Genomic DNA, 64,776 nt, shown 5'->3' on the forward strand with positions numbered 1-64,776 from the left:
TGTTATATATGTACATACGTTTTAAAATTTTGTATAGATTTATGTTGTATATTGTTGTTTTGTCTTTAACGCTAATGCTACTGTTAGCATTGTAATTTTCTGATGTTATGTTATAATTAACATATGTACTATCCGTGGGCCTGTCCTTTGAAATACGTAGTGTTTGTTTTATGTCGTGTCTGTAAACTATCTAATCCATTCCAAGTGCTTTATGTTTTACGAATTACTGAAGTTAATTAAAAAATGTATATTGTATTGTTCTTGTTAACGTGTGTTGATTCGGTCATCTGGGATGCAATAGTATAGAGGAGTTAATATATTAACACTGAAGGAATATAAAGTTAACCAGTCTAGCATCAGAAAGCCGCCATCACCCGGTACGTGAAACAAACGTGGGCTATATAAATCAAACAGAATGGCGTACAAAGGAGGACAAAAAGTGCAGAAAGTGATGGTGCAGCCCATCGTATCCTTTGTTTACACTCGAACTAGACAAATCGTTTACGAAATCAAACGAGGATATTCCATTTATTTTATTCATTTTTGAACGGGTGGGTGAGGGGCACTCAATACACAGTTGAGGTAGTCCTACAATGTAAGACATAGCACATGTTGTTTTTGTTTTAGTGCTATGTCTTATTTCCCAAATAAAGTGCTTGTATAGCGTGTTACGATGTCAGTTGACATCGGAATGAGTAGTCAAACTTTCAGGAATATCTCACTTGGGTAGTCCTACGTCACATCACCTGATATTTTCTTTTCGTGGTGGGGGAGGGTGATGGGTTTTTATTGCCGAACTAACGGCGCAGTGTAGCGTGTTTTGATGTTGACTAACATTGTAACGAAAGTCAAATTTTCAAAAATATCACACAACTGGCAACCAATAACGATGCTTTCCTACAAAGTAAAGTTACAATGATTTTGTCAGACTTTACTTACCCTGATGTCTTTTGTCGAATAAATTCAAATTCTCACAAAAGAAATGGACTTGTTTTCAAGTTTTGTTCACCTATATTTTAGTTGGCTGGAAAGTGGTGGAATGCTGAAATCAGGTTAAGTTGAAATATTATTCTTTAACGAAACGAATAATACCGCTCTGGTGGCCTAGTGGTTAGAGCATCCTCCTTGGATGCGGTAGGTCGTGGGTTTGATCCCCAGCCGAGTCATACCAGAGACTTACAAAAATGGTACTAACAGCAGCTTCGCTTGGCATTCAGTATTAAGAGGTTAGTGTTAGGGCTGGTCAGCCTCATGTCAGGATAACTTGTCTGGGTGGGACATAATGCTACATGTCTGCGGCATGATGCCTCAGTGCTAGACATCAGTATAAACTGCCACATCGTAGACATCATAGCAATATGACTGAAAAATCGCTAAAACTACGTTAAAAATCAAAATCACATCACGAAATGAATAAAAATATATTATGCCTGTTGGAACTGTAAGCAACATTTCGTTTCATTCAAGAAACATATCCCCCACATGTACCTATATAAACGTACTTAGGCATACCTTGACTGCTGTCGCATTGCAACAAATTCAGATGTATGTCAACGGAACATGAAAATGCGTCCATTTGCTGGTGTCATATTTTCATTCCACCAGGATAGACAGCACATTTATTATATTAATTAAACATAAATTAGTGGAATAATGTTGTCATGGGCTGCCAAGTGAGATATTCCTGAAAGTTTGACTACTCATTCCGATGTCAACCAATATCGGAACACGCTATACAAGGCCATTATTTGGGTAGTAAGACATCGCACTAAAACAAAAAACGTGCTATGTATTACATTGTAGGACTAACACACTTGGCAGCCTATATCGACACTCTTTCACTAATTTATGTGTAATTAATATACTTACTTTGCTGTCTTTATATAATACAGGCAGCGACTTACCGCTGCCATGTTTTAATTCGGTATTGTCAAATCAGAAGATAACTCTTTCTGTCGCTTTCTTATCGAACGATTTACAGTTCATTTTATAGTCTGACTATACCTATGTTTGTTTGTATACCCCTACCGATTTCAATTATGGTAATCTTTAATGTGATAAAAAGTGCACAAAACTTAGGCAATTCATTTATTGATTTACAATTTCTAACCGACTGCTCCAGTGGCCTAGTGGTTAGAGCATCTGTCTTGGATGTGGGAAGTCACGGGCTCAAACCCTGGTCGAGTCATACCAAAGACTTGCAAAAATGTACTAACAGCTGCCTCGCCTGGCGCTCAGCATTAAGAGGTTAGCGTTAGGACTGGTCGACCTGGTGTCAGGATAATGAGACGGGGGGGGGACATCATGCTACATGTCTGCGGCATGATGTCCCAGTGCTAGACATCACTAGAAACTGTCACATTGCAGACGTTGAAGCGATATGACTGAAAAATTGTTAAAGCTACATTAAAAATCTAAATTACACACATAATTTCTAACCTTAATGTGAACAGACTGGCAATCTCTGCACCTTTCATGCTTAAAGGACTTTCTGTATTTACACGGTGCCATGCTGTGTACACTATGGGCAAGCTGATTTCCTAAGAATATTGTGACATAGTTCATCCTGTTCTGTAACTGCCGGATGATTCCATAAATTACTATAATGTTGAGAGTTTAGAGTTATATCCTTTGCACAGATGTACACAGAAATTATACCGCTTGTTAAATCCATGTGAAAGGCAAATTTGTAATTGTCATTCTTTTCCTTTGTTTGATTCAACATTGTAAATATTGGAAGCAGACAACATAGTATTTTCCTTTTATGTACATACATGTGTCGTCGTACATATATCCCATCTCTGAAAATGGACTTGGCCAGGAACTGGAATTGACTGGTGAACAGGTCATCTTTTACACTGAAGACATCCATTTCGAAATGAGCAGACGATAACACCGTTCCCACCTGGGCATAATTGGGTTTGAAATTTTAGATCAATAAATGAACTGACTAAGTTCTTTGTATGTTTTATCTCATTTGTGCTTTTCATCTTTTAAATCACAGACAGACAGACAAACGGTGAGGTATATGCAGACTGTAATCCAAGTTTATTCTGACCTGTTGTATGCAGTGTTTCATATTTGGACATTTAGTCAGTTTGTCATGCTGTAGAGGCATGCTATCTTCAGGCAACTTGAATCTGCTTCTGAAAATTAACACAAGACCCAAGACTTCGACCCTGATATTTATGTTTCGGGCATCGAGGTGTTATTACATGAATAGCGGCACTGTAGCTTATTTTGATGTTGACTAACATCGTAACAAAAGTCAAATTGTCACGAATGTCTCACACACTTGGCAGCCCATAGCGTCAATTTGTTACTAATTAAAGTCAACCCTGGCTGTGTCATACCAAAGACTTACAAAAATGGTACTAACAGCTGCCTCGCTTGATGCCCAGCATTAAGAGGTTAGTGTTAGGACTGGTTGTCCTGGTGTCAGGATAATGTGACTGGGTGGGACATGATGCCACATGTCTGCGGCATGATGCCTCAGTGCTAGACATCACTGTAAACTGTCACACTGCAGACATTGTAGCAATATGACTGAACAATTAAAAATCCAAATCACACACACACATATATACTACCTAACACACACATTTGTTGTGACTGAACCAGTGTCCTGTTGGTTAGAGCATCCGTCTCGGATGCAGGAGGTCATGGGTTCGATCCCCGGCCAAGTCATACCAAAGACTTACAAAAATGGTATGAACAGCTGCCTTGCTTAGCGCTTAGCATTAAGAGGTTAGTGTTTGTACTGGTCAGCCTGGTGTCAGGATAATTTGACTGGGTGGGACATCATGCTACATGTCTGTGGCATGATGCCCTAGTGCTAAACATCACTATAAACTGCCAAATCTTCCATTGGTTCAATTTATTTTAAGAATTCTAGTGAAAACCACTTTAAAAAAGAAGTAAAGTTGGCTTCCTCGTGTTGGCTACTTTGTATTTAAAAAAGAAATGACACTTAAAAGAATTCAAAGTCATTTTACAGGGTGATCTTGCTTTGAATAAAATAACCTTTATATTTGATATCCAGTCGGTAAGTTATTACTTGCTGCCAGTTGTGTTTATCATAATTGATATAAATAAGCATTGATGTATGCAGGGTAAATATTAGCACTTGCTGGATTTGCTTTTGTCAGGAAATACACTTATACCGGACTAGTATCTTGCAAAATTGTACTTAGATGACCATAAAAATTAATATTCTGGAATGTTGGTCTATGGGATTTGATCAGTCCTGCTTTAAATGACTTTTTTTAGACACCGCGCAACAGAATTTGACTTGACAGAAAACATTCTCCCATAAAGGCTTTTCTTCTTATTCGGACAGATGATATTGATTGACATGCCTGCAAAATATACAAAACATTGAAACAGTTGTTTATAACTGCTTATGCGTTTTTCTGTTAAGCAGATATCTCAGAAAGAGTGGGTCTTTGGTTTATTTATGTGTACATGTTTTATTCAAGCATGTACATTTTTGCAGCTCTCCGAATGAAAATCATATGTGATAGTGCTCACAGTACATCCAGGGTTTATCATTGACCCCAAAGGGAATGTCCCTGCCACTAAGTATTATCTCAGTGCCAGGTTGGGCTTATAATATTTTTTTAAAGTGCATTGGAGCTTTTAAGGGCCTACTCCATGCTAAAATTCTAAAAGGAACCCCGAAACAAAATCCATATGTTTATGTGGCAACTTCACTCTCATTTTCCACTTGACCTTAACTAAACGTCAGAACCTGATCTTCAGATACCTACAGAATGTGAGTATTCATCTTGTTTGAATATTTTTTTAGAGTTTACATTTTGAAAGTTGTATTTCAAATTGAGCATTAACTTGTTTTGTGGAAATTAAATTATTTTTGTTTTACATTAATGAAGCAACAAATAAAGATTAATGAAGTTTGAAGCAGGTCAGTCATTCCATACTCAAGTTGTTTTGTACCCAATGCTATGGTCATTTTGTACCCAAAACTAGTACTGTTTATTGCACACATTGAGGTACAGATATAACCCCCAAGATTATATATTATTTCAGACTGTTACATATTCAATTTCATTCATTGCCTTGGTGACAGATGTATGCTGTATTACATGGGGTGCATTACAGACATTTTATTGCTGGCAGAATCCATGCATGCATAAGTTTATTCAATTATTTAAAACATTAAATATATAGCTTTAAAATACAGAAGTAAAATATATGTAAAATGCAGTGCCAAGTTAAATTTACCCCCTCCCTCTTTGTTTTTCTCTGCGAGACAGAGTATTTATGTGCATTATATTTAGGAGGATAACATAATAAAACAGATGCCAGGACATGGTTACAAATTTTCACTCACCTATTTCAGTTTTTTCAAATGAGAATTTCAGTTATGTCACTAACTTGTTAGCTTCTTGTGATTGGTGAAATTGTCCAAAACTTTTGCACAGCAGTCTTCAGAAAAATGTCTTGGCGGTCTGGATTGTATACTGTGGTCTACAGTTTGGGTACCAAGGAGTAACAATAGACAAAAGTTGAAATTAACACCAGTATTGGTCATTGGTGATGACAAACATAATTAAGCAACACCGTTTGATCTGCTTTCAGCCCATTATTAAAAGATCGCCAAATTTATAGTTGTTTTTAGTGGCTAAACATTTGTAATTGTTTCAGCCATGTTAGTCTTTACTGAATAAAACCAAGAAAAATGGTAATGTTTGTCGATTAGAATGACTTCAAAAGAAAGGACTTGTTCAATTATTTAAACTTAGTAATCTTTTCTTTTTCTTTAACTTGCAGAGAGATGCTATTCTTCAGTGAAAACACTGCAACTGTTTATCATTCAGACATGGTTTTTCTCCATTTTAAAGTGGAATTCCACTTTTTTCCTAACTTGAATAAGATTTTTCTTGATATAGTCCGTTTTTATATCATGTCCTATCCAGTTTTTTTAAAAACAGTCTGTCCACTCCCATTCCACAATGACCCTTGTAAATTATTTGTTCCATATATTAGTTAGCACACGAATCTTGTAAAGAGTATTCTGATTGGTCAAAGGTTTAATGTCTTGTCCACTGAATGTTCATGTAATGGAAACTGATGGCAATGGAAAGAAGAAGCATGCTTGCAAAACATCGCATCCCAAGTTGTTGAGAGAGACCATGACATGAGAAGTTTAGATGAAGGTTTAACAAAATGTATGGAAATAGGAATGGCTGAAGTGAAAACCTGACTGTAATTAGTTGGTCAGTTTATAAGAACACTGAATGCTAGAGGGCTGGCATTTTGTGACCTCTGCAATAAAGATCAGAAGTACGATAATCGCAGTTGGAAGAGTTTGGAACAGCATGTACAAAAGAAGCTGCATAAGGAAAAATTGAAGCTTAGAAGGCATCTGGAAATTTTAAAGTTATTTACTACAAGAAGAAATATTTTTTGCATGAGAGAACATATGTAGCACTGTTAAAATATGCAAACTGCATGTCGCCAAGCACCAGTTTGAAAGGAAAAAGACTCATTCGGAAGGAAAGGAAACGATTGCACATTGAGCCATTAAAGTCAGTGGTGAAAAAAAGAAGGCTAGAGAAATCTTTGCCAAAGCCACAAAAAAGAGCTCAACTGGCATATCAACAGGTTGTGTCCATTGTAGAGAAAGACAAGTGAATGTACGAGATTGTATATAGTTGATGTACTGGGGGTGTTTATTTTACAGATTTGTTATAAAAAAGAGGAGTATAATATATTTGCTGTAAAAATTGAGAAATTATTATGACTTAATTATGATGTGAACACTGACATGCACATGAAATAACCTCAGCATCAATAGTATTGGAGAACAAATTCATGTGACTATAATTAATATTGTGAAATTATTGAATTCGAGGTGAACATTTTTGGTAAGTTTGTTAGTTCTTCAAATGATTTTTTTTGGTTTATTTTATAACCATAAGTTGCATTAGGAGCAGTTTTTTTTAAAGTATAAAATGTGTTTTTGGCCGGATTGGGGGTGTTGCCCCTCAAGACCCCATTGGGGGAGGACCCCCAAACCCCTCTTAATATTTTTTCAGCTTTTTTTGTGGAAGACCAAAATCATGTCTGATCATTGCTTTAACAATTTTTTGCCTGGATCTGCTTTACTCATGCAACAGGAACAGTTTATTAGACAAAAGATATGTTTTTAATTAGAGAGGGAGCGGTATATGTGACAATATGGTGTAATTGACCATATATAGTAATGGGTTTCAAATTGAACATCGTCTTGGGTATGAAACAACCATCACCTCAGGTATGAAACAAACATCACCTTGGATACGAAACAACCAGTTTCTGCTGGGTACAAAACGACTTGGGTATGGATTGACCATAAGCCTATGAAGCTAGTTTAGAAATGCAGTATGAAAAGCTAAAATCACAAGGACAGGTATCTTCAGGTGATCAGATTTTAATATGCACAAACATGGCAAAACATGTTTTCAGGACGAATTATTTTCTCACTCATTCATATCACAAAACAAGTCAGTAATGATTTATGATATATCTTTTTATCTTTTTGTGAAAGGTTGAATTGTCATGAATATCCCTTGCCAGTACATGTTGATGCTTATTTTTATTAACGTTGTTTATTTATAGACTTTGCAATTATTTTTTCAACAGAGATCTAGAGTACAGGTTTGGTTGTATGAACAAGTAAATCTGAGGATAGAGGGATGTATAGCAGTAAGTACTAATCATTTTTATAGATTTAGGACATCGCCATATATGATCGCTTTTAAGTCAGGTCTGCAAACAACACAAGATCCTGACCTACCATAGCATAATGTGCCTGCAGATGAAGGTCTGTGTGTTTTGTTCTACTTATTAGTCCTAACAGAATGCACTGGCAGATCTGTGTCTGTGCAGTTTGCTCTTGGACTCAAGTTATAAGCTAGTATAGACAGGATTTACATGATTAAAAAGGTTTAGCTTAACTTACACATTGGCTATTTTCCACTGTACACGTGATTAAAAGATCCAGTTCATGATACAGTGCACTTTGATGTACAGTGACCTACACAGCAGCTCAAGTTTAGCATGGTCAGTTCACAATGTTGAGAGAAGCTCTGTTTTATTTCTCATGATTGGAGGAGATTTCGGCTAGAAATGGGACTTCTTATGCTAAACGGAGCTCCTGACAAGGACCGATTATCTTGATCTGTTTACACCTTACTATAAAATTTAGCACATAAAAATGAGTAAGAAATGCATAAATGTTTGTACGTTTTCTTCTCAACTTTATATGGAAAAAATACATGGGAGTGAAATTATGAACAGGTCTTTTTGCGACCTATATTTCTTTTGAAAAACCTGAAGCAGTTCGATATTTTGAACATTCTACCTAGGCTTTGTGAACATAATTGGCCTGGCCCTTTGTTTATGGGTCTGAATTCCCTTGCTTCTTAGTCAATCAATCCCTGATGCTGTACTTGGTTATGGCTGTATTTTACTTAACATTACTTCTTAGTCAATCAATCCCTCATGCTGTACTTGGTTTATGCTGTATTTTACTTAACATATCTTAGTCAATCAATCCCTGATGCTGTACTTGGTTTATCGTTGTATTTTATTTAACATTACTTAGTCAATCAATCCCTCATGCTGTACTTGGTTTATGCTGTATTTTACTTTACATATCTTAGTCAATCAATCCCACATGCTGTACTTGGTTTATCGTTGTATTTTACTTAACATTACTTAGTCAATCAATCCCTGATGCTGTACTTGGTTATGACTGTATTTTACTTAACATTACTTCTTAGTCAATCAATCCCTGATGCTGTACTTGGTTTATGGCTGTATTTTACTTAACATTGCTTCTTAGTCAATCAATCCCTGATGCTGTACTTGGTTTATGCTGTATTTTACTTAACATTACTTCTTTGGCTAACTACTCAAAATGTTTACTACCATGTGAACATGAAACACGGAAGTTGCAAATAAGACATTTCTGTGATTCGCAGAATATTAATTAGTCTTGATGCGCTGGAACTGTTCTCTGCAGTAAAGTAAGACATATAGCAAGCACCAAGTTGTAGCTCGTACTCTATATGTATTGCGATGTTAGCAATTATGAAGTGTCATATTGTATGGGGTTAACAGAAAAATGCGCTAAAATTTTGACCAGTTTAAGCTCTTTGTCTGACCTATGTATTTGTCACAAATGGCAGGTTTAATAGAATGATGTCTGTTTTTGAATCTTAAGGATGGATTGTTAAAGCACATGTGCTTATAGTGATTATCCTCATATTCGTTTATGTTTCATAAGCACTCATAGGATACCTACATGTTTGGTAGTTTGGAAAATTGGTAGAAAGTTTTTGCCAATTCTTCACTTAAAATTGCAATCTCTTTTCTGTTTTGCTTCAAGATGACATTGCAGCTAGTGTTTTAATTGATTTTAAAATTACAGTTTACTGGGTACAGGTGAGTGATAACAAGCATTGCTTGTAAATGAGCAGGTGTTGTCGTTATATGGGTGATATCATCAATTAATGCAGGGTTTCCAGAGGAAATTGATGCTACGGTTATTCCTGATTTGGAATCTTCTAATAACTTTAATATATACCAGATATAAAATTGTGACAAGCACTTCGCCATGGCTGACACATTGTCTGATTTGTATAGGTTCAGAATTAGTGCCATATATAGTTGAAATTGCTAAAGATGGAGTACGATTCTTCTATTACAGTGAGGAGATTACTAGAAATATCCAATAGGGAAAGCTTATGAAAAGGCCCTTGTGCCATACAATGTCAAGCACCTTCCTTATATCCAAATCTGCGGCATAGACTTTCAATTCTAATTGCAGGTTAGTGAAGATAGCTTCATGTATGTTAAGTGATGCTGTTAGTTATGCAGCTCAATCCCATTTGGAAGCCCTGCTATTGAGTATTTGGAAAATGTAATCTCAGGGCCTGGTGAGGTAATGTCAGTTTTTCTGCTGCTTTTTCAGTAACATGGCCGCATTTGGCAATGAATGCTAATGGCATTTGACTTCAGTTGTAAATTTTAGTAGTTAATTTCTTTCTTAACACTAGAATGCTGAAGCTACTTGTAAACTATTTTAGGGCTTTGATGAATACATGAACTTGGTCCTGGATGAAGCGGAGGAGGTCCACATGAAGACAAAACAGAAGAAGACATTAGGTAAACGAGTATGATTTTGGACCAATATATATTCATGGGAACACACTATCAGAGCTGATGGAAAGCTATTTAATGAATTGGGAAGCATACTCCTGCTTTTGACCATTTTTATTGTCTTCAGAATTTCAGTAGGGAATGTTGCTAACACTGAACGGTGCAGCTGATGATGCCTGATTAAGTTTTAACAAAGATGGTATCATACTTTTGATAATGCATTAGATAGTTTAATGACCGACTAATCTGGTGTGCCATCAGTTATATGGTTTTCCTAATGAGTGTTCTCACTGTGATCAAGTTGTGTCATTTTAAAAATGAATGGAACATCTGTAACTTTTTCCAGCTGCATTGTTTATATGATGAAATTTAGCATAATACAATATTGACCAGGGGCTATCAAATCCCATAGCTCAATATCCCGGGCTTTTCATTTTCAAATTAGGACAAGTAAAGTTGTCCGAAGTGCTAGGCCAGGACAAGTGCTTTTTTATTTCAAACTAAGTTTAGCAAGCACTAATTTTCATAGTTGAATCACTTTATCGACCTTTATCTGGCCATTCATGCCCTCTGGGTATACAGAATACTTGAATCTAACTTCTCCATTTATTCGTTCACATTGTGTGATGCTGCAATAAATGGTCATTGACAATCGTCTCTTGTGCATGAGTTCTGTTACTGCATGACTGAATGTTGGGCAAAGCAACCAAATTGTCAGTCAATGAAACACTTCGAACAGGATGTATAATTGGCAGTGATTTTAAATGACTTTGCTTTTACTCAGCCCAGATTTTGAGCGAGTGGATTGCCATTATATTTCAGTCCACAGAGTCAGTATGATGATGTTTTTCAAAGGCACTTTACCCATGCAAGTTTCCATGACCTTTGTGAACTGACTAAATGATAGTAATGATATGTTAATTTTGTTAATTGATTATATAGAGGATGAACGTCAACACAGGATATTGTGTTTGAATCGATTATGTTAATTAAGGTGTGGTTGGCATTTCCAATTCAACAACAAAATATTTAATATGGTCATTTTAGTAGAAGTTGCCAAATGAGGTCATCTTTCTAGTTTGGATCAAACAGGTTTACTTGGTTATTTTTGCAAGGATGGTCATCAGTAAAATGCATAAAACATTATGCCACTTTGTCTTGAGCTAACTATTTTGTCAATGAGACTGGGAGCCAAAAATATCAAATATTACACACATAAGACACAAAGAAATTAAAGCCCCATTGGGTTGATAATTTATCATGGCTTCAATTCACTGACTCTTGAGGACAGATGTTTGTAGCTTTTGCAAACAATATCCCGAACTGGCATGTGTTGGATATTCAACCAGTGCATTTGTTAATGTAACTGCCAAATTCAGGATTTAATCAGTCATGTCTAGTGATGGTATTAAACCTAATAAGTTGGTGCAACACAGAATAAGCGCGATGGTTTTCAACCTAATAAGTTGGTGCACCTTTTTGTATATGCGAAACATCTGCATGATCAAACTGTTGATTTTAGAATTTTAAAAAAAAAATGGTAAACAGCAAGTGATGCAAGTTTAAGATGAAGGGACAGTAAGCCTCTTGAAAAGTGTTAATAAGCTAGACAGAAGAATAAAAAGGAATATTCAGATTGTTGTGAATAAAAGCTGGAAGAGACAGTTACGTTTATTGGACATCACATGCCAATTTGAATATGTCTTGTGGCGGGAGATATGATTGCCATCATGTGAAATGGAAAAAAATTTCCATGAATTGTGTCAAGTTGAGAGATAGCAACAAGCCATTGAGCTGCATAGGGTTTGGAACAAAAGTTTGTGCAACTGTACTGGTGGCAAATAAAATATACGCATACTTTACAAGCTTTTCAGTTGAACATAATGTTTATCATCGCTGCATGTTTTGAATACCAAAGTTTTAATTATGTTTTCTGGCTTTACATTAGCATTTTATGATATTTTGTTACACCTTACTGAAAACTGGTAAATCTTATGGGAAAAAAATCAATCGTCTTACTGAGATGGACTCGTCTGGGTTGGCAGGTCTTTGTTTTCATTTTAGTGCTGTAGTCATGCAGTATGTATGAACTGCCATTACATCAGAAATATCAAGTCTCACTGAACAAGGCTTCAAGTGGATGACATTGGAATTGTCTCTTTCCAGGTAATAAGATGAAACCCTTTTAAGTGAGAATAGACTTTAGGTCTTGGGACATTGATACTTCTGTGAAGGATATAACAGCACTGGCTCACAAACTTTCTATTATCTGCCAGTCTATCATGTACACAGCAAAAATGTTACTAGGCTTCAAGTAACATCGATTGTATGGAATTTTTCAAATATATTTTTTGACATTTTACACTTTGCTTAAGAAACTATTTTGAGTCTGCAGAGGAATACTTTTAATTTCCATTTTTGGGGGGAAAGTGGGAGGTCTGACAGACTGCTGACGAGTTTATCTCTTGAGTACCACTGGGAAATATGCAGGCCCTGGACCTCAGACCACCACTTTTTTCAGGCCCTGACATTTTGCAAGGCAGATCTGTTCACAATTGATGAATGAGTGAACAGACAGGCACAAGGAATCAATATTCCCCAAGCATAGGAGGCAGGGTTAAGAAAACCCTTATTATAATGATAAATATGTACCAAAACAGCCCTTCAAGTAAATTCTTGTCAGATGAGGAGTTTTTGCAGCTCAACTGAGAATACTTGGCTCAGTCAGATTATATGTTCTGTGGTGGTTATATGAAAGACTGAAAAAAAAAATATTTACCATAAGCATTAAAAAATGTATTTTTACAAGTTTTATTTGGGAAGCTTACTTTATGGCTTGATACACTAATCCTAAACACACATTCAGCCCAAGGTCTAGTCCTAAATAAAAATGGTGAAGCACAGACATCCAGTAGAATTAATTGCCATCTTGAAATTAAGTTGATCAGTAGAGTATTAGTCTTTTCAAGAAATTCATTTTATGTCCAAGACCAATTGTAACATAAACCCATTTTGCCGCCTTGTACGATGCATAGAGATAAGGGGCATTTTACTATAGATACCACTTTATAAAGAGCACATGTGTCTGCAACATCAACACTTTCCTATGACTAAACATTACAATGTCATCACTGGTGCACTAGGTGATTAAAAGTGCAGCATAAAAATCCCTCGTGTATTTAGGGATCAAAATAGACACCTTTACGGTTTATTTAATAACAAAAAGGAAGAAACGCTGCTTGAAGCAAATTAGTTTCATTTCTGTTATTTCCAGAGAAAAGACACCGCCATGCACCATATGCAAATAAGTACAATCAGCAGAGAACTTAATATTCACATTCACACAGCAGCACTAACTTGGAAGCATATTGTGTTGTGCATCAAGATGCACTGAAGTATCAAGAAATACTGCACAGTTTTGACATGTTGAAATAATTGAAAAAATAGTGTAAAATAAAAATATGAACAATGTGTGTAATACATCGACTCCGTTTATAATCGCATAATATGTATGATTTTATGATATATGCTGTTTGTTGATCTTTTTTTAACATGTGATATCATATGAACAGGGTACATTCTTATCTTATGTGTACATCATTGCAAAAGGCCTTGGTCTACAATAATTGTGGTCACGTGTGCACTAGATACAGGTGAATACAAAATATAATGATTCTCATACTTTTTTTATATTTTAGGTCGGATTCTTCTGAAGGGAGACAACATCACATTGATTCAGGCCGTACAATAGTTCTCTTTGCACAATCATCATGTGAATAGACTCATTTCAGCATTGATTCTCATGGGTGTCAATCCTCCAGAAGAAGGTGTGCAGAGTGAAGGCTGCATTGTCTGAGCTTCTGACTGACATGTACAGTAAAAACTGTAGTTGACTGAAAAAAAGTCATTTTTCATGGGGAAAAAAGAAAGATTTCTGGCACAAACTTTGTGTTTAGTCGTCAAAAGTTTTGCCATTTATACATTATCCTAACAAGGTAATGTCCAGAAAGTGAGGGTGTACTTTGTTGCTAGATGATTTTTTAAGTTCAGTTTTCTCCATTTTAATTAGAATCAGCAAGCTTGTTATACCTAGCTGACATGAAGAAATAAAGTGACCCTTTCACTGAATATTAGATTTTGATATTATATCCATGGAATACAACTGTAAGCTGCATAGAAAATATTTTTGTATAATGGTTTGATGTGAATAATACTTTGATTAAACACAAGCTTTTTTTCTCCAGAAGTAACTATTGATGGAATTACGTCTCGTTTCTTTGTATCAGTGGTACTTAACCCATGAGTTGGGACCCAAAAGGTGGTCACAAAGATCATCCTTAATTTTAAATTTCTAATGCTAATTAATTTAGCATTTGATGGGTGGAAGGTGACACCACAAACCTAATCCCCACCTAAAATGTTTAATTACCACTATTTTAGGTCTTAAAAAAAAAAATGAAAATAATCTCTTTTGTAAGGGTCCTGTAGTGATCGATTCCTTATCTGCTTCTGCGTGTATTCACATGAATAAGCACTTTGTTGTATTTTCAGAACACATTAAATCTGTGAATCACTTTGATAGCAAGTCATTAAACTTGTTTATAGTGTAATTTTGTGTTATAATTCAAACTATGTAGTCATGTCATATGTAAATAACATTCTCACACCTACTGAAATTATGCAGAGCCTCATTTGTTTGGATGGTTTCCAAACCTACACCATGATGTTCATCAAAATGGTAATTGTCATTCACATTTCACTACACCTGTGTTAATCTTTCATTTGCCTCATGTTCATCATCATCATCATAATAAACTTTTATGCAAGTGTTTTGCCTTGATTCTCCTTCAATTAGTAAAATATTTTAAGAGAACAAATCACCGTAAAATCTTATTTGTAATTAGGAAAAGTACAGAAGACTATTATGGCAACAGAAACCTTTATTCTACACTAAGGAATAATTTTAATTTACCTAATAGTGAATGTTTTGCATTTGTCCATAATTTAATACATGATACTTTGACAAAATGTAGTTCATGTCATTTCATCATTATCTTTATTCTGGACTAATGGAATATTTTTTTATTTTTCCAGCAATGTTTATAATAAAACATGTCATTTGACGTCATCATTAAAGGTTAGATTTTTTCATTTCATCACAGATTCATGTGATCATGCATCAGTCTCTTGAAAATTTTAATGATTTTCAAAAACCCAAGTGTAATGGACTTGAAAGTATATGCAAGATAAAATTGTATTTCCATTGCCAAATCTTGGAGATATACAAGAATATTACTTTTGTCAATAATGATGTAAATAATAGCAATAGTGCAGAAGAATTTGATCCAAAAGATGTCAAATTTCTGTTTACAGAGAACATAATATTTGACTGCATTGCTTTGAACATTGGTCTTCAATAGTATTTTTAACACATTACTGGTTATCTTCTGTCAAGGAAATGAGTACCAAGTGTCTGTCAAACCGAGACAGCCTTCCCGGCAGGTGTCAAATCTGCAACTCTTGAATTACTGATCCAACACTCTATCAACTTTGGTACTGCAGCACCTTAATGTATTGGACCGGAATTTAAATGCACCCTTATCAACCTCTGCTGTTTAGGATGTCACTTCTATTTTTCTCACTCATCTGGGCTCTTAGAAAGTCAGCTGGTTTATTGCATAAAAGTTCACAAACTTGACAAATGTAACCAAATTTTCTCCAGGTTTTTTTGTGTGCAAAATTATTAAAGGTCCAAGTAACTTCATGGTATAATTCAATATTTATTCCTAGTTCCTATCAGCAGCTCTGCAATTTTAAATGTAAGCTCTACAATAATTGTCCCCCATTGTCTTTTGTTTTTGCCTGAAGAGTATAGATGCTATTTAAAATTTACAGTTACGTCATAAAATATAATTTTGGAGAATATTGTCAGTTGTTTAATATATACTTGGTTAATTCAACTTGTCCTCTTTCTGTAACAAGTCGGAGCAACATCTGCTGAAATCAAGCTGATAAAAATCTACACCAATCTAATATTCCAGTGTTGTGAAACATGGGCAAGTCACAAGTTTTTAGCTCACCAGGCTGTAAGGCATGGTCTTGTATCAATATTTGCTTGCTGACACACATTGGAGTCCATATTTCGGATCTGTGCATATTGAGATCTTGATGTGATTGACTTATTGTCGCTCTAAAGGCCAATTTTCTAGTTTTGATCAGACTTGGAATATATGGTCTTATAATTAACAGTTCAAATTCAGTAATCAGGAAGATCCACATGCATTATTTTTAACTGTATCAATTTATGGAGTTACATCACTAAATGATGTATCCTTATTTTATATGCAGCTTGACATGTGTTCTAATCTCATTGTTCTGTTGTCAGTAGTGTCAGCCTTATTTTCTTACAAACATAACTTACCTTGTTTATCATCATCACAACTGTCATTGACAAAATCACACTCAAATCACTTCCAACAAAAAAATGGACATTATTTCCTGGAATTTTCTTGTTCAAACTTGTAAAATTACTATGCCAAAATTTTAATAAAAGAAAACATTTTCTTTTAAGAGTTTAATATACGTACAACATGAAATAGTTTTTTAGACTTGGCATTGTCAAGTAATATCACCACACATGCTCACAGTCCCATACATTAAATAAAAAATACACCAAACTTCTGTCCTTAAAATCCATTAGACAATGGAAGTCTTTATAGTAGTGAGGATGAAGATAATACAAATGTTGTGTGTTTATCTTAGTGCTCATTACAGACTATCCATTTATGGGTTGGATGGAGGTTAGGATTTTTACCAAAATATAGCCCTCAAATAGCTTTAAAAATAATGCTTTGAGTCATCAAAAAAGACCCCCTGGCACTGAAACTTTGTAGAACTTCACAAAAACATGAAATTTTGGTACAGTTTTGCTAGCCATGTGATGCATGTGTTGTATATCAATTCAAGTTAAAATGAAGCAGTAGTCTCACTAAATCATTCACTTTGAAATGCATCATGGAGATGGAATTCTTTGCAATCCAAAATGGGTCTAACTTGACCAGGAAATTTCTTACCAACCCAAAATGGGTCCAGCTAAAACATGAAATTTCTTCTCAACCCAAAATGGGTCTAACTCGACCAGGAAATTTCTTCCCAACCCAAAACGGGTCCAACTCAACCAGGAAATTTCTTCCCATCCCAAAATGGGTCCAACTCGACCAGGAAATTTCTTCCCAACCCAAAATGGGTCCAACTCAACCAGGAAATTTCTTCTCAACCCAAAATGGGTCCAACTCGACAAGGAAATTTCTTCTCAACCCAAAATGGGTACAACTTGACAAAGAAATTTCTTCCCAACTCAAAATGGGTCTAACTCGACCAGGAAATTTCTTCCCAACCCAAAATGGGTCTAACTCGACCAGGAAATTTCTTCTCAACCCAAAATGGGTCCAACTCGACCAGGAAATTTCTTTCCAACCCAAAATGGGTCAAACTCAACCAGGAAATTTCTTCCCAACCCAAAATGGGTCCAACTCGACCAGGAAATTTCTTCCCAACCCAAAATGGGTCTAACTCAACCAGGAAATTTCTTCCCAACACAAAATTGGTCCAGCTAAAACATGAAATTTCTTCCTAACCCAAAATGGGTCTAACTTGACAAGGAAATTTCTTCTCAACCCAAACTGGGCCAGCTCAACCAGGAAATAAACTTCCAAATATTCAGTATCAACAGTTGTATGTTACCGTAGGAAATGCAAATTCCATTTGTTATTTTATAAAATACCACAACTTTCTTTTGGTCAGTGAATTCTTTTTACCACTACAGTATATAGCAAAATGTCACTTAGGCTTAAGAATTGTAATTTCAGAAAATTGATATTATTACTTTTGTATCCATTTTACCAACAATACATCAAAACTGACCAAAGCAACCTTAAAACCACCACTTAAGTCTTTAAACCATCACCTAAAATACTTTTTTCTCACACAATTGTACCTGCATGCCGACTCCCATACCTATTATTTTGTATATATTGATATCACTTCCTTTGATTTCCATGCTCCAATTCAAACATTAACATGATGTGGTAAAGCTTCTCAGCACTGTTGGGAATGTGTATATAGAAAAGAAAAAATACATTATTTGATATGATAGAATACTTTAAATAGAAAAAAAACATTAATTGCATTTTGGATGCAGTGTTAAAATAAAGAAATTCCATAAAAAAAGACAATCTGATATGTTTTATGATACAACAAACAATGAATTATTTTTAATTTTAAAAAATAGGCATACAGCAATGCCCTTTCAAAATGACAAAACACCAAGACAAAGCCATGTGATATTAAAAGTGAGTACTTGCCAGCAAGGGTTTTATAAACTGAACTGGCATTGTAAATGTTAATATTTTGTTAATAAATCAGAGAGTATGTGTTTGGCCTGTCCATTTGAACATATCTTTTATCGTTGGGATAGACAGAGCAGATAATTCTGTGTACTCTTCACCTCAAACGAAAACAACAGCAAGATATTGCCCATTCATAATGCCTTTAACCATAATGTAGTGCTTAAAACAATATTGTTGAACAATTATAAAAGATAATCTCGCATCATTTTTTTTAAAGTGAGTTTCTAGCATTATTACCCAAAATGTGATTTGTAAATTTTGGGAAAATGAGTGGCAGCCTTATATTCCCATAACAACACAGAAGAGTTATTGAAATGTGAGGAACACAGGTCAGTGGTCATGTAGCATTAAAGTGCAGAACATCTGAAAAATGTATAAAGGTCGATAATTGTTCCAAGACAATAGAGACTTGTACTACGTATTTCCTTCTGGAGGGGCTTTTTCACTTTTTTATTTAACAGACTATTTCAACACTTTTGTTGGAGAGGGATTTTGATCTCTGGAAAGGGCATTTTCATCTCTCTTGGAAGAGAATTTTATGATCTCCTTTTGGAAGGCGCATTTTCATCTCTCTTGGAAGAGGGTTTTTCATCTCTTTTGGAAGAGGGTTTTTGATTTCCTTTGGATGGGTTTTTTTCATCTCTCTTGAAAGAGGGTTTTTCATCTCCTTTAGATGGTTTTTTTTCATCTCTCTTGAAAGAGGATTTTTCATCTTCATTGGAAGGGGCCTTTTCATCTTTCTTGAGATTAGATTTTTTGTCTTCTTTGGAAGAGACTTGTTCATCTCTTTTCAAAACGGGTTTTTCATCTTTTCTGATAGAAGATTTTTCATCTTCTGTTTGTGGGGCTTTTTCATCTGCTGTACGAGCTTCAACAACTTTGGGGAAAACCATTTCATCTCCATTTGGACTGGCTTTTTCATCTGTGCTATGATGGCGTTTTTCATTTTGTTTCACATCTACCTCTTGTGGTGGCATGTCATATACTGTAATAGTCATGTTCATGTCACCAAAGGTATCGTATAAAATCTGTTCAACTTTTGACCACTCCAGTCTGTCCAAACCACAACCTAATCTGGGCACAGAGAGATGAGCCACCTTAGCATACACACAATGCTTTTTCATATGCTGAACACTTTTCTTGAAATCATCATATGTAGGTTTATCAGTTGCCTTCTCCTTGGTGATGAGATAATAGATGTATCTGCCATCTTTGTCGAGGTATGCGACTTCTCCAACCTTTTTACCTTCAGTGAAAAGAAAAAATGATAGGACATTTACTGAAAGTAATGAATGTTCATGTAGTAATCAGTGTTGTATCTAGTGTATCAGTATCATAAGTAGTGTATCAGTGTCGTAAGTAGTGTATCAGGGAAGTATCACGTGTTTCAGTGTTGTATCTATTTTAAGCTTAACATCCAAGTGATGGTGATCAGATGATAATGCTGGAGTATTGTTCAAACACAACCAACAACTTTCTTTATAACATGTAGTACTTAAATTGTAACATACCTGTTGATCTTCAATTAGGCATTAAACTGGGCTTACTAATTTACATAAATCTTCAGAGACAAGGCTAATGGGGAAGTGAAGTCTGCAATAATGGAATTTCACTTTTTGCAGATGTCTCCAATAATGGTCCTTTATATTTTTTTAAATTTGTAACATATCAAAGCGTACAAGATGACATGCAATGTTTAACCATTGAAGAGATTTTGTCTCCCTAATGAGTGCTAGACACTTCAAGAATATAGAAGACTCCAGCAAATACCCGAGATATTATTTGGTATGCAATGCAACCATGAAAGATAAATATTGCTGGAACATGTTTAAAATTGTACATACCCTAAGTATTATTGAACTAAAGGTATTTACCAAACTTGCCATCAATAAATCCATGCAGAAACAGAAATCGGGTCTTTTGAATAGGGGCAATAACTCTTGAACATTGTGATAAAAAAATGAAAACCAAAAATACCTAGATGTGGTAAAATCATTTTATTACATATATGAATCTTCATACAAAATTATATTTCAATCAAAGCAAACTTCTAGCTTATATTGTATAAAAATTACATGGGATTTATCCTCTGCCACGTCAAATTACACAGCAGTAGGTCTGGGAACTGCCTAATACAAAGTCAATATTAGGAAATACACCAGTAAGATATGGCCTAAATTTTCTTGAAATTTATATAATCAAAGATGTTACTAACCATGAGCTTCATAGCTAATATAATTAAAAAAGATAAGCATACTAGTTTTTATATGCATTTAAAATATTCAAAGTCGATCAAGAACTTTGTTAAATGTCGTCCAAATCCACTGAGCATCTAACTTCTCTGAGTTCTTGTTGAGTCAAGCTTTTCTGAAAATGTTATTGATATCAAACGAAAGATGTTGATGCAAGTGTTCAAAGTACTTTAATATGCATACTGCTACATCAGTAATGGTCCATAACTCTGTAAAATGTGTGTGTGTGTGTGTGTGATTTGGATTTTTAACGTTGCTTTAACAATTATTCGGTCATATCACTACGTTGTCTGCAGTGTGACAGTTTATAGTGATGTCTAGCACTCTGGCATCATGCCGCAAACATGTAGCATGATGTCCCACCCAGTCATTATCCTGACACCAGGCCGACCAGTCCTAACAATAACCTCTTATGCTGAGTGCCAAGCTAACTATGTAAAATAAAATGGCATCATCAAACTTAAATATGACCTTGCAGAGGAGAATATGACCAGCAAACGTTGCTGAAGAAAAAAGTTATGCTAGTGTTTAGAAGCCAGCAAGATGTGGTTTAAAGACCATAACATGAAAATATATCAAATTCTAATCTTGTGACCTTGTCAAGGTCTAAGCTGAAGCTATACAGTTTGGTTCAAACTGAACAGATAATGTTAACACTAGAAATGCCAGCATAAAAAGAAATCTTGCCATCTTCAAACTTGTCCAAGATGATGCTGAGCTAAAGCTTCACTGAAATGTTTATGAAGTATGAATGCTAGTGAGTTCATAAGCCATAAAGATCCTCATGGCATAATATATAAACAAGAGCAAAATAAGCATAATTAGCTTATTTTCATGATTAACATCAATGTCAATGTAAAATTTCGTTCAGAACATCATACATAATGATATGAAAATATAAGAAAAATAATTAAAGGTGGTACTCTACAGTTTTGTATTATGCATAAGGTTAGAATTTTAAAGAAAAGGAATTTCCCTGAGTTTCCTCACTGGTTATACTGGCTATTTAAAAAAGACCTTGTATATCACATATTTTGGTGTAAGATTGATGGAGGTAATATGTGTTATAGAGGATACAGTTTGGCCTTACTCCAGATGTGCACCTCAAAAAACTGCTAGCTTGTTTTCTTAGTCATTTTCACTTCCTGGGCTTCAGAGGTAAATTATTAAATAAAGAGGTGGTAACTTTTTTTCATATTTCATATATTTGTTAATTCATTTATTGCTATTTCAGAAGCTGGTATTGTATTATCTGGCAAAATTCATATTCCCTATTTTAATAACTCTAAAGATAGTGTACTTTAGACTCATTCAAGCTTTTGGGGGGTGGGTGGGGGGGGCACAATGGTCATTGTCAAGCACAAGTAGTCATTTTAGTTGTGTGCTTTGTCATATACAATTTCCACATTTTCAATATCCAAAGAAAATTCAGACACACTATATGAAAGTAATATAGAGGTATGCTAACATTCTCTCCATTATGCAAACTTCATCTTACACCTGCCACTCTCTGAGAAGTTTATAATATCTGTAGAACACCCCCTAAAGTGTTCACAAGACAGATGAAGTATGTACAGAGAGAAACCATATATGTACCTTTGCCCTAGCAGTGTGGGAACACAATGGAATGAAAGACAAGATGGATATATTGAGGAACATGATGGCTGGGCAAAGGTAATACTATTATGGTCCTTAATGGCATCTAACAGGTGAAAACAATAGATAACCATATAAAAAGTATGTTTTTAAAAATTAAAAGGACTGGGAAACCTTTTCTGTCCAACATCAGGAAAGTGTAAACAAGCCAAGTTTTAATTCTGTAAATTAGAACATGATATTGTTATGTATATTTAATTTGTATTAATGGTTGGTTTTCATAATGATTATATGTTACATACATTTTTTTTTTTTAACCTGATCTTTTCCAAAATAAAGTTAATGCTGTACGTCACTGGCAACATTTATTCTGTAAACAAAAGGATACATAGCTAAAATTTTCTTGGATTGTGGATTAAATATTCAGATCATTATTAGACGTTGTTATTACTGTTGTCTTAAACAAAGTAACAGAAAAGAGTGAAAACCAACAAGTTTTGTAAAATTCATCAAATAATTTATTTCCCAAGATATACAAAGCCAAATTTAAATTATCTTTTTTTTTAATCGTATTGTAAATTAAATCCCAAACAATCATATAATTACTAACACAAGGCCCTAATGAATGAAGTTCAAAATAATCTTAAGTGGTATTCCAAATAATTTCCAATGCTGAAGGTGTTGATGTGCCTGAAGTGCCCTGTAGTCAATAATACACTAATGTACCAATGTCCTTAACTGTATTGTCATTCCAGCAATCTTTTGTTGAATCACAGTAATGTAATCCAAGGTTGCCTTGTTTTGAATTCTCTCTAATTCCATGTACATGTATATCTGTCCAAGAAAATTATAATAGAGCACTTTGTATTTCCAGTGAATAATATATAATTTAACACATATCAAAATCTTAACAAAAAACATAAATGATTGCCCAGATGTTATCACATGAATAAATAATTTTAAATGGAATAAACTGGACAAAATAGAATAACCCAGATAAGGGCCAAAAGTTCATTCTAGAACAACCTTGGTTATAACTGAAAGGTCTTAAATTATAATAAAGAATACAGTAAACACAATGTCCTTGACTCGGACCAAGATAAAGATCTGAATATTTATCCTTCACTCAGAAAAATGGAAAACGTTTCCAAAATTGTCACTGATTTTGGACAAGGTCAGCTGCTAGATACAATATTACATTACCCCCAGAATATAATAAATAAAAAAGTTAACAAACAATGCAGATTAAATACACATAACATGGTAAACATGTTTACTTCGATTTGAGTTAAAGACGGTCTAAAGTCTGACTTTAGAACTTATAGAATGAAGGTTTCCATTAGTTTTAAAAAGTATTTTCATAATTTTGGCCTAAGTCAACAAGTATATAATCTTGTTTACCTACTCATTCTTGCCAAAACATCTGAAGCAGAATCAGTCTTATTGCTGCATTCAGTTTTTAGTTTATGTGGATTTATTTATTCCGATTATTATTCACTGGAATTATACAGTGCTCAATAATATTCTTGGACAGAAACATTGATTTGGTATTATGGTGAATACAGACAAAGACATTTTGGAATATATTATTGTGATACATCAAGATATTGTTAATACAATGCCACTCTCCAGATCATTGGCACAGTATCACATTCAAGACTACATGCACAACAACACATTCTGTATCAAAATGTATTAGGAATGCCACTGGAACTCAGTGGCAACTTAATAGATTTGGACTTGTAATATAATTTTTAGGACTTTAATTCATAAAACTGAAAATTCTTTTAAATTTTCAATTTCTGTTCTAGTGAAATAAATTATTTGTTGAATTCTACAAAACTTGTTGGTTTTTACTCTTTTCTGTTACAAAGTTTAAGACCAGTGTTATAACAATATACTTGTTTCATCCATCTCAAAACTGTGGCCTGGCTGGCTGGCAGAGTAGCAAAAGTTAATATGCACCCTTTGCACTTTTGCAGTCCCCACTTTGATAATGCTGTTCTAACATCCTCTTCCCTATGCAAGGGTTGTACATCCACTTGATACCTGGATAGTGAAAACCCTTTAACATGTGCAAAGGTATGTGGATACCTTTATAACCAGGGGTCAAAATACGTGGCAAAGTGGGCAACAATGTCATCTAAACAATTCTAAACTTTACATTCTTCTGTTAGAAAAGTGAAATAACTTCATCATATGATCTTTTAAACCTAGAATTCATGACAGTAGTTTATAACTTTTGAGATGTTCCCTCACATGAGGTAGTTCTGACACATGTAGCGCAAAATGAAATGTACTGCATGTGGTGTTGATACCAACTGCACCTACAAACAACCTCTTGCATATTCACATGTGTTGTAATACCTGACTAACTATTAACCATTTCCCGAGCAAGCTATCACTGCTTGATTTGCACATGTTACCATTTGATGATGAAAACCCACCAAGTTGTGTTTTAAAAATTAAACATCTGTGTTTGTGTTATTTTCTTTATAAAATCAGTTTGAAACCGTAAATGAATCTGTCATGGGATAATAATGGTGGATATCACTGTGTCTAGGAAGTACCACTTTATTAGTTTGTCCATTTTTGTAATATGGTTCCCCACGCTTTTCTAAAGATAAATTTCCAGGGTTTTTCCAGAATGAAATTACTTTTTTCAAAGTTCACATATGACCATTACTGAATGGAATTAAAGAACATTTTAGATTACAAAACATGCATTTTATTAATCTAAAGATGTTTCTCTTTCAAGACTATCCAAAAGCATTGAAATCAGAAAAGATGATCATGTACAAAACCACAAAATGTATCACACGAAACAAGTTTGATTATACTCCTATAAATTGGCAGGTAAAGTCATTTCAATGTACAAAATAAAAATTCGAACTTTATTTTGCTGCATTATGTTGCTAAGTGAGAACAACATAATGAACATAAATTATGTTTGGTTTCCTTTCAAACTTCTAATTCTAAAGAATTCTATAGCAATATATATATGCATATAAATAAACGCAAATAATTAGAATCTTGCCTTGTAATGAAAAGTTTAACCCTGATTTTATCTCTTCCAATAAAATCCCAAACAAGATTTTTCAAACAACCTAATCTCCTTAAGACGATCTGGTTAAAAGTCCATCATTTGAAAAACATTTTCAAAATGGTTGATTTAAATTTTGACAAAAGACCTTAAAAATTATATACTGTTGATTAACAAGGACTGAATTTTCTGTAAAATCAACTCGTCTTCTTGTAATTCCTTAAATCATCCCCAAACATGTATTGATACAGGAGCTCATATCGTTTTTAATATATACAATGCTGTCAGGCTATAGGCTGAGAAATTTTGTGAGAATCCCATGCTAGCAACAAGCTGACATGTTGGGTAGCAGACGATTCTGTACGTGTGGGACAACTTCTTGCAAAATTGGAAACTTTGATTAAGATGCATGATTTTTTTAAGGTATACATTTCCATCTTTTTAATATTTTGTTATATTGAATCATGCCTGCAAGAAATCGATATGAAATTTATTTTTTTCCTCAGAAATGGCAAGTATTATAATCGTTATGTCGTTAATACTCTGTCAAACAAGACGAAACTATGGTGTAGATGAAACCTGACCCAGTACTTGCCATTCGCATTGCTCGTCACATGACTTCACAAATCACAAATGAGGACATCGAAAGTCCAATAGTCATGTGATATTAACAACAAACTCCTTTATAATGTTGTTGTACAGAAATTCAATTACATGAAAGTCAGATACATTTTGTAAAAACCAGCAATCTGGCCAGTCTGACTTATCAAGCAGAGATCACGTCAACGTGGTAGTCATGTGATACAACAATACTCCAAAAGTTGTTCTCAGAATATATAAATATAGAGAATTTTGTGTTTTATCGTTTTTGTATTCTTATTACAACCAGTATACGACTTTCATTTAATATATTTTTTTCTTTTTCTCTACAACATTTGAAAATGTGGGTTGTTAGAGTTGTGTACAGTACTCATGCGACTAGCAATGCAAATCGCGAGCACCAGGTCACATTTCATCAACGATGTGGTTTTATCTTGTCTTTCAGCAGATTAAAGACATAACGATTTTAATATAATTTCTGAGAAAATAAATAATTTTCATATCAATTTCATGCATGTATCACCTGATCTAGAAACATTTAAAGTTTGCTAGGCCATCTGGTAAGTGGCTATGCTTTGCCACCACCATGTTGGCCTCTTGTGATGCTAGATTGGTTTTCATACTTTGTAAGTAAGGAACGATACAGATATCAAGCTGACTTTGAAAATAAAAGTCTACTAGACAAATCTAATCCAGTGGTCGTTTGGATTGACTCAACATATATGTTTATTGCAAGCAACCAAATAATCCATACTGCACACTCCGAATATTCTGGTTAGAACTCGACAAATTTAACTCATGATCAGTTTAGTTATGACTCAATTATGTGATTGTTTCGGACGTCAAGTGGTGGCGGAAAATTCATGCGTTTTTCTCGACTTTCATCAATATCTGTGAAATTCCAACGACTTTTCACGGTCGGGAAAAAAATGACCCTTTCTCCAGATTCTTTCTCGATAGTGTGGGAACCCTGTTGTAAATCATTGGGCAAACAGATGCAGGAAAATATATAATTTATAGAAAACAAAGTCTAACTATTACCCTAAAAATGTAATCACATAGATCATAACTGTAGCTGACAATGCCATGTTGTGGAATTTGATAAGCATGATATGGTCAAGGTTGTTTTCTCACAGCACAATTTTGTAAAATGCAAAAACAAGCAGTGAAGCAAATACTATTTAAACAGTGCATGACATTACTGAAAGTGCATAGATAAATAATTAAACCATAAGTTTGTAATCCTATCAATCAATTTTTGCAATGATGGTGAGTGGCTATAATAAGAAAATCTCTTTCTAAAAATAGATGCACTCACGTCATGCAAGGTGCCATATTTGTTCTTGGATGTGTCGATTCAGTTGGAAAAAAGGGTCTAGTTCATTCATATATCAACTTTAATGCTTCAGTGTCTTGTCTATCAATAATTACAGTAATGTTTTATCATAAATACTGAAATTAAAATGAACAATATGATATGAAGACACTTATGAATTTGCTTTCATGTACATCTTACATGGGTTGCTTCAAACTAGTTTAAAAATCTTTTCAACTGCTGCTTCATAGTGAATTTTTTTCAGAAAGTAAAAAACAAAATTGTTTATGTGGTAGGTGATTCTTGAGTAATCATTATCACCATCTTGCAATCATAATACTGTAATCTAATTACTTCTATCAGTTAAAATTAACTACAAAGGAAAGTTTCTGCTGTGCTCTTTTAAAGTCATATGGCCAGGATATGCAACATGTCACTCCATCAGAACACTTTCAAGTATGAGTACACTGCATATGAATATGATAATTTTATACACATACAAAATGTGTTTATAATAAACATACAACAGAGAATTTTCTAGATGAATATAATGTTTTGCTTAAAACCAATGCTAAATGCAAATAGCCATACTGAGAAATAGAGGGCATAATTCAAATAAGAGAATGAAAGCATACACACACACACACACACACCTCCCTATATCTTCTCATTGTTCAGGTGTCACTTCTCCCTACTCTGTCCAAAAGAAGTCACTTCTCCCTAAAAATTTAAGTCTAGCTTGACCCATGATAACACTGAGTTTTTTTTATGGTTTCTCTAGTTTCATCCACTGCTTCTTGCATCCACCCTGTTCCAAGATGAGTTTATATATATATTTATGTTATTTTGTACAACCTATAACATAAAATAATAAAGACAAAAACACACCCAGCTTTTACAATTCCAATAATTTACCTTGACTTTTTAAATACTCTACTTGACCAAATGTTTTCTTGAAAGTGACTGCAATTCCTTTCCCCATTTTTAAATCTCTGGAGACACAGTGAGCCAAGGAATCTGTTTTGGGACAGTCAAACAGATCACCCTGTTGATACTTGAGGATGAAGGACTACAAAAAAGAATAGAACAAACTTTAAAGATTTCAATAGAGTATTCACAATTATTTTCCTTGCAGTTACTGAGATGATCCACCATTACAAGTCCTGAACTTTTAATACATTACTCCCTAATGATAATGCTGTCCATGCAAGACATAATGTATACTGCTTTGAAATGAAGTACCTGATATTGTAGTCCCTCATTATAATGCTATCATGGAGGTTACATAGTATACTGCCTAAAAACAAGATCACTTTATAATGAAGTAAAGATACAGTGTACAGTACTTTCTCATTATAACAGTGTCCATGAAAGCCATATAGTATACTGTTTTATAATGGAGTACAATATACAGTACTAACTTATTATAACACTGTCCATGAGAACCATACAGTATACTGCCTTATAATGGAGTACAAGACACAGTACTAACTCATTATAATTATGTCCATGAGAACCATACAATATACTGCCTTATAATGGGGTACTAGATAGTGTATAGTACTCATTATACCACTGTCCATGAGAACCATATAGTATAATGCCTTATAATGGAGTAATAGATAGTGTACAGTACTCCTGCATTAAAAAGCTGTCCATGAGAACCATACAGTATACTGCCTTATACTGGAGTAAAAGATACAGTACTCTTTCATTATAACACTGTCCATGAGAACCATACAGTATACTACCTTATAATGGAGTACAAGATACAGTGTATAGTACTCTTGCATTATAACTGTTCATGAAACCATTAGGTATACTGCCTTACAATGGAGTACAATATACAGTGTACAGTACTCCGGCATTATAACACTGTCAATGAGAACTATAAAGTATACTGCCTTATAATGGAGTAGAAGATAGAGTACTAACTCATTATAACACTGTCCATGAGAACCATACAGTATAATGCCTTATAATGGAGTACAATATACAGTGTACAGTACTCCGGCATTATAACACTGTCAATGAGAACTATAAAGTATACTGCCTTATAATGGAGTAGAAGATAGAGTACTAACTCATTTTAACACTGTCCATGAGAACCATGCAGTATATTGCTTTATAATGGAGTACAAGACACAGTACTAACTCATTATAATGATGTCCATGAGAACCATACAATATACTCCCTTATAATGGAGTACAAGATACAGTGTACAGTTCTCCTGCATTATAACACTGTCCATGAGAACCATGCAGTACTGCCTTATAATGGAATACAAGATACAGTGTACAGTACTCCCTCATTATAACACTGTTCATGAGAATTGCTGTGCTGTATACTGCCTTATAATGAAGTACATGATACAATATTCTCTCATTATAATGCTGTTCATGACAGCCAAAGTGTATACCATCTTAAAGTGAGCCTGCCTTATAATGAAGTACAAAATACATAACATTGTACTCCTACATAATGAAGTAGGATTGATGAACATACTATCATATATCAGGAATTGTTACAATAAATGGACCTATAGTGAAAAAGTGATGCACTATATAATGCAAGGCAGAGACTGATTGCATCACAATATGTACAGTAAATTTACCTTTTTTTGCAGAAGCTTGAAATATATTTAACATAGGAAAAGCCTGAAATTGCACCAGAGATTTTTCACAATGTAGCACATTTGTGTTCTTAGTGTGTACAACAGTAACTACATGTATACCACATTGCTCTGAATATCTCTTGATTTTTTTTCAATTTGTGTTCAGTTTGGTACATTAAAAAAATCAATAATTCTAATCTCTGACTGTTGTGTAAACAGACAGACAATATTTCCTTGCTGATGAGAAGAGATTGGTATCAGTCTAGTTCATCTGATTCATGAATATTGGCTTCTTTTTTTCACAGTGCTCAACTCCATAATGATATCTCAACCACAAAGATCTGGTTGATGAATTTTGTTTGAACATCCACTGTGGACAAGATATATACTGATACGCATCATGTCAAATATATACATTACAAATAACAAATAACATGAACAGCGCTATACAGCCATAATTGCACTGACATGCTGTTCAACACTAAATAACAAGAAATTAGCATTATTCAAGTACAATGCTATATGACCTAGCCAAATGTTATCAGCAGTTGGTCATACAATTTTGGTCTAAGGTGCTTGCCTTTACAGATCACTCATGTATCTCACCACTGTCCCCATGAGTCTCAATCCTGGCTTGACCAGTTGTGGGTATGTAAGAAAGCTTGCCAGTAGCTTTCCATGTGTCATTGGTTCTTCTCAGGGTTTTTCCAGGTTCTTCCTCCATTAAATATATTGGCTGCCATGTATCATGTGCTGAAAAATAGCATTAAACTCCACAAAACCAAACCAATCAACATTTCCAAGGGAGATAAATCTAATTGCAGCTAAAATTTCATTGCACGCAAGTTTGATCTTCCTGCATCTATTGCAAAATGTTCCAAAAATGGCAGTGTTCCTTTCAGTTGTGGTAAGTAAAAAATGAATACATCACGAAACCTATTAAAAGTCAAATATTTTAATACTTGCAATAATGTTGGGGAATGATAATTTCATATTTCCAGCACAAATTTTAAACTTATATCATTTCTAATAAATTAAGCATAATTTGTAAAAAATTGGCATGGATTTTATTTTATACAGGTGAAAGACTGTATATTCATATATAAATCAAATCCAACTGCAAGCTGCATGGACCCAGATCTGATTTTTATAATGCACCAGCAGATTGGGCCTATGCAGTTTGTTTCACCAAATCGATACAGCAAAGTACATATTGTATATACTTGCTTATAAATTGACTCTGACAAAAAACTGCACAGACCCACATCTTTCGTCACATAATGCGCTGGTAGTTCTGGATCTTTACACTTTGTAAGGAGCATTCAGTAGAACAAGCAACATAGACCCTGATCTGCAGGCACATTATGCAAAAACAGATTAGGATCTTTGTTGTTTGCAGTTTTCCTCAACTTATAAGTAAATATATATGGTACACCTTGATCTGCCCAGGTAAACGATGAGAGTTTGCAGCTTAAAGATAAGTAATGGACAACTTTTACAAATGGATGATGTCAATACATTTGTGTCACAAAATTATTAGTAGTCCCTCCAGAAACTCGTACTATCAAAGCATTTAAGACATAATGCTAATGATATACTGATTTTACCATCTTCATTGTGTTTAAAGCAAAGCAACTTTAAACTGTGCTCTATGCCTTTTTATTAAGTTTAAGATCTGATTTAAGCTTACTGAACAGGGATTAATTAGCTGTCAACAGTATTTAATTAGCTTATTCAACAGCCATTAATTAGCTTATTCAACAGCCATTAATTAGCTTATTCAACAGTGATTAATTAACTTATTCAATAGCATTAATCATCTTATTTAATTAGCTTATTCAACAGCCATTAATTAGCTTATTCAACAGCCATTAATTAGCTTATTCAACAGTGATTAATTAACTTATTCAATAGCCATTAATCATCTTATTCAATAGTGATTAATTAGCTAATTCAACAGCGATTAATTGGCTAATTCAACATCCATTAATTAGCTTATTCAACAGTGATTAATTACCTTATTCAACAGTGATTAATTAGTCATGTCAAAAGGCTGCAGCTGTTGGCGGACCATGTGTACCCGGAATCCCAGTGCGGCTTCAGAGCAGGCAGGTCGATGACAGACATGATCTTCTCCCTATGACAACTCCAAAAGAAGTGCAGAGAGCAAGGTCAAAAACTCTACATGATGTTTATTGACATCACCAAGGCTTTTGACCTGGTCAGCAGGAAGGGCCTTTTTGAACTTCTTAGTAAGATCAGTTGCCCCCCAAAATGCCGCAGCATGATAATCTCTTTCCATGTCGATATAAAGGCAACAGTCCTGTATGATGAATCCTCCTCAGCCTCCTTCCCAATCAACAGCAGTGTGAAGCAGGGATGTGTGCTGACGCCAACCATTTTGGGGATCTTCTTCTCCCTGCGCTTGTCCTACACCTTTGACTTGTCCACTGATGGCATATATCTACACACCAGGTCCGATGGGAGGCTGTTCAACCTGGTACTTCTGTGCTCGAAGACCAATGTGATGTCAGTACACATCAGGGAGATGCTTTTTGCAGATGATGCTGCTCTTGTGACCCACAATGAGGATGCCCTCCAGAAACTGAAAGACTGTTTCGCTGATGCCTGCAAGCAGTTTGGGCTCACCATCAGCCTGGAAAAGACAAATGTCAGCGTGCAAGATTCCACCATTGCCCCTTCCATCAGAATTGACAGTGTCACCCTGGAAGCAGTCAACAGCTTTACTTATCTGGGGTCAACCATCAGTAACATTCTCTCGCTTGATGTGGAGCTGGACAGAAGGCTTGGAGAGGCAAACAACATCATAGCACGACTAATGAAGAGGGTGTGGGAAAACAACGTGCTGACAGAGCATTCCAAGATCTAAGTCTACCAGTCCTGCGTCCTCAGCACCCTTCTATATGGATGTGAGACCTGGAGCACCTACATGAGGCAAGAGCCCTGGCTCAACTCCTTCCACATTCGGTGCCTAAAACACATCCTGTAAATCAGCTGGCAAGACCGCATCCTACACAGCAAGATCCTGCAGCGTGCAAGTACCCCCAGCATGTACTCCCTGCTCAGCAAATGCCGCCTTCAATGGCTGGGACAAGTCCGATGCATGGAGGATGGGAAGCTGCCAAAGGACATCCTATATGGACAGCTGGCCACTGGCATGAGAAGAGTCAGCCACCCCTCACTCTGTTTCAAGGATGTGTGCAAGAGGGACATGAAGGCATACGACATTTCACCTGATGGCTGGGAAGTGCTGGCCAAGGACCCAGGCACCTGGAGACTGACATTAAGCATGGGCATAGCAGTCGCTGATGTGAGGAGAGGCCAGTTGGCGGCAGAGAAAAATGAGAGAAAGAAGAGTGCGGCAGCAACACCAGTAACCCAGACTTCCCAGTATGTCTGCACCAACTGCAATAGGGACTGTTACTCACACATAGGCCTGCACAGCCAAAGCAGATGATGCCAACACCCCAGAGACAGAGGACACTCCAAAGGCGCTATTTGCATGGTCTCTCGAGACTAAGCCGCCACTGATGATGATGATGAATTAACTTATTCAACAGTGATTAGCTATTTCAACAGTGATTAATTAGCTTATTTCAACAGTGATTAATTGTATTGAACAGCCATTAATTACCTTAGTCAATGGTGATTAATTAGCTTAGTCAACAGTGGTTAATTAGCTTATTCAACAGTGATTAATTAGCTTATTCAGCAGTTATTAATTAGCTTAGTCAACAGTGATTTATTAGCTTATTCAACAGTGATTAATTAGCTTATTCAGCGGTTATTAATTAGCTTATTCAACAGAGATTTATTAGCTTATTCACCTGATTAATTAGCTTATTCAATGGTGATTTATTAGCATAGTCAACAGTGATTAATTGAGCTAATTCAACAGTGACTAATTAGCTTATTCAACAGCCATTGATTAAGCAAGTGTTCAAGTGGTTACAGTCTTCTCTGATTATTATAAGTAATATTTTCAGTAAGGAAAAATAGTGCCACAACCAGTTTACTAATAAACAGCTTGGGTTAAAACATCAATGCACAAGAATTTGTAATGATACGAACTGCGATATGGCAGTGTGCTGATATGTACTAATAAAGTGATATATCATTACACCAATAGTAACAATATCAAAATTTTAGAAATGGACACCATGGTCACTGTACAGAATGTTCAGAACCAATTAGTCATCACAAAAGGTCTTCTGGTGAAAACCCTATGCCAAAATTACTTTCCATATATCAATTGGAAGACTTTCAAGATGACTCATGGCAGCCATACTCTACTCAGATCATCACCATCTTCATTTAGAACCAACTAGATAAACTGTCTTTTGTTATAAAAAAACTGTTGATATGATCATCCATCCAGGACAAGCAGCAATAATAAAATTTTCAAGCTGGCTACCATATTGAAAATCAGACAGGCACAACTTTCGTATAAAACCAACTATAATTATTTTAGCAACCACATGTCAATATGACCAGCTGTTTAAGAGGAGCAGAAATAACAAGATTTTCAAGACAGCCACCAAGGTGGCCATGCTGGATGTCATATCAGCACCATTTTGTAGAACCAATGTGATATGATGATCTGATTAGAGATAGTAACAAGATTTTCAAAAGGGCTGCCATGGGTGGCCATGTATGAAGTTCGAGGGACACAATTGTTCTGAGCCAACCAGGTCATGAGATGAATAGGTCAGTAACGTTTGGTGTCAATCCTCTCAGTAAGTTAGGAGAAATAGCTGTTTTCTTGATCAGAATTTGATCCGTTACCTAATTTAAATACATCTGATTCTATTGGAGGTGGCTATCCACAACACATACAATTTTAAAGATGAAATCTACCGGTAATGAAACAAATCTAAAGATTTTAATTCTTTTTTAAAAATAATTTTTTTTAATACACATTTCATTCTGATATTACTGAAATAAGAATGAACAGTCTGCTGACCTGAGGATAGACCAAAACATGACTCCAGCAAAAACACTCAAGTTAGTATTCTGAGTTTTTATATATTTTATTGTTATTACATTGTGTAATATGCTTTTAGAGGAATATATTAGGGCAGCTCATATATTTTTTCCTTTAATTCATGTCCAAATGTGTTTTTTCCCAATGCTAAAAAAACACTGGCTAACAAACATGAGAGTCAAGAATACATCTGAAGTCTAACTCAGGATCCTCCTTACTGGCTTGAACTTAGCTTGGAAGAGTATTGGCAAGCAGTTGGCAGCCTTAAAAACCCAGCCACTACAAAACTCGTGTTTGAACGTCTTTGCAAACTGAACATGGTTTCATCTCTATCACATTGTAATACTGATACAGAAAGTACATTTGCCATTCTTTGCAGAAAAGTCAAGGACATTCAAGGGGAAATCTAGACCTGAAAACTACTGAAAGCATGTTAGGTGTAAAACTTAATAAATACAATGTATGTCCCCAGTGGTCACCAGTCAGTGATCTTGTAAAGGAAACTAAAACTGTGTGTGTGTGTGATTTGGATTTTAACGTAACTTCAACAATTTTTCAGTTTTATCGCTACAATATCTGCAGTGTGGCAGTTTATAGTGATATCTAGCACTGGGGCATCATACCGCAGACAAGTTGCATCATGTCCCAACCAGTCACATTACACCAGGCCGACCAGTCCTAACACTAACCTCTTAATGCTGAGGGAAAAACAAGGCAGCTGCTAGTACCAGTTTTATAAGTCTTTGTTATGACTTGGCCAGGGTTCCAACCTGTGATCTCATGCCTCCAAGGTGACTGCTCTAAATACTTAGGCTACCACAGTGGTTACTAAAACTGTTTGTGGATTTTTAAGAAAGTATCTGCAGTGAACTATGATGTATACAACTCTTCCTTTCTCATTTAATTGATAATACACTGATTATCATTCACTAATTATTACTGTAACATTTTCCATTAGAATCTGATTCATGTTTAAAACTTGCTGTTTTATTATAGTATTAAGATAATACATATTTCACAGAAAAAAACCCACTATGTTTTCTTTTCAATCCCCCTTACAAAACATACAATTTATTTAGATAAAAATCAAATGGTTTAGAAGCCAATCTAGTGATTAAAATTCTTAACTTCACTGGTTTTCTGTTCTGGTTCTGTCAGATGTATAACTTTCTGTCAGCAAGTCAAACATGAATTGGGTTCACCGACAGCCTTGCACCTATTACATAAAAAAATGTATTTAAAGTTGCCATTGCAAAAGCACACATTTGATAGCCAATCAATATTTAAAGCAACATTAAAAACAGCTGATATGATTACTATTCCACGGACTTTCTTATTTCACTGACAAACAAAAATGAACCAATTACATCATAGGCAGAGGCTCGATGTGGCAGAGTGGACTAACGCTCTTGCCTTTACAGACGACTGACAGCTCACCTCTGTCCACATGGGTTTGAATCTTGGGTTCAGCCATCATGGGTATGTAAGAAAGCTTGCCGATACAAACATTCCCAATATCTTGGCACTACAATACAAACATTCCCAATATCTTGGCACTACAATACAAACATTCCCAATATCTTGACACTATTTTACTAAACAGGGTACATGATAAAATTTGTTTATTTAAAAAATCCTGGAAGGATTTAAAGTAGTGTGCTGAATGGTGCTTACTCACACAGGTTTTCAAAGTGAATGTGAAAATTGTCAACTGATCAAAGCTTGATATTAGGCACTCTGAGTCTTCATAACCTTATCTATTATGGTTTGGCCAATATGACATCATCTGACACCCTAAAATTCAAATGAACCCTTTTTGATAACATAGACACCATATGACTAATGGTTGTTTTGTTGGAACAGATCAAATGAAAATAAAATTCAGCTAATAAAACCCACTTGCATAAAGAGGACTCAAGTATTGTAAATTGTGTCCAAAATTAAAAATATACAGTTTTTTATAAGGATTTCTGTGTCCTTGCAAACCTGCTTTGGGACTTGTTACAATTAAGACACGAGCCACGTAATGAATATTTTATATTATTTTTTAAAGTATATCTGGATACTGCATCAAATATGGTCCATAGGTTTTTTCACCTTTCCTTTAAATCCCCTAAAATATATCACACATGAATTAAGCTTTAAAGAGAATGGTTCACTAAATGTGTTTTTCATAAACTGATTTTTTAAAAAAGAAAAAGTACTGATTTTAAACTTTTGTTATTAATATTACCACCAACTTTCCTCCAGATGCCATGGTTCTCTTTATGATCCAATCAGTTCCTCTCAAAAATTCTGGAAAAAAAAGTTGCATTAGTTTATTGGCAAGATGGAAGAAAAATAAGAGTCCCTCTAAGGGCATTAATTTCAGTCTTTCCTTTACCCAGATGGGACAAATGTGATTTTTAAAGATTGGATCTGGTAGGAAAATATTGGCAAATAAAGTTGAGTGTGTGATTTGGGTTTGGGATTTTAATCTAGAGAAATACTGCCAAATAAAGTTAATGAATAAGGCAACTTTAAACTCTCCACATTAATGTATTCTTGGCAAATGATGGCTCTTGCCATAAAGGGTGTAGGGTATGGTGGAAAGTACCACCAATTCCCCAAATATCCATGGTCACTGATGCTGATGAACATAATACCACACAATAAACAAAATTACATTTAAAGGAATCTTGTTTGGAATTACTATAAGTAATTTTGGGAATTTCTTACAGCTCATATGATTATTTAAGATAACTGCATGATAATAATTACTACATGTTCTTACACCAAGCAAGGAACAAAATAAGAAACAATAAAATTAAAGAAATGCAAATTCCAACACTTAAGTTGTGAAAGAAGGGTAAAGACAGCAGGCAGCTTCTATTTATAATGAAGTAATGCAAACAACTTGACAATGTTTGGGACCTCCTGGCGTCAATCAGGTAATAAAGTAAAGTTGTGTGCATTTCTTATAACCTTGATTCCTTTTGTTCTTAGATTGGAGGATGAGGGGATAAGACAAATGGGATGGTGTGTGAATACTTCAGCACTTGTGCATATTCATGACTCCTATTATTGCATGCAAATATAACCATATATCATGTGTATTAACAACCATAATGATATTAGTGATATAAAAAAAATATTCGTGTATCATGGGGGAGGTATGAAGTGTCTGTATCGTAAGAAAAGAAAAATCAGGTACAAATTGTGATGTTTAAAATGTATAAAATAGTACCAACTGTAATGTAGATATCCTATTTGGCCCTAGAATTAAACCAACATCTGTTGATTTAGGGCATTTTTGTAACCACTAGTTCATGTAACCACAGAGGTTCGTTACAAAGAAAATTAGGAGTATCCGTCAATGAATCAAGGGATTGGGGGGTGGGTCTAACCTGTAACAGTACAGACACACACACACACACACAATACGATCCCTTGATTCATTGATGGATACTCCTGAGTTTCTTTGTAACGAACGCCTGTATTTGTAACTAACATAACCAGTTTGGTTATTTTCATTTTCATTTTACCAGCAAACAATACCTATAATTGGAAACGTGCCCAACCGGTCTAAAATGACAAGATTACTCTTACAAAATGACAAGATTACTCTTACATTACCTGCGAAAAATAAAATAAAAATTCGTTGTGAGGTCAAATTGCGATGGATATTATTAAAGGTCTTGCATGGAAATCTGACAAACATAGATATAACATTGTACACGGGACCAAATCTGGCACACCTGTCTCTCGCCTGGCAACCTCAATATATTTAATATAACCAGTTCTCAATGGACCTGATAAATGTGTCTGGTACCAGACAAGCACTGTAACCAATCAGATTATCTTCGGTCTTTTCCGTCGAATTAAGGATAAGTGAAACGGGGGACCAGTCTAGCCCACTATTAAGGTGGAAGGGGACAGTTTCATAAATTGGCCATGCCAAATTTCTTAACTTTAAGGCTATAGTGTGATTTTTTGAGCCATTATTGTGTAATAATTAAAGATATGGATATATTTGAATTTAATCTTTCTGGCTCGTGTTGGACTTGAAATTGATATGAGGCATGTTCACCTCATATAGTCACTGCACAAGCAGCAGAGAGGGTGGACAGACCAATGGTCGAAAAACGTCCAAATGTCGAAAATAAGCCTTCCTACAAATGATCGAAAAATAAAAAAAGAGTCGACAGATTTAAAAAAGCGTCGACACCTTACTGAGAAAATCTCTCAGGGGTTTGTCTAATTAATATTACTTCATTGTCGTTGGTGATTTTTTCAAGTTTATTATGTACGCGTTTTATGCAATTACGTCATCGCGAGGTCCCCCACCCTCTCTGCTGCTATTAATTTATCCAAATATTTTATCAAGTCCAATACGATATCTTGTTCTAGGATCATGTAGTGCTATTGTTATAAATCCATGCGGAGTAGCTTGCGCTCGTGAAAAGAAATTTTTGAATTTAATTATATCCATGTCACCGCTGCACCAAGTTTGATGAATATTTCTCATCGTGTGTGTATCAACTCCATTAAACACAACTAAAATATTACAGTTATCTCTGATCACTTTTGGTATTTGTGTGTATCGTTGAGTAACATAAATGACATCAGTGTTTTTATGTCTACCACGGGAAAAAATCCTAGCTGGATTTGATTGTTTATCCAGCATCACATCATCGTATTATGTTATCTTTATCTATTCGCGCGTTTTCATTAAAATCCTTGAGCACATCATAACATCGTCATCAACTGACGGGGCTACCAGATACAATTTATTCCACTTTAACCATCTCATTATAAGATTAAGTAACAACTGTGTCTTTCCACTTCCAGATGGTCCTATTATTATCATTCTGATGGAATTTGGTAACGCAGGATGGTGCTTGATAGATTCTCGTTTTCTTGTCGCTGAAAAATCAATTATATCCATGCTGTATAAAATATCCATGGATTTATATTGTGTGAAGTGCAGGACGCGTACCCCGACGGATACACTAACAACTATTACCACAAAAAATAATAGATCAGCGGTTACGGGTAAGTGTACGCGGTGTGGTACAAAGAAATTTAAATTTATCTCCACGCAGTCAGGTGAAAAACCAAAGCAAAAGCCAAAACCAAAGCCAAAGTCAAAGCCAAAGTCAAGTAAAAAAAAAGCAACGCGGAGGTGATATTGCAGCAAAATTAACAAAGTTACCGGGAACTCCGTGGGCTAAATACCCAGGAGAAAAACATCTACCAGGATATAATTATTGCGGTCCTGGTACTCGACTCGATATCAGGCTTGATAATCAGGATCAACCAAAACCAGGCGAGGAACCAATAAACGCTATTGATAAAGCATGTCATGCTCATGATGTTGCGGATAAAAGCAATGATCTACAACATAGGCATATTGCAGAAGTGAAATTAATTCATGCGTTAAATGCTATAAAAAATAAAAATATCAAAGAAAAATCAGCTAATTGGTTAGTAAGATCTGCGATGAAAGGTAAATTAGCACTAGGTGCAGGTAATATATAAAATGGAATCGATTTATTATTCACCAATTGGATACTGGAAAGGTAAAGCAGCAATTAGTAAACTTGCTGATGCAGCAGCGGTTAAACATTCTACTGCTAAAGCGTGGTTATCCAAACAGGCAATATGGCAAATTTATCTACCGCTACCTGAGCAAATTCGATTTGCACATTTCGATGTTAGTGTTCCTAATGAAGTTCATCAAGCTGACATTCTGTTTTTACCACATGATACTGTACGTAGAAAAACGTACAAATACGCGCTAACCGTTGTTGATGTTGCAAGTAGATATAAAGATGCAGAACCGCTATCAACGAAAACAGCATCTGAAGTAGCCGATGCTTTTAAACGAATTTATCAACGAGGTGGTCTACGATGGCCACAGCTGCTACAGGTTGATCCTGGCAAGGAATTTCTTGGCCCAGTTTCATCGTTGATGAAACAGCATAATACCAAAATACGACGAGGGCATACTGCAATTCATCGTGATCAGGCAATTGTTGAACGATTTAATCGAACGCTAGCTGAGCGGTTATTTGGATATCAATACGCGAAGGAATTTATTCAGGATACGAGATCTCGTGAATGGGTGGCATGATTACCAAGTGTGATAGCAGCGTTAAATAATGAGATCACTCGAACAACCAACATGAAACCTATTAATGAAATTACAAGCGCGCATATACCTACACAACAACGTGATCTTTCAGCATAGCCAGTATTAGGTAATATCACAGTAAGGTATTTATATGAGCCCGGTGAACCTGAAGGCGGTAAAAAAAAGAGCGACTGATCCTATTTGGAGTGTTACCACACACAAGATATCCACCGTAACAAGATCCTCAGGTAGACCTGCAATCTACCGATTAAATTCAACTGCTCCTCAACGTGGATTTGTACGTGAACAATTACAAGTAATTCCCGAGGATACACAATTACCACCGCGATCACTTAACTAGCTCCGTTACGTCGATTACACTCAAGACAGGTCAACATAGTATTTTCTTGTGTATGACGGCGATTGTTATCTTTTCTATCTATGGTAAATTGTCTTGGATTATTATTTAAATAGCTCCATAACATCACACAATTACAAATTGTACAATGATTATTCTGTTGTTGTTTCAGCGCGTTAATAAATTCAACATCAAGATCAAATTCTCGATTATTTTTTTTATCAGACTGTTTATAACCAGCTAATTTTTTTTCTTATTATATCACTTTGACATTCGTCAATATCGTCACTAGTCACTGACTCGTCCAAGACGATTCGTCTCAATTGAGATAGTTTTCTAACTCGAGACACTGCGAGATAAACTAGGTTCGACCATTCGATACGATCATCGACGATCCAAACAACTGTATCAGTAATGGTTAATCCCTGAGATGAATGAATCGTCATTGCGTATCCAAGCGTCCACGGGGATTTATCAGCACGTAGAGCATCTTCAACAACATCAACATCAACTGCGACAATATCATTCAGCACAAGATTCTGTTTCCTTGACTCTGTCTGTCCTGGTATATCAACGTCAATATTCTGCCGCCGTGTATCTGCTGGTCGATAACATAACGGAACAGGCAATGTTGGATATTTTTCTTTATGTAATTGAAATAATTCCCGTTGAAGTTTATCACGAATTATCTTTCTACTTGCAACTATCAGATCATTTGGTCGCCATGTTTGTAGAAAGTCATTCATGGGTGTTTCTGAAATTATTCCACGCATTACTTCACACTGAATTTTATTCGGTTGTAGTCTGATTAATTTTTTAAATTCCTTCAACGTTGCATCAAGTGCTCTATGATCATCAGTTATTTCTTCATAGTAATCAACGTATTTACTCTGGTCCTTACACAGCAGTGTGACATTTCTAGGACATAGTGTGGGACAGGGACAAGTTGAACCTATTGATGCTAACGTAAATTCTATCTCTGAATTCCCTGTGTCTATCAGTAAAAAAGCAGCTGATGCGATTTTTAGGTATGGCTGGATATTATCGGAAATTTTGCTCCCGTTTTTCTATAACTGCTGAACCCCTGATCCATGTCTTGCGCAAGAAAACAAAGTTTCATCGGTCTTAAAAATGTCAGGAGGCTTCGATCATTTAAAAGCCATACTGAGGAGTGCATCGGATCCTTCAGCTCCAAATTTCAGTCAATCATTTAAAATGTCTGTTGATGCAAGTGATGTTGGGGATGGCACAGTATTGTTTCAAGACAACAAAAATGACGTAGATCATCCAGTGTGTTATTTTTCTAAGAAATTAAACAAACACCAGACAAATTATTTCGCAATTGAGAAGGAATGTTTGGCTTTGATATTGGCTTTGCAACAGTTTGTAGTTTATATTAGTTCTGCTCCTCCGATTCTTTGGGAAGGTGAAAAACAAAAATCAGTGATTATTAAGGTGGAGTCTGATGTTAGCCGGATTAATTGGTTTTATTTTCATTATGTAAACAACTAAGACATAGTTCATTTCTTTGTGAGTGTAAGTTAAATATTAAGATTATTATCTTAGCCTAAGTCATGGACATAATGTTTATCATGTTCTTTAGAATAATTTTAGTAACAGACCTTCTAAGTATAGCTTAGATTGTTCTAGAAATGATCTTTTGGCACTCATCCGGGTTATAGTTTTGTTTATATATATATATATATATATATATATATATATATATATATATATATATATATATATATATATATATATATATATATATAATAGTGTTTTTATTACATGCAAAATCACAAAGGCACACTTATAGGTAACTAATACATCATTTACTATGCCCACGTGCACAATCGCAAAAACATTCATCTCAAACATGCATCTAGAACATATACTAAAACACATGCAAGCACAGTTAAATAGTTAATAAAATGTATTACAAACGCTTAAAAGCAGGTACAAAGACATCTAACAATGATTAAACGTACTACCATCTAATGAATGCAATAGCAATCAAGCAGTACATATACAAGAAGAAATTCGTTCATGATACAACATCAGCCGGTTGAAGGCCGTAGAGAGTGATCACGGGCCCTGGGGTAAGAAACACCCGGGCCTCTCCTAGTTCTTGTTCAAACAAAAACAATTCTGTTATAAAATAAAAAAGTGAATATATCCCCGGTTGCCTCCCCCTTCTCTTGTCGGCCCTAAGCAGATTGACAATGGCCATGCTTAAATTTGGCAAAGTGGAAAATTAGGTTTCCCCTCCAGCATGACGTTAAACTGTACTGGCAACGAGGATAATATAGATTTCACTCAAGATTTGATATATTCTGGTGCTAAATCATTACCGCTTTTTTATACAATGACACGTGTGAAATTTAATACTATATTTAAAGTGTAAGATATTACATTTTTGAAAAGGTATTTGCTTGCTGTAATAATTGAATGATTTAACACTATTCACAAAACCAGGTTTGCGTCTTTGTTATGTAACATCTTTTCGTTATTGCCCACCAAATAAGTGCACCATAATCAAGAATGGGGGTAACATAAGCATTACAAAAAAAATATTTTTTGCGTCGTCAGAAAGATATTTGCTAAGCTTTCTTAAGTAAAGCAGACACAGAGGAGAGTTTGGAATATACATTTCTCATATGTTTAGCCCATTTTAATGTTTCATATATCAACCTAATATTGTATTCGACATCACTGCATTTATAACGGATTCGTCGGTGAAAAGATTGAGAGTTCAGCGTTGCTAACATTTGTTGGCTACTAAGTCATACGCAGGCAGTTTTTTGTTTTGTTTATTATTTACCATGTTGCTGTTATGACACCCTTACTACACCATTTATGGCATTCCATAGATGCATGTCTGTTTCAGTAAGTATATTTAACTTTAAATACATGATAATATCAAGAGTATGTTCGTCATTATTAGATTCATAAAAAGGATCCAAGATACTTATCTACAGGGTGGATGGCAATCGAAATGACATTAACACAATACTTCTTAGTGGAGAGCAAGATTAAACGCATCATTTATGAAAACAAAGCTAGGGACGGTTAATTATGAAAACTGTTGTACGAACAATTTGGTTGTATAAGTGTCTTGAGTCCTTTTGGCGTCATTGATATCGTTATGTCATAATCTCAACAATGGCATTACTATCGCAAAGGATGAGACAAAAAACATAACAGCTTGCTGTACGCACATTTTTTTCTTCTTCTCGTCCCTATGCAAATATAATCTAGGCAGGGTGAGATTATGATAAAATTGATCTCCAGTGATGTAGGTAAAAAAAAAAAAAGCGCAACTGCCTGCGAAGACCGTGTTACCTCGAGATCCGCTGAGTTTTAATTGTCATTCAGTCATTCTGGTGAAAAAGAGAAGATGAAACATTAAAACTATTAGGGCTTGAACTGCTGGCTAAAGGCATAACACTTTTGTATTTTCCTTGATTTTTCCACAAGAAAGAAAACAAACAAAACAAAAATATAATACAAGATTAGAAGTTTCTGCAAGAAAGTGGATTCGTGCTTGCATTCGAGTGAAGCGAGAGCAACAGATAGGGAGCGATTTGAGATGTGATCAGTCTGTACAAAAATACTGCTCCGAATGTTGCGCTCTAGCTCGTCCGAAGACGCCGTACTCTGCACGCTCCTCACAGCTCATAATCTTTTATCTCTGCCGAAAGTCGAAACCTTCGGCCCACGACAGTGAACATTAATGCACGAGCACGTTGTCTGGCAGCTACCTTATATATGTTATCACAATCTGAAATCCAAACAAAAACGTTAAAAAAGAACCAGACTGTGTTTGGAGGCACAAATGCGCTATACACCATCGCCGTTAAGTAAGCGTTTCTGTAATCTAGCGATTTACTATCCAGTTTTGGATATTATCCCTACACCAAGCAAATCAGAGGACACTTATTTACGCTAAGAGTAACATAATAGCTCCAAACACTTGGTCCTGTAACTTTACTTATTTTCATGAATTGCTAAGGCCAATATGACATCGGTCTTGATTGTAGTTTAAACTGGATAAAGCTCATCGTAAAAATGTTAACATGCGCTGTTTTTTTATTTACGTCAGGCCTTGTTTTGACTTTCCGTTGCTCACGGATGACAGGGGACATAGTTCGGGTGGTGGCCATATTTCCACACCAAGGACTATTTAAAATTGCACATATATAGGCATCAACAGCTTAGAGAGTTCATACAAAGATCTGCCTGAATCAGCAAGAAACAAGAAAGCTCGTATAAATGTAAAACATAAAGACAATCTATGTTTCTTTTATGTTCTGGCATTTGTGTTACATATACGAGGTGATCATGCATACAGAATTTCAAAGTACAGTTTGGATATATTTTGTTACGGGTATGATTGATATCCTGCAAACACTGATGCGTTTCAAAAGTTGAAATTGAGTTTGATATATCTGTAAACGTTAATGAGTTTGTTGAACCATGTTTTCATCAAACTGACTGGGATAACAAAAATGGAGAGGGAAATTCAAGCTGATATGATAATCATATATGAGTATGTTGATCCTAATTATAATAAAGATGGAAGGTACCACTACGTTCGAATTAAAGATTTTTTTTTTAAAGATTGGTGTCATCGCAGATAAAACAAACACCATGGACGAAAACATATCTTTATAAAGTATTCAATGTTTTATATCAGCTGGAAATATTATCAGAACACAGACTTATATGTTACCATTTAGATTAGATAGACAAAATGCTCGAAAAGGGATCAGTGGAAAATATTAAACCTATTAACATCAATTAAAATTCCGTGGGTTATTTACTGTATCACAGAGACAATGTTGACGGTACATTGCAACAAAATATTATGTCACAGGCAGCAAACACCAGCAGCACACTCCTGGATATCTAACCAGCTATTTTTTTTTCAGCTATAAGTTTAAATGGGGCTATTTAACTGGTTCACACAAAGATGCATTATTATATTTAGATCGTCTTTCATAAAAGTAAAGATACTGGTTTAATCTCTGTAAAAATATACATGAATCCGTACGGTGTACAAATAATATTTTAGAATGTAACGTGTCAAGTGCTCAGTATTACGATATCAATATTTGGTGGGGGAGACAGGGAGATCTCCGTAATTCCAGTACCAGATAAAGTAAATATAGATAATGGCTATAGTCTGATTGGAGTATTTAACGACAAACAACAAATGCATGCAAGACGATTTTAGTCAGTCCGGTTACAATATGTTAACATTAGTGATGATCTAGACCATGAGCAGGCTGTCTGCTTTGCTAAAAAGTAGAACCTTACCTCGCCATTCCCCAAACATCCCATACCGCCAGTGGCAAACTAGTATTCATCGTTGAATTATTCAAACATATTCAGTAATGATCATTAGTATGCACATGATATCACTGAATATTCGGACCCGAAAACACATGATATCACTGAATATTCGGACCTGAAAACACACCATATCACTGAATAGTCGGACCTGAAAACACATGATATCACTGAATATTCGGACCTGAAAACACAGGATATCACTGAATATTCGGACCTGAAAACACATGATATCACTGAATATTCGGACCTGAAAACACACCATATCACTGAATAGTCGGACCTGAAAACACATGATATCACTGAATATTCGGATCTGAAAACACATGATATCACTGAATATTCGGACCTGAAAACACACGGAAATCTACACGGCTATTACGTAAGTAACGGAACAACGATGTTAACTAACAATTTTAATACAAATTTGGTAACGTGTTTATGACAAATTACAAATTACACCTGCTAAAAAATGGACTGTTCCCGGATTAGTATATGGCACAAATTTAAATTATATCACGTACAGAATTAGGAATGTTGGGATACTATGATACAGTTCTGATTATTGTGAGTGGAATAACAGGATTTTTGGAAGACCGTGACAAAATTCTGATGATTGCGAGCAGATTAACATAATTCTCGGAAGACTATGATATGTTTCTGATGATTTTAAGTCGAATAACAGGATTGCTGGAAGACCAGTTTATGTTTCTGATAATTGAGACTGGAATAACAGATGGAGTTATCATGATAATACACTGACAGGAAGCAAATTATGAATACAAAGATAAATAGAAAGAAATAATTGTTGTAATTTCGGTACACGTGCCGACCCAGATAATGAGTAAAGAGGTCAAAGTTAAAGTCAAAGTCATTTAGTTTGTACACGGATATCAATAATCCATACGTATTGGTCATGAACCAATAATGTTGGATTTATTTGCTTCATTTTTTTTTTGTATGTGAAAATGATTATCAAACGAATATTATATAAATCAGTTTGCTAAATTGGCCTGACGACTGTGATTCTAGAAGTGATTTAGCGTTTTCCATTATAATTCATCATTGGCGACTCGGTCTCGAAAGACCATGCGAATAGCGCCCTTGGGGTGTTGTCTGTCTCTGTTGGCATCGTCTGCTGTGGCTGTGCAGGCCTATACGTGAGTGACAGTCCCTACTGCAGTTGGTGCAGACATACTGGGAAGTCTGCGTTACTGTGGTTGCTGCTGCGTTCTTCTTTCTCTTACGTTTCTCTGCCGCCAACTGGCCTCTCCTCGCATCAGCGACTGATATGCCATTGTTTACCATCAGTCTCCAGGTGCCTCGGTCCTCGGCCAGCTCTTCCCAGCCATCGGGTGAAATGTTGCATGCCTTCATGTCCCTCTTGCACACATCTTTGAAACGGAGTGAGGGGCGTCCGACTCTTCTCATGCCAGTGGCCAGCTGTCCATATAAGATGTCCTTTGGCAGCCTTCCATCCTCCATGCGTCGGACGTGACCCAGCCATCGAAGGCGGCGTTTAATTAGCAGGGAGTACATGCTGGGGATACTTGCACGCTGCAGGATCTCGCTGTGTGGAGCACGGTCTTGCCAGCTGATTTTCAGGATGCGTTTTAGGCACCGTATATGGAAGGACTTGAGCCGGCGTTCTTGCCTCATGTAGGTACTCCAGGTCTCACTTCCATATAGAAGGGTGCTGAGAACGCAGGCCTGGTAGACTCGGACCTTGGTGTGCTCTGTCGGCGCGTTGTTTTCCCACACCCTCTTCGTTAATCGAGCCATGATGGTATTTGCCTTTCCAAGCCTTCTGTCCAGCTCCATATCAATCGAGAGAGTGTTGCTGACGGTTGACCCTAGGTAGGTAAAGTTGTTGACTGCTTCCAGGGTGACACCGTTGATTTTGATTGAAGGGGCAATGGTGGTATCTTGCACGCTGACATTTGTTTTTTCCAAGCTGATGGTGAGACCAAACTGCGTGCAGGCAACAGCAAAACGGTCTCCCAGTCTCTGGAGGGCTTCCTCGGTGTGGGCCACAAGAGCTGCGTCATCTGCAGAAAGCATCTCCCTGATAAGCACAGCTCTCACTTTGGTCTTTGAGCGCAGTCGTGCCAGGTTGAACAGCCTCCCGTCGGACCTGGTGTGTAGATATATGCCATCCGTGGACGTGTCGAAGGCGTAGGACAGGAGCAGGGAGAAGAAGATCCCAAAAAGTGTTGGTGCCAGCACGCAGCCCTGCTTCACACCACTGTTAATTGGGAAGGAGGTTGAGGAGGATCCATCATACAGGACTGTTCCCTTCATATCTGCATGGAAAGAGATTATCATGCTGAGGAGTTTTGGGGGGCAACCGATCTTACTCAGAAGTTCAAAAAGGCCCTTCCTGCTGACCAAGTCAAAGGCCTTGGTGAGGTCGATGAACATCATGTAGAGTGGTTGACCTTGCTCTCTGCTCTTCTCTTGGAGTTTTCGTAGGGAGAAGATCATGTCTGTCGTCGACCTGCCTGCTCTGAAGCCGCACTGTGATTCCGGGTACACACGGTCTGCCAGCAACTGCAGCCTGTTGAGTATGATGCGGGCGTACACTTTACCAACAATACTCAAGAGCGAGATCCCTCTGTAATTATTACAGTCACTGCGGTCGCCCTTGTTTTTGTAAAGGGTCACAATTGTGGCAACACGCATGTCTTGGGGGACTACTCCTTCCTCCCAGCAGCGGCAAAGTAGCTCGTGCAGTGGTTTAATCAATGCTGGTTTTCCACATTTGATAGCTTCGGGTGGGATGCTGTCACTACCTGGTGCTTTGTCGTTTGGAAGGCAGTCGATTGCTTTGCTGAGCTCCTCTAAGGTTGGCACTTTGTCGAGCTCTTCCATGGTGGGCAGATTCTTTATGCTGCTGAGGGCTGAATCATTGATTGACGTTTCTCGGGAGTATAGTTCTGAGTAGTGCTCCACCCATCTGGCCATCTGTTGCCCACGGTCTGTGATCTTCTCTCCCGTCAGGGATTTCAGGGGAGCGACCCCTTTCACTGTAGGGCCTAGAGACTTCTCGATGCCACTGTACATACCTTGGATGTGTCCGGACTCGGCACTGCGCTGGATCCCTTCACACAGTTGTTGCCAGTACTCGTTCGCACACTGTCTAGCAATGCGTTGGGTGTTACTTTGGACACTTCTGAGATCAGCAAGCGTCCGTTCATTAGGGCATTTTTTGTAAGCTATGAACGCTTTTCGTTTCTCCTCGATTTGTGGTTCCATCCTTGATAGGTGTGCATTGAACCAGTCCTGGCTGGGTCGTTCCTTCTTGCCAAACGTTGACATAGCTGTACTGTAGATGGCACCCTTCATGGCGTTCCACTTGGCTGTAGCGTCGTACTCAGGCAGGTCCTGGAGAGCCTTGTTCAGGGCAGACACATACTCCTCCACCTTGGCAGGGACTGACATCTGCGCAGTGTTTATGCGAGGACGTCCTTTTGGTTTTGAGCGGTGTAGCGTGTGTGGCTGTAGTCGCACTCTGCTGTTCACAAGGGCATGGTCGGAGTCACAGTCTGCACTGTGGTAGGTTCTGGTGGAGAGGACGCTGTTGAGGGCAGAGCGCCTGGTGATGACCAAGTCGAGTTGGTGCCAGTGATGAGATCTGGTGTGTTTCCATGACACTTTGTGTTGTGGCTTACACTTGAAGAAGGTGTTTGTGATGCACAGGCCATGGTAGGTGCATAGCTCCAGCAGTCTCTGGCCGTTTTCGTTGGTCTTTCCAGTGCCATGATATCCGAGGCAGGTAGGCCATGACTCGTGGTCCGCACCTACTCTGGCATTAAAGTCGCCGAGGAGGAATAGTGGTTCATTTTTGGGGCATCCTTTGATCTGTTCGTCCAGCTGCCCATAGAACTGATCCTTCACGTCTTCTGATGACGTGAGGGTTGGGGCGTAGACACTGATGATGTTGACAGGACCTGAAGCAGTGGTGAGGCGGATGGACAAGAGACGCTCAGTGCCCCCTGTGGGAGGTTCAACCGAGGCCAGGAGATTGTTTTTGATGGCAAAGCCCACTCCGTGCTGACGGGGCTCCTCAGGTTCTCGACCCTTCCAGAAGAAGGTGTAGTTTTCCTCTCTGAGGGAGCCACTAGAGGCGAGCCTGGTTTCCTGGAGGGCAGCTATGCTGATATTTAGTCTGGTGAGTTCTCTATCGATGATGGCCGTCTTTCTGGTGTCGTCCACTTCTCTGAGGTCGTCGGAGAAGCCTGTACACATGGTGCGCACATTCCAGCTTGCAAATCGAAGAGCTGGAGTCTTCTTTATTGGTTTCTTGTTTCTTTTGTCTGGTGTGGAATTACCGTCTGCTTGTCATGCTGAACAACACACTGAGCTCCAGACACCCACTGGAGCAGGTAGACGATGGCGGGTCAACACCTTATTGACCGGGGGCTGCCCGGCTTGAGGCGGGCGATAGTTGGCCAGTGGGACACGATGATCCCTCCCACCGTCAAAGCTGACCCGTGGCGCCCCTTCCCTACGCCAATCTGGTGGGACTTATAACCCGTAAACTGTTAGCTTCCGTGTTGTTTCCTCACTCAGTAGCGAGACTGGAGTGTCCTTTCCAGGGCGCAAGCCAGGGCGTGGGGTATGGAGATCCTGGGCTGCCCAGACGTCACGATCCCCCTCTCGTCCTTGCTGGTGGAGTCCAAAGGAATGCTGAGCATGACATTTGGCACCAGTTTGGGTGCAGGAGCTGCCGGAAGGAGGCCGTAGTCGACCCCCAGCCGCCTTAGGGGCTCCACTCCTGATTTTCTGTCTGGGTTTACTCCTGTAGCCTTTCCTTCTCCCGAAGATATCCACAAGGCAATGGAGCCATAATCCAATGGATGGGACTTGGTTGGTTTTGAATCAGAGTTTCCTTCTCCTAGATGAACTGCCTGACAAGGCTAACGAGCTTCATCTGCTCGGGTTTGGGGTCAGAGTTTCCCTTCTCTTAGACTGGTTGCCTGCCAAGGCTAATGAGCCCAGTCTGCCCACCCAGTTATACCGCCGGGTACTCGGTCGCGCCACACAGCAGGCTGTGTTAAAACAGGGGGCACCGCGTGAAGGTGCTGCTGTGGACACAATAGTGTAGGAGAGGCCATATGCAAGTAACCTCCTGCCCCGCAGAGCGAGACAGTGGTCCTGCGGCGATCACTACACCTGTGAAGGAGAGGCTATGAGAGACGCTTCACTTTCCTTTGGCAAGCGCGACGTCAGGCCCAGGCCACGCACCCCCCCCCCCGCCATTATAATTATATAACAATTTTAAAGACATAATTTAGCTTCAGATGAATTAATTCCAGATAAAAATGATTTATCATAGTAACTTAAGAAGCCGATTTATAATTGCATACGTATAAAGTCTACTCCCTCAAAATAATTTTCTGCCTTGAAAACAAACAGAAATACGTTTTTTTTTTCTGTAGAAACATAAAGCTTTGCATAAAACGTAGGACAAAAAATATGCAAAAAGGTATCGCGTTTGGTTAACAGCCAAGTTTTTAAACTTCACGTAGACTTAAATATAAATTTTTGACAAAAATAAACAAATAAACAAATGAGTTCAACAAAGTCTTCTTCAAACTGATAAACAACAATGCCTTTGGTAAACAAGTAAACATATCAGAAAAAAGCAAAACGACAATTAAAGTATATGAGATGGCAATAAATGTTTCCAATGCCAAACAGATCTATCATTTACAAGGAGAACAATTGTCAAGATTTTCTTAATTGTTAGCCAAGATTTTCTTAATTGTTAGCCACTGAATTTATTTCTTGGTACATGCACTCTTGTCCAACTTCTGTCACGATAATTAATTTATTAGTAATTTTTCATGCATTGTATTCTCTCTCTCTCTCTCTCTCTCTCTCAGTATAACAGTGCCCTTTAAACTCATTCTCTGAGAATCATGATTGAAGTACTGTCTGCTATGTTGATAATCTTCCTTGTGGCGTAGTCATCAAAGAAAACAATTCCATTTCTCTATTTGTCATTTTGTAAATGCACTTTTGATTTAGAATTAATAGTATCAAACTGCATGCTAATGCTTTCCAATTGGCTGTATTAATGACCACCTTCTATCACTTCACTGTCTTTCGCAAGTGTTTGGTTTAATTTAAAATCATGTTATAAACACAAGGGAAACAGTAGACAATGTTCTGAAAGTCAAGTTGTAATCTAAAATTATTTTGCTAACCACTGTGAACTGTATAGCTTAAGTATCAGCATTTAATTGCGAACGTTACCTACCCGTTTCTCAACGTTTCATTCATAATACTTTGTTCTATCCAAATCAGTTTGCCACCAATCATTAAATCATTGTGTGTCACCTGTTTTTCTTGAGTCATTGTCAGCTGATCTAGCAAATTTGACATCTCCAAGTTGTGTTGCAAATTTAGCCAAAACTAATACGTAATTTGATCATTGTTCATACCACAGTTTTAAACATGTTGATAACAGGGTTACTGCTATCTTTTTCAATGCTATCATTATTGACTGTTATCTGTAAGTCTTTAGTAGTTTTCTAAAGCAATCGAGCATACGATTTTTAACACTTGAAATAAATAATTAATAATTTTGTTCTATTCAATGTTATTTTAAACACAACTGGCTTTTAATAAAGTTTTATCCCTTTCAAACTTGTGAGCCAATAGGCATTATCTTTTCCTACGGACAATTTTAGTTTTATGTTAAACTCATTAAATATTTATCAGAAAACCGTCAAATTCAGTATCATATAGCTTTGCAGCTTTGTTCATGATTTACACACATTCCACATTTGAACTATGCGTAGGTTTTATAAATTACCTCGGCCTCATGGATCAAATGATGCAATGATTTTCAAATATTCTCGATGCTTACTTGTCTTGTAATTGTTACATTTTGGCATTTAATGATCTCGAATACATATGCGAAATGGTGCTACACAAAAAAATAAGAATGGTCATTTTAATATTGGTATTCTCGTACGAGATGGCAATATACAAAGTATGAGTGGTCTATTGCTTGGTCAATAATTTTTTCCAACTGGTCCTGAATGATCAAAATGCAAGCAATAATAATAATAATAATAATAATAATAATAATGAGATAATGAAGAAGTAGTCGTAGTAGCAGCAACCGCAACAATAGTAGCAGTAGAACGATCATATTTCTCAGAATAAAGAATACCTGCAACCCTCTCCCTTACCCTTTAACCCCCCCCCCCAGTGATCGGGAATGCATGTCACAAGAGCCCACTAATGAGAGATCCCTTTGCTCAGAGATGTGTCGTGATGATTCTCCCAATAAAAGGTCATGGACCTTTTTTTATAAAAAAAATAAAAATAAAGTCTTGTTTATGTCAGACATTGAACTATGCATGTGAAGCATTTTACCTCATTTTTGTTTTATCTTTGTGTTGTATTTTCTGGAGTTGCTCAAAATATACGGCACTGCATAGCTAGGATGGTGCTAATGTGCCGTTAAACCCTAATTATGCACACACACACACATCCATACATACATGCATATAAATACTTTTCTTCACGCTTTCTGTTGAAATTCATGCAATGGTACACACACACACACACACACACACACACACACACACACACACACACACACACACACACACACACACACTCACACACACAGTTTTGCGTCTCGATGATTCCTCTGAGGGTATGTTTTGGGTTTATAAACGAAAGAAGAAAAAAATGAAATAAAAAATGAATACAGCGAAAACATTATTGACAGTTCCGGAAAAAAGAAAAATGAATTCGAAGAAAGTGTCAACCTACTGTCTATACCTATGTATAACACTTATATATCTATGATCAGCATCTACCTAAACCAACTGTTGCATAAGTAGCTGCATACCAGATCAAAGTCTATGCCGGGCTTTCTATATATGATTTCAAACACACAACAAAGATTAGTTTGCTCTTCGAAGTTGGATGCGATATATATATATATATATATATATATATATATATATATATATATATATATATATATATATATATATATATATATATATATATATATATATATATATATATATATATCGGGAAGGTTTTATTTGACACTAACATTGACATGAACATAGAGACAAGACAACCGGCCTTGAGCGAATATGTTTTTATACGAGTATCATCAACTTGTTTTCCATTCTCTCTTGCGATCTATCTATCATTTTCATTCGGTGTTACCATTGCATCTGACTAACTATGTACCTGCTTACAATCGTTCCGTTTTTAGAATGTTGTTAACGCTGAATGGAATATCAAGCGTAATTAAAACTGTTTTTGTTCGGCATGTTTAGGGAGTCTTTTCATACCTTAGCATATATCGATTTCCTTTGTCAATTGATATAAATCTCATTTATTGATCAATGTGCACAACGGGATCAGATATTTTCATCTATAGTTTGACATACGATGCGCGTGTCATGTGTTCATTATCATTTGTGCTTTGTCACTGTTTTGGATGACGCAAATTGTAGTGTTCTTGCCTTTCCAATTTATATAAAAATTCTGTCGTTGGGTGATTTGGACAATGCATTCATGACGATGTTCAATTTTACAAATTGCTTTGAGCGGATATTAAAATTACACCGAGCGGCTACCTACTTCCCTTTGTTCTTGCATCTACCACTGCCACTGGAGACCCAGGTGTTTTTTAGATTTTTCGGTCTATACCAACCTACATACCTAATGGTCGAGCTTGTAACCGCCTAATTAAGAAACAGGTTACACCTACAAGGATTAGGCCTTTATCTATATACCTATATTTAAATTTCACCGATATTATGGCACTTCAGGGGAAGAAGATATTGCTTCGTACATAGAAATCAATGAATACAATGTTAGTAAGTAAAATATGTAATTTACCGTTCTTCCCCTTCTTTCAGACTCTGTTCTTTGAAATGTAATCCTAAAGGAGCCAGCCCTTAGATTTACAACATAAAGTTACTTAATGAAAAGATACACAAAGAAAAAATATCTATCCACTTTTTCAAATTTACTTACTCATCCCGTCATTCTGCAACTATTTAGGTAATCATGCACTAATGTATTTTTGTTTCCACTTTAATGAAGCAAGGCAATCTCTCTCTCTCTCTCTTCATTGATTTATTCCGCTAGCCATCCATCGTACTTATCGTACTTTCTTGTCTATTTTCCCAAGCACCTATCTACCCTCCCACCCACCTACCACCCACCCTTCCTACTTCCACACCCACCAGCATAGTATATTTTGCTCCTAGTTACAAACAAACATAAATACTTGGAGGCAGGTGCGTTGGGTGGATATTTGAATCGACTGAATGACGGGTGAATGACGGGATATACGTTGAGCAAAGATATTTGTATAGCAACGAAAATTCACGGCCTATAGTATATAGGAGGACTTATAAACCAAGTTTTAATTAAATTCATAGTAGTCAATAATAGTATTGATTAACTGATCCAAGACTTAATTGCAATGATGATGAATTATCCGATGAGTTATTTGATACTGCAGTATCTGCGAAACGCTGACATGCAACCGAGTTAAAGTATCTCCAATCAGAATTGATAAAAACCTGTATTTACATTCTCAGACACACACACACACACACACACACACACACACACACACACACACATACATACATACGTCATGTATAAATCCTATTCAAATACTTAGATTGGTAAAATAGCAACTACTTTTTTATGCTTTGCAACTCGATCAAACAAGTGTTTTCTTCTACAACGATTGCTTACGGTAAAATTTGTATATTCATATGATATAATTTAAATCAATAGTTTGCCTTTCATTAATACTTGTTTGTAACAAAACTTGAAAGCAGCCGTTACAGACACCCCGTGATTAAGCATTCGGACCAAGGAATTTATTCATACACAATATTCTCTCCGGGAGGATATTTGGTTATTACCGGCATATTGGAGCTATAGACTTAGAAAATAATTTAGATTAAATCTCACGCCACGCATACCTATAGTACACAATTATAACGGGTCAATTTTTTTTGTTGTCAGCCGTTCGGTGCGCATAAGACTATGGGGCGCAGATGAAACAAGACAGCAAATGGACCAAGGAATTTTACACATGGACTATTTACCAAGTAGCTTGGAGAAGGAAAGTGGAGGAGGATGATAGCAGGGAAAAAAAATATAGAAAGAAGAAGATACAGTTTTTATATAGATGTTTAAAGGTTGCTCAATGCCATGCAAAACAACATGGTGGCCGGACAAAAGAGTACCGGACAAAATGTCGTGGACAAAATGGCACCGACAAAATGCAACTGACAAAATGGTATACGTATTAGATTTAAATTTATTTACATTAAATATCATTAAGTTTTCGACATACTCTAATGTTGCAGTTAAATATTGATCATTTCGATTTGATTCCTTTTGGCAGTCTGACGAGTTTTCTTGTAAATATTCTACCTACATAATATTTTTAAAAAAATACTTTTACCCTTCTCTTATAATGCTTCTGTTTTTCTTGTTGGCGTGTTCATTCAAAGACTTTTAGTAGCTGCATCTCAATATACCATAAAGTCAAAACTGATTTCATACTCATCGGCATTAAAAAAGCTATAATTAGCCTAGTGAGTTTAAACATTAGCTTACTGCAAACTGCTGCATATAATTATACTTTAAGTACCTTACTGAAACCAACACTTATGCTCATTTTTTTCTCCGTTATGTTTACATTGTAGGAATCATGCAGTATTTTACGATCTTGCACTCGAGTGCGCTTCATATTGCACTCATCTGTACTCAGTATTTGTATTAGGAACTACTTTGTAAACAAATCATTAACACTCACGCAGTAGACGCTTTACGTGTTGGTTGATTGAAATTCTTTCTGAATAAACTAAAGCAGGTGTTTCGTTAACTGCCACAAAGCTGCTGCTTTGTCATATTCCGGGTTAACTTTTTGATACAATGTTTCTGATTTTGGCTAGAGATAGACGCCAGACAGGTCTTGTTCCCTTCAAATAACATGCAAATGACAAGGCATAAACGCGTCGTCTTTAGCTGGTAATAAGAATGGTAAAAAAATATACTGACAGTTTTACATCCTGAATGTCCTCAAAATGTACTTTATTGGTTCTGCAAATCCAAATTACATGAGCCATGTCATGGGTTCTAAATCTTGATTACACATGTCGAAAATGCACTGTAATTTCGACTGCATTCGAAATCCAATTACATCCTCCTTACTGCACTCAAAATGAAATAAACATTATATCCCATAGCGTCTTTTTGAAAATTACAATTGAATGATTTTATATTTTTTCCATATGGTGATTCCTAACACTCAATGACAAAGTAGAAACAATTGCAGACGTCAACACACTGCTCCGTTGCTGCTAAAATTAGATGTACTTCATGTGGAATCGACACAGATAAATCCAGTCATTATCACGAAATTTAGTAGAATCGACAAAAATACCAAACCCTATTTATTCCAGACTAAATGGAAAAGTTGTTGCAATACACATTCATTCACAATATGACTCTAAATTTCAATTTTAATTAGACCCAAACGCCATTTTCTTTCAAAAGTGATGTCTAGCGCGCGACTAACTTCAATTTTATGTGGGCGGAGTTATGTGCACAATAATAATGTTGTTGTGTACTTAGTTTGGAATACAGCATAAATTCAATTACTTTGTTTCTTGTAGTGTATTTACGTTGTTTATATAATTAAGCCTTAGGTAGGGTAAGAAAATGAGCATATAATAAAAAGGTTACTGCATTTGTATAGGAAAATATGAACTCGTTTTGTCGGACGGATATACTGCACTCAAGCATATCCATCCGAAAAACTCGTTCATATTTTCCCATACAAATGCAGTAACCTATAAATACGGTGAGTCTGTTCATCTGTAAATATTAGTCGAATCAATTAGGTGAATACTAGTGTACTATAAATCTCCTTTCGAAACGATCAACACTGGTACGAGATATACGACGACATCGTCATAAAGCGGGACCAAACGATCAAAAAGACATCTCAATCCATTCTCAGACGCAGAGTGCTCAACATTTTCTCCGTATAGAAACCGATGACATGCTGATCTTTGTTGCCGATCATTATCTAGAATTCCTTTCTCTGTGTGATCATTGGTTTGCAGAAGGAACATTGACAGTGAGTCCAAGTGGGTACGATAAACTCTGTACTATACGTGTTTTTATCAACTACTAAGTGCAAGAACTGAAACAATATATCATTGGTTCCACCAATATATTCTTGCCTTGAAAGCAAATCTGATTCAAGTTTCTCTTATGGTAGATTTTGAACTAAGTGCAATCCGAGCTTCCCAACGGCACCAATCACCAGTTTTATGTTTGACATCGGTCGGTGCATTTGGCGACAATTGCATTCAAAAGGTTCATCAGGATATTAAATAGATGAGCCTGACTTTGCACATCATACCTAACGACATTGCCACCTGCTGATGTCATTCGGGTATTTGAAAGTCTGATAGGAGATAACATTAATGTTATCCGTGAAAACATAGAAGATAATTTCTTTGGCAGGTCATGAAGAAGAAGAAAACCTCCGAGATTTTCAATCCAATTCTGAAACCAATATCTCCGAGTCCTCGACAACTTGCCGCGCAGCAACAACGCACAATGCCTTCAATAACTTCGTTGGTTTTGCCCATTCGACGACAAGAAAATTCAAACACAAACTACATCACGACCATTCAACTACAACAAAACTCGAGCACAAACTACATATGAGAAACACAGCATCCAATTTCTTCGCCGTCAATTGGCACTGGGAGTAAGGGCTGGAAGTTAGAAGAAAACTTGCATCTTCATCAAGGAAGTACTGCACACTATGGTGTCCGACTACAACAATCTAGTTCCATTTGCTAACTTTGGAGACATTGCGCGTATTCTCAATACTAATGTTGTATGCTAGCTTGTAACACATTGTTCATTAGCTACTGTTAATGCTATATATATATATATATATATATATATATATATATATATATATATATATATATATATATATATATATATATATATATAGACTTTAAAACTAGTGACTATAATTTTATACCACTTTCTGAAATTTTTGTTTCTATTAATCTGTCTGGACTCTCTGCAGATTCATTTTAAAACAGATTTATTTTAAAATCAACAACTTTACAATTTATTTTGGTCAATACAATTTGTATTAGTCCATAATCTCCACACCATTTTGTCCATACCATTTTGTCCGGTAACATGTTTCCTCATAACATTTTGTCCTTGACATTTTTGTCGGCTACCATTTTGTTCTAATACCAAACAAACAAAGGACTGATGGCTGGAATGACTTCATTTGTACATACGTGCATATGTACGAATATAGACATCTCATCTTTAAGACAGACGTTGCTAGAGGTAACTTGTGCAAGTAATGTGGACAATACCAGTTATAGCACAAACAATTTCGAGTCCTCCGTTTCAATTTTGTTAACAATGGCGATGTTGGTGACAAAAGAAGTGTAGAATAACACTGTACAGAGGAAAATCCCAAATCTAACGTTTAATGTATTTCTTTAACAGCACGAAACACTATCATAAGCAGATTTCTAAACGGGGATATCGCCAAGTACATATGGCGACTGACCAAGTTATCCACTATAGTCATCGTCTCTGCTTACAGACGGAATGTGTAAAACAGAATGTTTTCACTCACATTTTTCCTCCGCTGAACACGACTGTCACTAGTCAACTTACAGCATAAAGTCTATTTGACTCATGACTGTCACTAGTCAACTTACAGATTAAAGTCCATTTGACTCACAACTGTCACTAGTCAACTTACAGCTTAAAGTCTATTTGACTCATGACTGTCACTTGTCAACTTACAGCTTAAAGTCTATTTGACTCATGACTGTCACTAGTCAACTTACAGCTTAAAGTCCATTTGACTCACGACTGTCACTAGTCAACTTACAGCTTAAAGTCTATTTGACGCAATGAAATAAAAAAACATACTCGAACGTCTTAGAAAATTCAGTTTTCTTTCACTGCACCGCAGTGTGTACTAAAGCGACAGCTATTTCCCGTCACTCTTTCGAAGTTTTAATTCGCGAGTTCAAGAAAGATAAAACATTTGAGGCTTGTGAGATTCAGAAAAGGAAAAGACCGCGAGCAATGCTATCAGCGGAACTAGATAAGTCAAAAGATGGAATCTGACTTAATTTTTAATGATTTTATTTGGAAATATAAAAATGCAGATGCTGGTAACAAGAAAGTCACAAAAAGGCAGTCAGAAGACGTAATTAGTCAAGTTATAGGAGGTTCCATTTCCCCGCCCCACTTGCTACAAACCCTAAGTTTCACTTTTGCATCGGTACATATACAATATCACTCGATGACAGTCGGATCAGACTCGCCGATCAAAAACGATTTGCTAAAAAAGAAACACACACGCGCTCATGAATGCATACACATGCAAACAAAGGTAAACACGCGCTAATGATATCCTTATTATTATTATTATTATTATTATTATTATTATTAAGTTAATCCAAATGTGTAGTTTTCGGTGAAGGATGACAATAACCAGTAATAATATTTTACTTAGGCCGTATTTATGGTTCTCAGTATATGTACCCTTTTACTGTATAGAGTAGTTTCTACCTACGGCCATTCATACACTTCTATGATTCTTAAAACTCATATATTACACTAGGCACGAAAACGATCTTGACACCAACGCGTGGGTTCCAATCACGACCATCGGTTTCAGGTTCATGTTTATCATAGACCAACCATTTGTGACCCACTCGACTATCGGCACTCACACCTAACAGGGGGACAATTACGTATCGTTAACGAGTATTTATAGTTTATATTTCTTATAGTCGTGATCGAAAGTGAAATGGAAATTCAACAACTTGCCTGAACAAAACTATGAGTCTAATTATACATATGAATTTATGAAGATTATTGCCACTTCCTGAAAGTCGAATAAATAACGTTACTTTGCCCCTAGGATATCACATGTTGAATTAGCTGAAACTAAAGCAAACTTTCTAACATTAGTTAATCAGGTATACATAAAAACAAAACGGTATAAATTTGAAAAACTTCTAAGGTGAGATAGCTGTTTCATCTTCTTGAATGGATCTTCATCCAGGTAATTTTCTTTGATATAAATTGGTTACTTCCCAATTCTTCTGATTCAGCAGAGCATGCAGATTTAAGAAAAATAATATTTAAAAAAATAAACAAATAAAAAGCCTCTTTACGCTCAAGTACGTAGAGTTTATTTGCTTGCGAAAACTGAATACCGGATGCATTGCATGAAGTGGTGAAAAACTTTATTTTTACGAGATGAAGGCAAGCAAATTTCGATTTTAGTTAATGCACAAACGCATTGGCTAGCAATATGTACTGTGTGATGTCTGTATAGCAGATTGAAGTGGCAGATTTGTTACTGAATAGCGCTCGATGAACGCAGTTTACCGTTTATGTTCTGTTGTGTTTTGTGATAATTCACACAGAAAATGTAAACAGTAGCATCATTATCTTTCCCAATTGAAAATGAAATAGCACACTAAGAAGAAAAAAGTATTCGCGCCTTGCTGGATTTAAAGTGGAATCTACTTTAACACGAGGAAGTTATTCTATGACACGGCCACTGAAGTATCCAAGTATAACTTCGAATTTCACGCTTTTCTTGTTATCGTTGCGGCAGTAAAAATTTTTCTCATAATTCACTCCAGTGAATTATCACTTTTATTAAACTTGGAAAATACAGTAATTCAAGGCCTAGCATAAAATAAATATAGTTAAACTTAATGTACACGACGATCACGTCATCTTTTGCCAAGACAATCGCAGATAACATATAAGGTCACACTGGGTCGATAGTAGAACACAATACAAACTGTTTACTGCATTTATTAAAAGCCTCCATGTAGTGTTTGTACAAAACCTTTTGTTTTAAAATAGGATGATTTTATATTTGAAAATATATTGGCTTGTCTAAAAGAATATTGTTAGTTTGCCACTAGACCATTAAAGATACAAATTAGGATGCAACACACACACACACACACACACACACACACACACACACACACACACACACAATTTATGTGTTTATGAGAGACAAACCTGTGTATACATATCAGTCAATATTATGTGTTAAAGACAAAGTTGTTTTTAAGTGCAGAATAAATAAACTCCCGCAAACGTATATGTTTACATTCCGGAGATTTTCGGTGCAATAAAGCTCTCGAGTCTAAAGGATATATACACTCGTTCTTATTTGATAGCTTGTATTGTAAATCCCATTGTCAATAAACCTTACGACAAGTAAACTACAAGAAATAAAAGACTTTTGACAATGATGTAATTGGCGTGCACATAAACAGTACATAGCTGCAATGCCTCTCCTCAGTACGGTGTACATGGAATAAGAATTACATTACAAGCATTTTGAATAATACAATAATATATTCTTACTAATCACAGTAATTAATGACTCATACATACATACATACATACATACTTGCATGTATAAGTGCATAGGTGCCTACGTACGCATGTACATAAAAAACTGAGGAATGTTTCCTTGCAGAAGTTGATAGATTTTCGAATAGAACTGCATCACTGAAGACAAGCATTACAGCTCCTTTACATTGTATACATTATTTGAAGATTGGCCATTGTTACCAGTAAATATTTAAATCAGAGTCAAAATGTGTTACATTAACTGTAACGTTAGGTGACTATATGCGCTACTAATTCTAGTGTAACTTTATTGGGAGCACACGCGTTACTGTTTTAGTGATGTTTGCGGCTGGATTGATTTACAGCATGGGCTTTCAGAACACCCAGCTGAAGACGAACTAGACTCAAGATCATTAACTTCGCTCAATATTTTCTAGCCGCTATTTTCGTCAATGAATGCTAGAAATTGGAATGACATAATGATCTTTTTAGTATGGCAACGAATGGTATAGAGTAAAGATGACGTCGCGAGTCTGATCTAGCCGCTCTTTTCGTCAGTGAATGATAGAGAGTGGCATTTGGATGTGAAAATATGAACGAGTTTTTCGGATGGAAATACTGCATGACCTTGAGAGTGCAGTGTATCCATCCGACAAAACGAGTTCATATTTTCACATACAAATGCAGTAACCTTTTTATTATATGCTCATTTTCTTATTCTACCTAAGGCTTAATTATATAAACAAAAATACACTACAAGAAACAAAGTAACTGAATGTTTGTGGTATTCCAAACTAAATACACAAGCGCAGATTCATCATTATACAACAACAACATTATTAATGCACATTTAACTTCGCTCACATAAATTTGAACGCGCTAGACATAACTTTCGAAAGAAAATGTCGTTTTGGTCTACTTAAAATTGAAATTTGGAGTCATATTGTGAATGAATGTCCATTGCAACAACTTTTCCATTTGATCTGGAATGAATAGATTTTGGTATTTTTGTCGTTTCTACGACATTTCGTGATTATGGACTGGATTTATGTGCCAATTCTACATTAAGTACATATGATTTCAGCGGCGACGGAGCAGCGTGTTGACATCTGCAAGTGTGTTTCTATTCTGCCATTGAATGTTTGAAATCATAATGTGGGAAAAATATGAAGTCATTCAATTTTTAAATATAGAAAGGCGCTATGAAACATAACGTTTATTTCATTTTGAGTGTAGTGAGGAGGATGTAATTGCACTTGGAATATAGTCGAAATTACAGCACAATTTCGAAATGCGTAATCAAGCTTGAGAACCCATGACATGGCTCATGTAATTCGGATTTACAGAACTAAAAATGTACATTTTGAGGAAATTCAGGATGTAAAACTGTAAGTGTATTTTTGCCATTCTTATTACCAGCTAAAGGAGACAGTTTATGTCTTATAACTTGCATATTATTTGT

At 36.2% G+C, this 64,776-nt stretch overlaps 2 protein-coding genes across 3 annotated transcripts; one reads left to right on the forward strand and one right to left on the reverse strand.

Moving 5' to 3' along the window:
* Positions 1–338: 338 nt before the first annotated feature.
* On the forward strand, positions 339–14,997 carry LOC149801082 (small nuclear ribonucleoprotein E). The gene is made up of 5 exons (XM_089955119.1): positions 339–466; positions 4,748–4,774; positions 7,648–7,710; positions 10,098–10,176; positions 13,869–14,997. The coding sequence occupies exons 1-5, from the start codon at positions 416–418 to the stop codon at positions 13,919–13,921; spliced, it is 273 nt and encodes a 90-aa protein (XP_089811245.1). The 5' UTR covers positions 339–415; the 3' UTR covers positions 13,922–14,997.
* A 3,402-nt stretch (positions 14,998–18,399) lies between these two features.
* LOC149801083 (uncharacterized) lies at positions 18,400–38,788 on the reverse strand. Of its 2 annotated transcripts, none has more exons than XM_089955118.1 (4): positions 38,620–38,788; positions 37,243–37,299; positions 28,300–28,452; positions 18,400–19,824 (listed from the first exon to the last, which is right to left on the reverse strand). In XM_089955118.1, exons 1-4 carry the CDS (start codon positions 38,702–38,704, stop codon positions 19,115–19,117), a joined length of 1,005 nt encoding a protein of 334 aa, XP_089811244.1. In that variant the 5' UTR covers positions 38,705–38,788; the 3' UTR covers positions 18,400–19,114. The 2 variants fall into 2 exon arrangements, with proteins under 2 accessions (XP_089811244.1, XP_089811243.1); XM_089955117.1 differs by having other exon boundaries at positions 28,300–28,453; positions 37,238–37,299.
* Positions 38,789–64,776: the final 25,988 nt, after the last annotated feature.

This window comes from Sinohyriopsis cumingii, chromosome 4 (genome assembly GCF_028554795.1).
Source record: "Sinohyriopsis cumingii isolate HCF-2022 chromosome 4, ASM2855479v2, whole genome shotgun sequence".
NCBI lineage: Eukaryota > Metazoa > Mollusca > Bivalvia > Unionida > Unionidae > Sinohyriopsis > Sinohyriopsis cumingii.

Bases quoted from the DNA above. Each gene is read 5' to 3' on its own strand.
- LOC149801082 (XM_089955119.1), top strand. From the start codon at position 416: ATGGCGTACAAAGGAGGACAAAAAGTGCAGAAAGTGATGGTGCAGCCC. The intron at 467-4,747 runs GTATCCTTTGTT...ACTAAACGTCAG, and splicing joins AAGTGATGGTGCAGCCCATC to AACCTGATCTTCAGATACCT. The intron at 7,711-10,097 runs GTAAGTACTAAT...AAACTATTTTAG, and splicing joins GGATAGAGGGATGTATAGCA to GGCTTTGATGAATACATGAA.
- LOC149801083 (XM_089955117.1), bottom strand. From the start codon at position 38,704: ATGTTTGTCAGATTTCCATGCAAGACCTTTAATAATATCCATCGCAAT. The intron at 37,300-38,619 runs GTAATGTAAGAG...TTTTTTTTCCAG, and splicing joins TTTTATTTTATTTTTCGCAG to AATTTTTGAGAGGAACTGAT. The intron at 19,825-28,299 runs GTAAATTATTGG...TTTTCACTGAAG, and splicing joins AGAGTATTTAAAAAGTCAAG to GTAAAAAGGTTGGAGAAGTC.